Raw genomic sequence first — 72,089 nt, forward strand, 5'->3', positions numbered from 1 at the left:
AGATGTTAGTATAAGGCGGGAGCCGGCGAACCTGGCGCCTCGCCTCAGGAAAAGACAAACGCTCCCGGTGCTTCAGGTTAAGGACGGCCGCCTCAAGCTTGTAATGGACACAGGCACGGGAGAACGTAGGATGGGCCTCACCGCAGTTGAGGCAGCGAGCTTGGGGAGAAGTGCACTCCGACTTAGAGTGACCTTCACTCCCACACAAAGGACAGAGAGAGACAGTCCCAGAGCAGCGGAGGGCACCATACCCAAACCTCCAGCACTTATTACAAAGTCGAGAAGAAGGAATATACTCCTGGACAGAGCACCTAGCACCAGCAAGAATGACAGAGGATGGAAGGGTCCTACCATCAAAGGTGATCTTCACAACGCGAAGGGGTTGACGGCGACGACCACGAGGGGGACGAGTAAACGAGTCAACCTGGAGGACAGAATGGCCTTGGGCATCAAGGATATGCCGAATATCATCGTGGCAATCCTGCAGATTCCGAACACCGGTTGCAACATGGGGTGGGAGGAGAATAGTGCCAACACTGGAATTCATCTGAACGTTCTTGGAGACCCGAACAGGGATCTCGCCAAGGCAAGATAAGGCAGCCAAGCGGGAAGCCGCATCCTGAGAAGGAGCAGCAACGACACGTGTACCGAGACGAGTGGGGTTGAAAGTAACACACGCATCCACGGAATCTACAAGATGCCGATGGAGGGAGAAATCGTCAGGAGGCGCAGAATCAAGAGGGAGGAGATCAAAGTATTTGGCCCATGAAGCAGGACCAAACAAGGCCTGATACGCATCAGCACGGGAAGGAATCGAGCGAGTGCGGTTGGGGCGCGAACGGCGGTGAGAACCCCTAGAGAGAGAGGGGTCAAAAGGCGCAGTAGTCACAACGAAAGACTTAGCCACACCAGGGGACGAAGTGGTCACCACCGGGGGCTGGAGGCTCGACCCAACCTCAGAGGAGGGAGGGGAGCTGGGGGAAGAAGTCAGGACGGTCAAAGGAGGAGCAAGGTCGGGGCCCAACGCAGCGGGAGCTACAGAGCCTGGTCTTCCAATACAGGCCGACTCGGGGGCTTGGTCGCCCACCCCACGAGCCTGAGAGGGTACAACGGAAACATTCAACGACATAGAGACGAAAAGTGACAAATTCATCCACGAATGTGCCCCCATACCCACCATGGAGCCACAATTAGAGGCAGGACACCCAACAGGAAGCTATCGCTGATCATGCCGGGGCCCCCTAGGGGTGCGTCGTGAGTATACGCCCCACAAACGCCACCTTAAGAACCGTCAGTCCGTCGAGATCGGGTTCAGCGACGAAAGGGGGATTGACAATAAAAGGTTCCCCTCGCTCGAGACGTCGGGTACTACAGTTCTACGGGTGCAAGAGTATGCCTCCTCAAGCACCCGGGCGTCAAAATAGAAGAAGTCCAAAGAAAGAATCCAAAACAAGCAAAAGGTCGGCAGGAAACGACAAGCAGATAGGAGAAGAGGGGGGAGAAAAACGAAACATAAGGAAAAGGAAAAGCGATCCGGCACAATTGGAGAAGACAGCAGCAGGAGTGCAAGGCCAGAAAAGGACAGAGGACTGCCCAACGGAGCATCACACTCCGGCAGCCGTCCACCAAGCCCCCTCACGACGCCAACGGGCCGGAAGGGGAGGGGGAGCAGTGCTGTAAGCTCATGCTGCGTGTGTCAGGCTTGGTAGCTCACTCAATACTGAGGCCACTAACACCCAGGAATTTGGCCCATGATTTAAAAAAAAAAAGGAGTCTGTTTACAAGAGCCCTGATAAAGGTGTGGTGAAACCCGTGTATCCGCGGGGCGTTTAGATCTTGCGTAGTACTCCAAAGCATCATATAATGCGATGCGCAATTTACTGCAAGTCGGTCAGAGCATCATATGATGCGATGCGCAACTAAAGGGTTAAACAATATAGATTTTATACAAAATTTTAAAATACCCTGAGTTACTTTACAATTTATTGATATAATTTAGTTTTGTTTTATTAGTCTTATAAAACTGTAATATCAATACAGTATCCACTTGATTTAATGGCCTATATGTGGCTGTACCATGGTCGTTATTTCCGGAGCTCCGGTACTGTATTTCCGAAGTTAAGTGTCGGTAATTTTTCAAGTAACGTTTAGGTAAGATATATTTTATACAGACAGCCACTGGGTCCACCACTCTAGTGCCCTCTACCCTGTGACGTCACAGATTCACGGCACATTGTTTTGATTTGTCATGAGGCTGGAGTATTCATTCCGTGACTTTGTTGGACATATCTGCACAATCAAGGAACATCCGTGCACCATGTCGGCTCCAAATGCACTCGTTGTGTCAGTGATGGCTGACTGGTGGGTGGATGGGCAGGCAGGCAGGGATGGAGAGGCTGAAATGTAGGCAGGCAGGCAGGGAGAGGCTGGGAGGTAGGCAGGGAGGGAGAGGCAAGGAGGGAGGCAAGCAGATGCTGGGTGGTAGGCAGGGAGGAAGAGGCAAGGAGGGAGGCAGGCAGGCAGAGTTTGGGAGAGAGGCAGGCAGGCAGAGCTTGGGAGGGAGGGAGGCAGGCAGGGGCTGGGTGGTAGGCAGGGGGGGGGAGGGAGGCAGGCAGGAAGAGGCTGGGTGGTAGGCAGGGAGGGAGTGGATGGAGATGGATGGTAGGATGGAGGGATGGATTGATGGAGGGAGGGATGGAGCTATGGTTGTTGGGGTGAAGCAGAGAGAGTGTGTGTATGGGAAGTTTCGGAGGGGGGGGTGTCGGTGGTGGGGGAAGGGACTGGCTCGCAACAAGATGTTTGGATGGAAGGAAGGAGGGAGGGAAGGAAGGAGGGAGGGAGGGAAGGAAGGAGGGAGGGAGGGAAGGAGGGAGGAGGGGAGGGATGAAGGGAGGGAATGAGGGATGGAGGAGAGGGAGGGAATGAGGGATGGAGGGGAGGGAGAGATGGAAGGAAGGAGGGAGGGGATGGAAGGAGGTCGAGGAAGGGAAGGAGGGATGGAGGGGAGAGATGAAGGGAGGAATGGATGGAGGGAGGGAGAGATGGAAGGAAGGAGCGAGGGGGGAAGAAGAGAGGGAGGGAGGGATGGAGCACAATGGATGTTGAGGTGAAGCAGAGACAGCGTGTGTATGGTAAGTATGGGGGGGAGGCGGGGGGGGGGGGGGGGGGGGGGGATGTCAGTGGTGGGGAAGGGAAGAGATAAGCCTAACACTTGACCCAGTTAACCAGATGTTTGAATGGAAGGTAGGAAGAAAGGGAAGGAGGGATGGAGGTAAGGAGGGAGGGAGGGAGGTAAGGAGGGAGGGAGGGAGGGAGCTGGGAAGGAGGGAGGGAGGGAAGGAGGGAGGGATGGAAGGAAGGAGGGAGGTAGGGAAGGAAGGAGGAAGGGATGGAGGGAGGGAAGGAGGGGAGGGAGAGATGGAGGGAGGGAGGGAGGGAAGGGAGGGAAGGGAGGGAAGGGAGGGAAGGGAGGGAGGGAGGGAGGGAGGGAGGGAGGGAGGGAGGGAGGGAGGGAGGGAAGGAGGGAGGAAGGGATGGAGGGGAGGGAGGGAGGGATGGAGGGATGGAGGGAGGAAGGGAAGGAGGAAGGGATGGAGGGAGGAAGGGAAGGAAGGACAAAGTGATGGAGGGGAGGGATGGTTGGATGGAGGAAGGGAGCTGGGAAAGAGGGATGGAGGGAGGGAAGGAGGAAGGGAGGAAGGAAGGGATGATTGGATGGAGGGAGGGAACTGGGAGGGAGGGAGGGAGGGATGATTGGATGGAGGGAGGGAGGGATGGAGCACAATGGATGTTGAGGTGAAGCAGAGAGAGCGTGTGTATGGGAAGTATGGGGGGAGGCGGGGGGGTGTCGGTGGTGGGGAAGGGAAGAGATAAGCCTAACGCTTGACCCAGTTAACCAGATGTTTCTTAATTAAATTCTGGATGTACATCATATATATTTTTGCTTACAAATTTTGTTTAGTAATAATATTAGGATAATAAAAAGTTATAAAATACTTGTTTCATGAATGCTTTATTAGATGGAGATTCTCCAGGTTGTCTCTGGCTGGCTGGCAGTCTACTGAGCCATTTCCCAGAAGGGTCATTGGGGGGGGGGGGAGGCAGAAAGTGAGGGTGTGGGGGTAGAAGTTCAGTGAGGGTGAGGGAGGGAATGAAAGGGGTCGGCGGCCTGCTTGCCATGTGAAGACCCTCTGATGCCAAGACAAACCCAATACCGACCTTCGGTAATATCGACCGCCAGACCGTTATATGAGGCTCTAAATACCGGTCTCCCAAACCGGTCGTTATTACCGGAAGATCGGTATAAAAGAGGCCGTTAAATTGAGTGGATACTGTATATATATATTTTTTTTTTTTTACATGTTCAGAGAAGGGATTTTAACAATTAACAAAGACTAAATTTTTTGGGAACACTATTTTCTGCACACCACCAGAATGTCACAATAAAAGGCATGGCAGCACAAAGGTTAAGAACTAGAATTAAAACCCTTTTGTAGAGTTAAGACACTATCATTTCTCCCGCTTGTTATCTTAACCTTGTTCGGTCCCTAGGGGTGAAGTGTTTGCCCAGGTATGTTTGATTATTTAATTCGTCGGTTTTATTATAGGGCTCGTTTTATTCTCTAAGCAGTAAGGACTGGTTTTGAGTGTTTGTATTCTAGGGTAGAGCTTCAAAGCTCTTGCCCTTACAGCGAGCAAGTTAACTGTTATGTGTTCCACCCTAAGGAACGTTGACTACTGGTACCTTGATAAGCCTAAATGAACAGGCATCCTGCCCCCCAACAACAGGAATTCATGACAAGAGGACATTTGTGAGCAAAATGTTTCAGATAACCTCAACACCTTTTACAGTTAATCTCCCATATGAACTCTCATTTCTCTTGCAAGAAACTTTTATAGTTAAATTATTTCTGTCACTATTGTCACTGATCAAACTTATCTCCTATATGAACAAACTTGTACCGTTACATGTGTCTATTTTTTTTTTTCCTACAAAATGTTTAAGACTGACCACTGTTATGATTTATCTCCAGAATCAACTCCTTACAAGATGGAGATTTTCCATACAATATTTCTGACATTCATGACTAATATAACTTATTTCTAGAATAAATTTGTGTGTTTTACAAGACTGATTATATCGAATTATCCTCATGGCTCCTGCTGATTTTCTCACTAAAATATATCATATGCTCTAAACACTGATACAATATATTTCATGTATGAACTGTCACGTGTGTTAAAAGGCATTCTTTATAGGAAAAATATTTCAGGCACCGATACAGCTTATCTCATGTATGAACTTTCAAATTTGTTACAAGATGGGCTTTTCGGTTAAGATATTTTTGATGTACTTAACACTGATATGGTTGATCTCCTGTATGAACTCTCTTGTGTCTTACAAGAGTGCCTTTAGTGGCAAAATATTTCTGGCACTTTGAACATTGATACGGTTTATCTCCTGCATGAGCTCTCATGTGAACTGCAAGATAGTGCTTATAGGCAAAATATTTCAGGCACTCTAAACACTGATACAGGTTTATCTCCTGTATGAACAACCATGTGTCTCACAAGAGTGTCTTTTCGGTTAAAACATTTCAGACACTTTAAACACTGATATGGTTTATCTCCTGTATGTACTCTCATGTGTGTTACAAGATATCCTTTATAGGGAAAATATTTCAGGCATTCTAAACACTGATACGGTTTATCGCCTGTATGAACTCTCTTGTGTATTGTAAGACTGCTTTTTTGGCTAAAATATTTCAGACACTCTAAACACTGATATGATTTACCTCCTGTTTGATTTCTCTCTTGTTTGTTTAGAGTAAACTTTTTTGAAAAATCTGCAGGCCTAACCATTTTTACGAATTGTAGTGTAATTGAATATACTTAGTATGTAAAGCAGACCACAGCAACTGCAATATTATTCGCTTGATAATACCGGGTCAGTAGAAAATGTAAAGAAAATATCAGGAAATGGCCTAACAGACATATACAGATGTTTCTTGAATGACAGGAGATCACAGGTGTCCCATATAGGGTGGTAGTTTATTCCTCAGAATACCTGTGGAACATCTTGAAGTACAGGTCACAGGTGTTAGGGATGATATGGTGGCAGTGTGTTACTCAGATCACCTGTGGAATAGAGAAATGAGACAATATTGTGTACTATTCCAGGATAAACTAGACATTATCTATAAACTCTGGAGAAGATTTTTAGTGTGGTTTATCTACTGTGGCAATGTGCATAATATATTAAGCACATAATTGATGGTTGACATAATATAATGTTTCCTGTGTATATCTCCATACTGAATATGTTATCAATTATTTGCTTAACTGTTATAACTATATTACTCTAATTGTGTGTGTAAAATAGGTAGTTTATTTAAAATATTAATTATATAACAACTAAGCGATATAATAATTATATTACATGATAAATAACTAATTAATTTAGCCCTTCCACTGCACATCTCACAAAGTGATGGGTGGATAATTATGATCAGACTGTACATCCTATCAGGAGAAGTATTAGATTACATCTAATACTAATAAAAATACTAATACTAATAAACTCCTGAGGGTACACAGGGCTCAAATCAGCTTTCTCAGGTCTCCAGTAAACAGACGGTATTTAAAATAAAATAAATATCGTGGACACTGTTTCTGGGTGTGAAGGCCTCAGTACTGAGTGAGCAACCAAGGCTGGTGCAAGCAGTGTGAGCTAACAGCGATGCTGTTGAGCTTGTGTCAACAGCATTACTTAAAAATGAAACATACAAGTATACTCAACATCCTCCCTTCCATACACCTTGGGCACAATTGTGATTGGATATGTAGTCGTGTCTGGATAAGTAGTCAACCCCTCCCCCCCCCCCCCGCCCTCCCCAGGCATGAAAAAATAATACTTTTATGTCCAAGTAAGTACTTTACAATACATTATTTCCACAAGATACCTTAAACAAAATGCTACAGATGATCAAAATATATTGCTAGTAATACAGCAATAATAAATATGGGTACTCACCAAGTGTCCAAATGTTTCTCAACCTACAATAATAATTAATAATTATGATATTGGAATGATGTGTGAGTGAGTATGGTGGTGTTAACTGAGGGTTGAGGCCTAGATGTTGAGGGGAGGGGTTAGGTTTTGTTTGGTTTGGTTAGCTTTGGTTTGGTTAGCTTTGGTTTGGTTAGCTTCTGGTTTGGTTAGCTTCTGGTTTGGTTAGCTTCTGGTTTGGTTAGCTTCTGGTTTGGTTAGCTTCTGGTTTGGTTAGCTTCTGGTTTGGTTAGCTTCTGGTTTGGTTAGCTTCTGGTTTGGTTAGCGTCTGGTTTGGTTAGCTTCTGGTTTGGTTAGCTTTTGGTTTGGTTAGCTTTTGGTTTGGTTAGCTTTTGGTTTGGTTAGCTTTTGGTTTGGTTAGCTTTGGTTTGGTTAGCTTTGGTTTGGTTAGCTTTGGTTTGGTTAGCTTTGGTTTGGTTTGGTTTGGTTTAGTTAGCTTTGGTTTGGTTTGGTTTGGTTTGCTTTGGTTTGGTTTAGTTAGCTTTGGTTTGGTTAGCTATGGTTTGGTTAGCTTAGGATTGGTTTGGTTAGCTTAGGATAGGTTTGGTTAGCTTAGGTTTGGCTTGGTTAGATTTAGTTAGCTTTGGTTTGGTTAGGTTTAGTTAGCTTTGGTTTAGTTAGGTTTAGTTAGCTTTGGTTAGGTTTAGTTAGCTTTGGTTTGATTTAGTTAGCTTTGGTTTGGTTTAGTTTGGTTTGGTTAGGTTTGGTTTGGTTAGGTTTGGTTAGGTTTGGTTAGGTTTCATTAGGTTAACCATGGTTAGGTTTAGTTTGGTTTGGTTAGGTTAGTTTGGATTTGGTTAAAATTGGTAGGTTATGTTCAGTTGGGTTTAGTTAGGTTAACATACTCCAGTACAAACTAGTTTCAATGGCATTATAAATTTGTTCAGGAGAGAGAGAATCGTCCTGCACGATCTTAAATTTGGACACACATTCCTCTGCACTTCTATGCACCACAAAGGGGACATTCCAGATTCATCTTCCTTTATAAGCTGAATGCTTTGATAACAGATCATCACAACATGTTTTCCCTTGACTTCAATGCTTGTTGAAACCCTAAACAACATATTCCCTGCATTTCTTGATGCATTAGTAGTAGGATGCAAAAATATGCTCAGATATAAAACGATGAAATAGGGGAAGGGTTTTGTCCGACACAGGTAAACAAAAACAAAATAATGGTCATGCCACTGGCAACTCGGTAGCTGGCCTCGGAACTACATAGGCTTCTCCTGAGTGGGGGAGCCGCTTGGGGCCGGATCACAAATGAATAGATGGAATAAACGAATGATTGAAGTCAGATAGCAAGGTCAGGGAGTGTAATTGCTATTATTTTATGATGATAGTATCATAGAAGAACCTGACTGCAATACAGACTTTGTACAATGTTCAGATATCAATGAACACAATACTATTTATAATGTTCACAGTTGACACAGGTTAGATACTGCACTCTGCCATTGTTTTGCGCATCTACACATCATGAAACAACCTCATGCTCTTTTAAAAAATATACTTGTGCAAAAATTATTCATATTCAAGATTTAGTGAACAGTATGCTGATGATAATAGCAACATTATGCCTAGAGTTAGCAACAGGCAAGTTATATTGGAGGCATTATGTTGAGTCAGGTGGCATCGTGTCAGCTGACTAGCATGTGAACGCTATGCTGTGTGTGGGTCCCATCAGATCAGCTTAGTGGTTCTTTATGGTGCATAAATATTTAGATAGTTATATATACAAATAGTGTATATCCAGTGCAATAGCACTGCTTTCTTGCTCTAAGAATATAATAATCTTGTCACTAACATTTTACCTGAATGCACCATTTTTTTTAGTGTAGTGATGTTCACACTATTCTCCATTTAATGTTCCATTTTATTATATAAATTTATCAAATTACACATTATTGTTATCAGAATGGTGATAATAATAGCAACAGTATGCAAAGAATTAGCAATGTGAGTAGTATATAGTAACCCATTTTCCATCATCTACTGGCACAGTCTGCTGGAACAGTCTGCTGGTAGTGTGTACTCACCTAGTTGTGCTTGCGGGGATTGAGCTTCGGCTCTTTGGTCCCGCCTCTCAACTGTTAATCAATTGGTGTACAGGTTATCTTGAGGTGCTTCCAGGGCTTAGCGTCCCCGCGGCCCAGTCGTCGACCAGGCCTCCTGGTTGCCGGACTGATCAACCAGGCTGTTGGACGCGGCTGCTCGCAGCCTGACGTATGAGTCACAGCCTGGTTGATTAGGTATCCTTTGGAGGTGCTTATCCAGTTCTCTCTTGAACACTGTGAGGGGTCGGCCAGTTATGCCCCTTATGTGTAGCGGAAGCGTGTTGAACAATCTCAGGCCTCTGATGTTGATAGAGTTCTCTCTCAGAGTACCTGTTGCACCTCTGCTTTTCAACGGGGGTATTCTGCACATCCTGCCATGTCTTCTGGTCTCATGTGATGTTATTTCTGTGTGCAGGTTTGGGACCAGCCCCTCTAGTATTTTCCACGTGTAAATTATTATGTACCTCTCCCGCCTGCGCTCAAGGGAGTACAGTTTTAGGCTCTTTAGTCGGTCCCAATAGTTTAGATGTTTTACCGAGTGGATTCTAGCAGTAAAGGATCTCTGCACGCTCTCCATGTCAGCAATTTCTCCAGCTTTGAAAGAGGCTATCATTGTGCAGCAGTACTCCACTCTAGATAGCACAAGCGTTTTGAAAAGTATCATCATCGGTATAGCATCTCTAGTGTGAAAAGTTCTTGTTATCCAACCTGTCATTTTTCTTGCAGTTGTGACGGCTACTTTATTGTGTTCTTTAAAGGAAAGGTCTTCCGACATGAGTACACCCAGATCCTTTACATTGCCTTTTCGTTCTATGTTATGATTTGCCTGAGTTTTGTACGTGGTTTCCGTTTTTATATTTTCATTTTTTCCATAGAGCATGAGCTGGAACATATCTTCGTTAAACACCATATTATTTTCTGTAGCCTATAGAAAGACCTGATCTACATCTGACTGGAGGTTTGCCGTGTCCTCTATGTTGCCTACTCTCATCAAGATCCTAGTGTCATCTGCAAAGGATGATACAGTGCTATAGGTTGTGTTCTTGTCTATGTCCGATATGAGGATGAGAAAAAGTACTGGAGCAAGCACAGTACCCTGGGGGACTGAGCTCTTCACGGTTGATGGGCTGGATTTTATTTCGTTAACTATTACACATTGGGTTCTGTTGGTCAGGAAATTGTAGATCCATCTGCCTATTTTTCCGGTAATTCCTTTTGAACGCATTTTATGTGCAATAACACCATGTTTTGATAACAAAAGCAATAACAATATTGCTTATGTTATCAAAAGCGTTATTGCTTTTGATAACACATTTATCAAAAGCTTTTGCGAAATCTGTGTAAATTACATCAGCGTTTTGTTTGTCTTCCATAGCATCTAATGCCATATCATAGTGGTCCAGCAACTGCGACAGGCAAGAGCGCCCTGTTCTGAAACCATGTTGTCCGGGGTTATGGAGATGCTGTGATTCCATGTATTTTGTGATCTTACTTCTTAGCACTCTCTCAAAAATTTTTATGATGTGCGATGTTAGTGCTATCGGTCTGTAATTTTTTGCCTCTGCCTTATTTCCTCCTTTGTGAAGTGGTGCTATCTCTGCTGTTTTTAGTATATCAGGAATAACGCCAGTATCTAGGCTTTGTCTCCACAGAATGTGGAGGGCCTGTGAAAGTGGTTTTTTACAGTTCTTGATGAATATGGAGTTCCAAGAATCTGGGCCTGGTGCAGAGTGCATAGACATACTGTTTATGGCTTCTTCAAAATCCAGTGGGGATAGGGTGACGTCTGATATATGATTTGATGTTGGTATCATATCCATGAAAAATTCATTTGGATTATCAATCTTTAGTGTGTTTAATGGCTCGCTGAAAACAGAGTCGTACTGCTCTCTCAGTAGCTCGCTCATTTCTTTGTTGTCATCGGTGAAAGTTCCATCTCCCTTTCGCAGGGGCCCAATACTAGATGTGGTTTTTGATCTTGATTTTGCATAGGAGAAAAAATATTTCGGATTTCTATTTCACTGATGGCCAATAGATTCCTGAACCTATTGGGCTCTATCATATCTACACTTGAAACTGTGTATGGAATCTGCATCCACCACATCACTTTCTAATGCATTCTATTTATTAAATACTCTGACACTAAACAAATTCTTTCTTATGTCTTTATGACTCATTTGGTCACTAAATTTCCACCTGTGTCCTCCTAGTACATGTGCCCCTTGTGTTAAATAAACTGTCTTTGCCTGCCCTATCAATTCCTTTGAGAACCTTGTACAGTGGTACCTCGGAATGCGAGTGTCCCTGTATGCGAGTTTTTCGGAAGACGAGCAGGATTTACTCCAAAAATATGTCTCGGAAGGCGAGGGTTACCTCGGGACCCGAGTTTGTTGATACGTGTACAGGCCGACTGGCGCGTGGTGGCATGGCGATCGCGCCTCAGTTTACCAGTGTCTTGTGTCCAGTGACTATCCCACCTGAATTCTTCACAAGGATTTACAGTTTTTTATCGTTTTTTTGGCCATTTGAGTATAAAAGTTGTCATTATATATCTTGCCATGGGTCTCAAGAAAGCCATTAGTAAGGTTCAACCTAAGAAAATAGCTGTGAGTAGAGGCAGTAGAGGATGTCCCTTCTTGATTAAGAAAATGTGTGAAGTATGGGAAGAACTGCAAAGTTTTGTTGAAAAAACTCACCCAGATAAAGCTGTAGCAGGCCGTTGCATTGACCTTTTAAATGATAATGTGATGTCTTACTACAGACAAGTGTTAAAATGTAGGGAAAAACAAGTGTCATTAGACAAATTCTTAGTAAAACAAGCAAGTCCTAGTGGTATGCAGGCAAAATGTGCCAGAGTGTGCATACCAGTGAAGTCCTCACTGCCTGATGTGATAATGGAAGGGGACTCCCCTTCCAAACAGTAACTCCTCTCTTCCTCCCACCTCCTCACCATCTTCCATACGCCTACAGCATTCAACAGCAAGGTAAGTAATAACTTGAACATAGTTTTGTAGGTTTATTTAGATGAATTAGGTATAAAAATTTAGTTTAATGTGGGGTTTTTGGGGTAGTCAGGAACGGATTAATTCATTTCCCTTTATTTCTTATGGGGAAATTAGCTTCGGAATGCGAGTTTTCGGAATACGAGGCGTCTCCAGGAACCAATTAAACTCTTAAACTGAGGTATGCCTGTATGTGGTGATCATGTCCCCCTAACTCTCTTGTCTTTCAGCAACATGAGGTTTAATTCCCGTAGTCTCTTCTCATAGTGCATGCCCCTCAGTTCGGCCACTAGTCTGGTGGCAAACCTCTGAACCTTCTCCAATATAATTTTATGCTTGACGAGATATGGACTCCATGCTGGAGCTGCATACTCCAGGATTGGTCTGACATACATGATATATAAGGTTCTAAATGATTCCTAACACAAGTTTTTAACCCTTAAACTGCGCATGGCGTATATATATGCCCTGAGTACCATGTCCCACGGTGCGCATGGCGTATATATACGCCATAGGGTGCCAGGCCCGATTCAAATGGCCCGCGGCTACATGGGGTTCACAGTAGCTTCCTCAGGGCTCTTGTAAACAGACGCCATGTTTTAAAAAAATCGTGGGCAATATTCTTAGGTGTGAGAGGCACAGTACTGTTGGAGCAACCAAGGCTGGCGCACGCAGCATGAGCGAACAGCATTGCTGTTCAGCTTGTGACCACAGCATCGCCAAAAAATGTAAAAATAAATATATAATTGTTATTATTTAGTGATGACAATATTACAGATGACCCATGACTGTGATATAAATAACCAGGGTTGTGATAATAGCAGGATTGTTGTAATAATTAGCGCTGTGGGAGGAGTGATGCTGAGAGACGGAGGGAGGCAGCATCGTTTACCGACTGTGTGGCTACCTGTTATTGTTTACATTCACCATACCAGGTCAGTGGTTCTCTATGAACATAAATGTAGATACTTATATATAATGTGTGTATTAGTGTAATAACAACAAAAGGATTATGCTGGGAGGAGCCATATGGGTGACGGAGGTGGTCGTCGTCTGCACGATTTGTCTAGCTGTTTAGAGGGTGGCCACTATGCTCTTTGGGCGCACTACAAGCTTAGGTGTACAGTTATGGTGCATAAAACATGTAGATACTTATATATAATACAGGGGTACCTCAGTTTAAGAGTTTAATTCGTTCCTGGAGACGGCTCGTATTCCGAAAACTCGTATTCCGAAGCGAATTTCCCCATAAGAAATAATGGGAAATGAATTAATCCGTTCCTGACTACCCCAAAAACTCCACATCAAACTAAATTTTTATACCTAATTCATCTAAATAAACCTACAAAACTATGTTCAAGTTATTACTTACCCTTGCTGAGGACTGCTGTTGGTGTATGGAAGATGTGAGGAGGAGAGGTTTTACTGTTTGGAAGGGAAGTCTCCTTCCATTATAACATCAGGCAGTGAGGACTTCACTGGTATGCACACACTGGCACATTTTGCCTGCATACCACTAGGACTTGCTTGTTTTACTAAGAACCAGTCTAAAGACACTTGTTTTTCCCTACATTTTAACACTTGTTTGTAGTAAGACATCACATTGTCATTTAACACATCACCTTGTCATTCACTGTGTATCTGGTTGATACCTGGTTGATGGGGTTCTGGGAGTTGTTCTACTCCCCAAGCCCAGCCCGAGGCCAGGCTTGACTTGTGAGAGTTTGGTCCACTAGGCTGTTGCTTGGAGCGGCCCGCAGGCCGCTGCGGGCCGCTTCTCTGATTGTGCCTATGGCACCTCTGCTCTTCACTGGTTCTATTCTGCATTTTCTTCCATATCGTTCACTCCAGTACGTTGTTATTTTACTGTGTAGATTTGGTACTTGGCCTTCCAGTATCTTCCAGGTGTATATTATTTGATATCTCTCTCATCTTCTTTCTAGTGAGTACATTTGGAGGGCTTTGAGACGATCCCCTCCCCTTTTGAGACGATTCTCCCCTTTTTACAATTTCATCACTTGTTCCTTCACTGCTGTTTTCATCATGGAGATGCAGTGTCTTATGGATACTTTAACCCTTAACATGCTCGGGGTCTAATATCCTGCCATCCGCACAGGCGCATGTGATTTTGAAAAAAAAAAAAAAATTTTTTTTTTTTGCTAATCGGTTAAGTTCTGTTCACTGATCACGGGAAAAATAAAAATAAAATTCTATTGTACTTACTTTTGTTGCAATAGAGCCGAGAAGCTCTGTGATGACGTCACAATCTGCATGTTCGCTCATGCAGTACACGCCCGGGAGGTGTTGCGCGCGGTCCTCAAACAGCCAGAGTTGCCACAAATATATTTTCGCGCTATTTATTTACAATGTCTAAGCGCATTTTATCTAATTTTTTTTCACTAATTGTGTTTCAAATACTGTTTGAACATATTTTGTATCAATAATTGTTGCATATTTGAGTATACACAGGCGCACACAAATGTTTTCAATTACGGCAATATAATGTCATTACAGTCTATTATATTGTATGTTCTGCTTATATTTGTACATATTTACACACTCGCACACGCTATACACACTTTGAAGCAAACTTAGAAGATTTCTAGACTGTGGTAGTCATTGAAGCAGTCGACAGCACATAATGGGATACCACATGTTTCACACCATGTTTGCACAAGCTTCCGTTTCTTGTCTCTACGTGTCGTTGTTTTACACACCAAGCAATCACGTTGGGCTATTGCACGCTTCACACCAGGTGGCAAATACTTAAGTTTGTGTGCTAGGAAGCCTTCAGTGTGAGCGAGGCGTGGAGTACCAGCATGCTGCAACAGTGGGTTTATGATGGGCCGCTGAATACCTGGGACATCTTTTGCAAACTTTCCTAATAACTGTATTGCAGCATCAAATACAAAGTCACGGAAAGTGGGCTTACGTCCAGTTCTCACAAGGTACATGTTGAAACAGTTCAGCATGCTCATGTCCACAAGATGGAAGAACACTTTTTTCGTCCACCTACATGTCTTCCGCACACACTCTGCAGTGCCAATCATCATGTCTGATTTATCAATCAACCGCATGTTGATATTATAGTCTAAAACACAGTCTGGCTTATATAGTGGTGCGTTTGTTTTATGGCTCACTTTCCCACTGTTCACCATTGTTCCATCATGAATTGTTGTCAACAAGTTCACCTCTCTTTTGTCTTTCCACCGAACTGACAGAATGTTATCACTTTTCCTTCTCTGACACTCACTAACTGCAATGTCGTTGTCAAACACAGGCATTTCCCTTCGTTGTGGCTTTACTGTACCAACCAATCCGGTTCTATTTTCTAGCAAGAACCGAGCTAGCAAGGGACTTGTATAGTAATTATCTGTGTATAAAATGTGTCCCTTGTTCATCCACGGAGCCATGATGGTCTTCACTACACTCCCCGAGAATCCATGTTCGTCGTTACCGGGAATGTCTACATCACTAGCCGAGTACAGAATCATGTGTAACACGTATCCTGTCTCACAATCACAAAGAACAAAAAATTTCAGGCCAAATCGGTTTCGTTTTGAGGGAATGTACTGTTTGAATGGAACACGTCCCTTGAAAAGTATGAGAGATTCATCAACCACCAGCTTCTGTGCTGGTACATAAAAATCTCTGAATTTTCCAATAACATCGTTCATGTAGTGCCTCACTCGCCACAGTCTATCATCAGGTGTTCGGTCCTGAACACTTCCAAAATGTAGACACCTGAGGAGTATCTGAAACCTGTCTCGTGACATATATTTCCCGAATAAAGGTGTTGGTATTGTCTTGTCCTTGCTCCAATAGTCATTTATTGCATGTTTGTGACAGTGCTTCATCAACAAACAGAGTGCCAAAAAACACATACATTTCCGCCACTGTGGTATTTTTCCAACGCTGCAGTCGTGAAAATTCTGTGATTTCCCTCTCAATCAGGTAAGCAGCATGCAGGTTCGTTTGGTGTACAATGTATTCCATGAGTGGTTCATCATAGAATGCAGTAAAATATTCCATCTCAGCCATGTCCTCACCTTGATTAGGGAAAAGGTTTGTAATCCCTACATCTTTATCGTCAAAGTGAGGAATATTAGGAATAAAATCGTCACCATCACTCCACTCAAGTATACCAGGCGTCCTGCGAGATGCAGAGGAAAGACGGCGAGGAAGCGATGCATACCGGCGACCAGGAGCTGAATACCGTCTGCGAGAAGCACGGCGGCTACGTGCACGTGAGGTGGGTGCACGTGAGGTGGGTGCACGTGAACACGAGGGTCTTGGTCCCTCATGTGGTGCCATGCGATGGCGCTTGGCCGGGCGAGATGCTGCTGACGCGACAATTTCTCGCCCAGTTACACCACTGGTACCAGCCACAGGCTCAATAAAACTTTGATCTGAGTCACTAAACCCAGAAAAGGAGTCACCTCCCTCTGACTCGTCACCCTCAAACAGAAAATATCCACAGGAACTGTGAGGTCGTGGTAGAATTGGGGTAGAAACTGGGCGAGGAGGCATCGGTGAGCGTATAGGCCTCGCCATGGCATGGCGGTCATTCTCACTTTCACTGCTGCTGCTACTATCACCCGACAACTGTGTATAATCCTCATCGTTGTCTGAATCGTCAAACACACTTTCTTCACCTTCAGAGAATAATTCGTGGGCTATTTGCTCTGGGGTGAGGGACTGAGTGGTGCGTGCCCGTGAGGCGTTTGACCGTGCACTCGCCATGGTGACTCTCGCTAAACTGAGGCCTCCCATGCCTTCGGATCGTGAGCGGGATTTTTTTTCAAAATGGCCGCTGTTTACTAGAGCCCCTGGGCAGCGTATGGGACCCCCAGCTACACCGCGGGCCATTCAAATCGTGCGCGGTACCCATACACTTCATATGAAGTGAAGCGCAGTTGACTGGTAAAACGATTTACACTTCATATGAAGTGATGCGCACTTTAAGGGTTAAGTGGATACTAATTCAGTGATCTATTTTTTTTTATTTTAGAACAGATTGTGTGTGTGCAGATACCAGGAGGAGACCCTATACACGAGGGACCACATTCAGTAGGTAATGGACACCATCCACATGCTCTTGAAGAGGTAAGACTGAATGTGACTTAAGTTATGAACGTAGCAAGATATAATTTAAATGTTAGTGGAATATAATGGATGACGTTAAGGAGAAACTGAAAATGAAGATGAATTTTGGCGAAGAAATTTGTTTTTTGGTGCTGCTCCCACACTTATTTGAACCCTCAAATAAGGGGGGAGGAGTGTTACAGAAAGGTATCAGGACATGTTAATTCCTCGCACCAAATTAAGATTAAAAGTGTAATATAAAAAAAAGTTCAATGTATTAAACTATTGCAGGAAGAGCAAGGATAACAACCATGGGTGTTGTTTGGGAACAGCACTGCTCATCTGGTGGCGGGAATTCTGGTGGCCAATCAGAATCGCTGGACGAGGCAATGAGCACACGGAGAAAGTGGAAAGTAGGCAGTACTCCACTCTCTCCATCGACAATAACATCAATTCTAGGCAGACAGTCGATGACATAATCGGCCAAAGCAGTGCTCCACACTGTGATGCAGTGTGATGGCTCGACATACAGGGGTACCTCGGTTTAAGAGTTTAATCCATTCCTGGAGACAGCTCGTAACCCAAAAACTCCTAACATGAAGCTAATTTCCCCATAAGAAATAATGGGAAACGAATTAATCCGTTCCAGACTACCCAAAAACCTCACTTCAAACTAAATTTTATACCTAATTCATCTAAATCTACACTACAAAACTATGTTCAAGTCATTACTTACTCTTGCTGATGAATGCTGTAGGCGTATGGAAGATGGTGAGGAGGGGGAGGAGGAGAGGAGTTATTGTTTGGAAGGGGAGTCCCCTTCCATTATAACATCAGGCAGTGAGGACCTCTTAGGGATGCATTCTCTGGCACGTTTTGCCTGCATACCACTAGGTCCTGGTTGTAGCTCACTGCTCGATGTTCTCACAACATATCTGTCTATGGAGATTGTTTTTCCCTTCTTCACAAGATGTGTCTGTAGTGAGGCATCACATTGTCATTGAAAAGATTAAAAGCCTCTGCAAACCCTTTAAATTCTTCAATAAATTTCTCAGCAGCTGGTTTGTCTGAGCTGGCAGCCTCCCCATGCCTCACAACACTATGAATACCACTTCTTTTTCTAAATTTCTCAAACCATCCCCTGTTTGCCTTAAAGTCTTTCTCTGCACTAATTTCAGGGGTTTTCTTTACAAGGTCTTCGTGCAATACCCTGGCTTTCTCACAAATGATGGCCTCCAAAACACTATCGCCCGCTAACTCCTTGTTGTGTATCCAAATTACAGTGTGTCCTCACTTGAACGAACTATATGGGGTGAGGCCGATTCGTTCCATCCGTCTGGCCCCCCCAAAAAAAAAAAAAAAATTTTTAACCTTAACACTTTAAGGGGACCGCGTTGTACATTTCCGGTGGGTTTGCTTATGCGGGTTCTGCCCCCGCGTCGTAAATAGCCGGGCGATCTAAAAAAAACATAAAATCCAATTCTTATTCGATCGACTTGGGGTTTGTATGAATATGTTTGCCATTAAATTTCCGTTTTCTCTAATAGGCACATGGCCTATTTGAGAAAACGGCATTGTATTGTAACTTAGAGGAGAGACTATTGAGTTGGTGACACAACGAGGGTAATCGCCCACTTCACACACTCTTGTGTGGGCCGCAATCATGATTTTACATTTATATGCATATGTCTGTGTAGAGAATTTTATTGCGAGTTCAGTGATATAAAATTTAACGCTGTAGGACTAATGTGGAGCTGACAACAAACAAAAGAGTATGAACATTTTGTTGCTGTTTGGGCGTCACGGCGAGACGGCGAGTGATCTACGTTTTTATTTATTTCGTGGTGGAATAGCTAATGCTTTGGTTACATTTTATACACATGATCTTGTAGAGAATTTTATTGCCAACACATTGATACCAAAATGAAATACGTAGCTCGAGAATTGGTGTCAGGAGAGTGAAAAGATTGCACAATGGTGTTTACGCTCAAGAGCCCAAAACGCCGCGCGCACAATGCGCTATTTTTTTCACGGGGACCACGCGCATTAAAGTGTTAATTTATGTAATCTTTCTAAATCTAAAATCTAGTCTCTAAATCTAGCAATATATTGTTACAGTGTTTTACTGTACTTACCTTAACAGTTGAGTTGTGTAGTGCAGACTTTTAGCCTCAATACCCTGAGCGTGCCAAATATGATATGAATATAAATTCATTAAGGAACAGTAACTTTTCTAACAAATGTACATTATACACTACAGTCTGTACATAAAGTACAGACCACTAGAATCACACTACAGTACTGAAGTAAACGTATACTGTACTGTATCACTTAAACTACACTTTTTACACTTTGTACATTTATGTCATTAGAACTGTGTTATACAGCTCAATTGGTACTCCCAGGTAAGTTATGGCTAGTGGTGGGTGCTGGTCCAGTTGCCTGGGCATCGCTGGTACAGTATCCTGGGCATCCTCAGGTGAGTCCATGCTAGTGCTAGGTGCTGGTCCAGTTGCCTGGGCATCCTCAGGCGAGTCCTTGCTAGTGCTAGGTGCTGGTTCTGTAGGCCTACTGTTAAGCTGTACCAAAAACTTTTGAATCTTAGTTTGTTTCTTTATTATGATCTTCTTCATTATAATATCTTTCAATCCCCTTAGGTGTAGATAATAATCTGCCACATCTTCATCATCAGTTACAGCAACCATATCAAGCAGCTGATTAAGGTTTTGTAATGATGCAGCACATGGAATAGGTAACATGCTACAGGTATCTTCCTTCTCTTCCGCATCCTCATCAGCATTACCAGTAACATTCTGGATAATCTCATCATCAGTTAATTCACCATAACCTGGATCATCAGCATCATTATCTAACCACTCAGTCACATCAGAAAGTTGCAAATCTTCCTCGCCAGCATCTCTTAATGTCTCAAAAATCGCATTATCAAAGCCCTCAAAATCATAGTCATCTTCGTCTTCATTCTTACCAGGTACCGGACTCAGAATTTTATTCCATGCGATCTTTAATGTGGTGACCTTCAACTCGTTCCATTGTTTGGCCCAGTTGTAAATAGCGTCTTTAATTGAATATTTCTTAAGTTTTCTAGTGTTCTACTAGCTCTTGTATCCTTATTAAGCCTCTCGTCTCCCTCAGAGAGCACAACTTCCATTATGTCTACATTCATAGCTCTCTTATAAAGCCATTTGAGAGCATAGATAACCCCCTGATCCATGGGCTGTATTAAAAATGTAGTATTTGGTGGTAAAGCCATACATGTTATTTTACCATCAGGCAATGTTAATTTAGCAATGGGGAGAGCTGGGGCATTATCAACCAACAGCATTGCCATTACATCAGCAGGACGAATGCCACGCTCATTGATCTGATGCTTTCTTACTGCTTTACAAAAGTGATTCTGGAACCAGTCTTCAAAAATAATCTGTGTGAACCAGGCATTTTTGGTGTTATAGTAAACAACAGGTAATCTGTTCATGCAGTTTTTCAATGCTCTGGGGTTGGCAGATTTCCCAACAATTGCACACTTTGTTCGGTGACTGCCATCTGCATTACCGTACAATAATGTTGAAATTCTTTCCTTGCTTACCTTGCGACCAGGCATACTCTCCTCAAGCCTAGAGGCCAAAGTGTTTCTTTGAAGGCATTTCCAGTTAAAGCCTGTTTCATCTGCATTGTACACTTGAAACCAGCATAGATTATTAGATACCATGTGCTGAGAAAGTTTATATTTAAATGTATTAACACTTCCTACATCTGCACTTAAGGCTTCGCCACAAATTTTCTTGTTAATGATGCCATGCCTCTCTTTAAGTCGACATACCCATCCAGTGCTAGCCTTGAAATTGTCAATGCTTAACTTTTCAGCAAGTCTTTCAGCTGCATTTCTAATAGAATCAACTGAAACAGTAATTCCTTTCGCACGATGCTGTGTAAACCATTTGAATACAGCCGAGTCCAAATCCGTATACTGTACTTAGCAGGCTTCAATGTTTTCCTGTTGCCTATTGCATGACTTTGACTCTGAGCAACGAATTTCCTAATATTATCCTTCTGCTTTTTTATATCACAAACTGTAGCTTTACCGATGTTGAATTCTTGGGCGAGACGGGTGACAGAGTATCCACGCTCTGCTTTCTCTATTAAATCAATTTTCTGATCAATTGACAAATATTTTCTCTTTCATTTTAAATCTTGATCATCGCGAATGCTGCTCTGAGACATCTTGACAGAGTATAAGAGTTCAAACGATAAAAATTGTTCAAAATTATCCTTTGCGCGCAAGCAACACATTTTCACACTAGGAGGAGGAGGGGAGACAAATGATGCCAGCCACCTCACCATGGCCTAACGTTCACACGACCTGTGCTTGTTTTATTGGCCTACTCAAAATTTAATCTAAATAGGCTTACAAATTGTTTTCAAATAATATTGTTTGTTGTTATAATTAATAAAATATTGTCTGTTTTGAAGATTTATTCATTTTATACAGTACAGTACTGTATTACATAATACCTAGTATATTACAGTACAGTACGTAGGCTGCTAGAGGGAGGGAGGGAGGGAGAGATCCAGGAAACAAACCCCCCTCCCACCCACTCCCCCAATGGCTCAAGAAGCGACCTGCCGGCCACACAATGCCAACTGTTATCTACACCCCAATTGTATTAAAAATTCTGTGAAAAGGAAATGTGTTCAAACTGTTTAAAATATGTACTGTATATATCACAATTTTCACCATTATTATTGCTCCAATATGACATTTTTCTAATAAAAAGGCTATTTTCAGTGTAGATAATGCGATAATTATTATTAAATTGACTCTTGGCATCTGACGACGAGAGGAGAGGAAAGTTAGTGGTTGGTCTCTGGTAGTCAGGTGCAGGAAGGAGGGTGGGGGGGGGGGGGGCTGGAGAGGGAGCATGGAGCCGCCAGTCACATGTTGCCTCTACAGCCTTTACTGACACCACTACCTGTACAGTATTACTCCAGCTTCCCTTGACAACTTCTACCACTGACAACCAGCCTCTACTGACACCACTTGCCTCCTGACAACAACTCTCTCACCAATGCCCCCCTGACACCATTTTATCACCATTTCTCCCTAGAAACAATGGGTAAGGATAATAAAACACTATACATGTATAACTGTTTACACTCTGGCGAATCATAGTTGATGACAGCCAGCTCCGACGCTTGGCCTCGGTGAGTGCTTGGATGAACATTCCTCACTTAATCGAATATTTGTATGTTCCACTGAACATTTGGTACCGAATTCAATTTGTACGGCTCTTCCAGGAATTCGATACAGCGGGGTTCATTAGACTGAGGAAGCACTGTAATAACAACTTTTCCACTTCCTCAAGTATTTATGGTCTTTGTTTTGTGATTGTTGATATTCCTTTTGCCACTTTGGCACTCATAATGTCCTTTTTCTTGGCAAGTATAGTGCATATCGTTTACGTGGATTTGTTGTACTGCCTACAAAGTTCAACAACACGTTCACCATTTTCATGCTTCCGAATGATCTCTTGCTTTTCCTCTATTGTCATCATCACATGTGATTTCTTGCCTTGAACCTTACCACTGGCTTTCTTGGGACCCATTGCGATGTATATTATAACAAATTTTATGCTCAAATTCACTCCGAAAATAAACGGTAAATCCTTGTGAAGAATTTAGGCGGGATAGTCACTGGGCGCAAGGCACTGGCAAACTGAGTGGCGATCGCCGTGCCACCACGCGCTAGGTCGGCCCATACGTGTATCAACAAACTCATATTCTGAGGCAACCCTCGTAACCTGATAAAAAAAATTTTGAGCAAATCCTGCTCGTAACCCGAAAAACTCGTAATCCGAGGTACCACTGTACAGTATTAGGTGTTTACAAGTGTCTACTGCAGAAGATGTGTACCAAGCATTGGAACGGCATTGAGGGAGACGCCTGAGGGTGTTGAGTAAATTAGTAGACTGTGAAAATAGTCTGAAAATTAAAGGAAATTATGTACTGTAAATTAACTTGTATAAAATTGAACATACAGTTGTAATAAGTGTCTTTGGATAACAAAAATGATAGTCACATTGGTTCATTTCTTCTGATGATTTGAGATCATGGTCAAACTCAAGGCCCAGCCTTATAAAGTGTCGCACCTGATGATGGGCCAGGCTGGGGAGGATGACACCTAACAAAGTCATATGAAATGAGACCACGTTGGAAATAATTGGAATTAATACTGGTTTAACTACTGGTTTAAATGTGTTGGGTCTGCTCCACAGCAGGGAGTTAGATCCCAACACCACCGTGAGATGTTTGCTCAATGAGCGCACAAAAATTGGGATATCATTGTGAAACTTTCCAACTTCACCACGGACCAAGTAAGGCACATAACAATTTTTCATTTCCCAGCGATCAGGAAATGCATTTTAACAATGTTAGAAGGGAAAATATATATTTTTTAATTTTTTAATTTTATGTACACCTGAGTGTAGCATAGTACAAACAGTGGACCAGCCGTGGGGTTAAATAATAATGAGATAAATTATTACGAACAAACTAACATTAAACATCGAAAAGACTTACTACATCTTATTTGGAAGCAAATCATCAAATGCAATTCAGCTACAGATAGACAACATTAACATCAGTAATAAAAATGATGGCAAGTTTCTTGGCCTATTCCTAGACAAGAGACTCAACTTCAGCACCCACATTCAACACATAACTAAGAAAGTCTCTAAGACAGTTGGTATACTCTCCAAAATCAGATATTATGTTCCTAACTCTGCTCTCCTCTCACTATATTATGCACTAATCTACCCCTATCTTAATTATGGTATCTGTGCATGGGGGTCTACCACTGCAAACCACCTTAAGCCCATCATCACACAGCAAAAATCTGCTATCAGAATAATAACTAACTCTGCTTTCAGACAACACTCAGCTCCCTTGTTTAAATCTCTAAACTTGCTAAATATTAACTCCCTCCACACATTCTCTTGTGTCAACTACATTTACAAAACCCTGTTCTTAAATGCAAACCATGCTCTGAAACTCTCCCTGGACAGATGTAATAGGACCCATTATCACCACACCAGAAATAAATATCTCTTTGATATCCCCAGGGTCAAACTTAATCTGTGTTAACACTCTATGCAAATTAAGGGACCTAGTCTATGGAACTCACTCCCTAGTGAATTGAAAAACTGTAAAACTCTTGCCTTATTTAAAAGCAAAACCAAAAAGTACCTAACTTCATCTATTTAGTTTCCTACACTGAGCTTTAAATTTGCTCTGTACCTAGTGGTACCCAATCTCCTATTTTTTATGTAATATCAAACAACCTTATCATTGTGTTCATTGCTGTCTTCTTTTATGTGCAAGCCATATGCTGTATTGTGACTACCAATTTTTGTCAACTACCATTCAAGCTGTCATTGCAATCAATCTTATATTGTTTCTGCTGTATTGTGCCTACCAATTTGTTGTCAACTACCATTTTAAGCTGTCATTGCAATCAATCATAGCTACCTATGTGCTTTAATATACTGTACCTATAATTTTCTCTCATCTTTTTTTTTTTTTCATTCCATGTAATCTGTTATCATTTTTTTGTCTATAAATTTTGCAAGTATTTACCTCCTTAAAATTTTCTTAGATTAAGGACCTGCCCGAAACGCTGCGCGTGCAAGTGGCTTTACAAGACTGTAATTACCATATTTGTATCCTCACATTCCTTATGTACATTCTTGTATATGCATAAATAAATAAATAAATAAATAAATATTAATATGCTTAACCCTTAAATGGTGCATAGCTATATACCATTTGACACCCACAGGCGCATACAAAAAAAAAAAAAATTATTTTTTCTTCCTAACCTGTTAATTTGTGTTCACTGATCACGGGAAAAATAATACAAAAAATCGTAAGTGGCATATATTGCCCGCTATAGGGCGGGGAATTCTGGCAAAAAACAGGCGCTGACTTAGCGTGCGTCCCAGGCGGTCTGTTGATAGCCAGATGTCAGGCCGGAGTTACCACAAAGAGATAATTACCTAATTATTTCAATGTCTCCGATTGATTTTTTGTAGTTTTTTGCTGTAATATTATTCAATAGTGTGTAGTGTGATATATTTATATAATAAAATGAGTGAATCATCGCTGTACTCAAAAATATGGTGTGCATATTGTTGATTCAATTATGTTCATCAAACAGTGAACAAATACTTTGTCGGTTATTACACTATATACACAGGTTATACATAAGTATCTGCATGTTTTGTTCACCATAACGAACCACTAAGTTGGTATTATGAGTCAAAAAGTAACGAGGAGTGACCGCCGTGTACCAGCCAGCCACTCACGCCCTCCCTCAACACCTCACTCGCCCACATTCTCCTCCCACCATACTGTTTTTGCTTTTATTCACTATATACAGACACTATATATAAGTATCTACATTTGTGTTCACCATAACGAACCACTAAGTTGGTATGCTGAGTGGCAGTGGCAGTGGCAGGCAGTGACTGGCTGCCACTGGCTGCCACTCCCTCCCTCTCTCACCTCACTTGACTTGACTTGCCACCATTCTCCACCCACCATACTGTTTTTGCTTTTATATACAGACGTTATATATAAGTATTTACATGTTTTGTTCACCATAACTGTACATCTAAGCTTGGATGGTGAGTAAAGGCACAAAGACGTAGGACCTCACACAGTCAGCTGATGGCTGCCGCCCTCAAGGCCAAACACACTAATATTTCTCCTACAACAATACTGTTTGTGGTGTTATTACGCTATATACACACATTATATATAAATATCTACCTGTTTTATTCACCATACTTGTACAAATAAACTGGTATGGTGCCCAAAGACCATCGTGGTCATCAATAAACAACATGGTAAGGCCTGCAGACGACGCTCCTCCCTCACCAAAATGGCGGCTCCCAACCTACTCCTCTTGCTGTTTATACCCTCTATACACACGTTATATATATAAGTATCTACATTTGTGTTCACCATAGCGAACCACTAAGATGGTATGGTGAGTGCAGTCAATAAAAGGTGGCCACACACACACTCAGAAGACAACGCCACCACCCTCCCTCCCACAGTGGTGGGAGGGAGGGTGATATGATAGAGCCCAGTAGGCTCAGGAATCTGTACACCAGTTGATTGACAGTTGAGAGGCGGGACCAAAGAGCCAAAGCTCAACCCCCGCAAGCACAATTAGGTGAGTACAATTAGGTGAGTACAGCATTACTCCTCCCTCCATGGTGCACAGCGCCAAATATCACCACAATCCTGCTATTATCAGAACCCTGGTCAGTTTTATCAGTCAGGGGTCTTCTGTAATAATATCATTGCTACATAATAGCATGAACAAGTATATTATGACTTTTTAGGCGATGCTGTGGTCACAAGCTGAACAGCAATGCTGTGAGTTCATGCTGAGTGCATCAGGCTTGGTAGCTGACTCAATACTAAGGCCCCTAACACCCGGGAGTTTGGCCCACGATTTTTTTTTTAAATGGCGTCTGTTTAGAAGAGCCCTGATGAAGGTGTGGTGAACCCTGTGTATTCGTGGGCCGTTTAAATCTTGCGTAGTACTCCAAAGCATCACATGATGCGATGCGCAATTTACTGGAAGTCGGTCAAAGCATCATATGATGTGATGCGCAATTGAAGGGTTAAGGGTCCCAATCCTGGGTGGGAAAGAAATGGTTGGGCACATTTCCTTTCACCTAATGCCTCTGTTCACCTAGCAGTAAGTAGGTACCTAGGAGTTAGTCAACTTGTTGTGGGGTTGTATCCTGGGTGGGGTCAGTAAGTCGACCTTGAGGGAGGGATATAAGCCTAATGTGTATGAATGCATTCAGGCTTCCTGTCTTTCGACACAATGAAGTATGAATTATATATTAAAATTAGTGGGATCCCCACTTGTTACATTCTTCCAGCTTGAAAACCTCTTCTCTAATTGTGACTTTTTGTTTTTCTTCATATATAGTGGTACCTTCGTTTACAAATTTAATCCGTTCTCAGAGACCGGTTGTAAACCGAAAATTCGCAAACCAATACAAATTTTCCAATAAGAAATGATGTAAATTGAATTAATCCGTTTCACACTCCCAAAAAACCAGCGTTGACTGTAATGAAACGCCATTTTCTGGGCGAATCTCGGAGGCTTCCCGGAGCTATCCAGGCTGAATGGATATGTATAACTTTCTGGTATCAGTCAAGGTGCATGGAGTTTTTGCCTACCGAGGACTACGAACCAGAACATGGCCCTCTCAGAGAGGCATGAGGAGCAATGGCCTATAGAAACCCCCTATGGTTGAGAGCATTCTATGTCTGCCATCGACCAGGACAGGCACCCATAGAGGTAGGTGCCCCAAAACAAACCCCAATTCTGGTGAAAAGATTGCTAACGAAAGCCGAACAAGTGGACAGAACACCCCAAACAAAAACAGCAAACTAGAATGACGTCACCGCGCAGCCATCTGCGCAACCCCCCCACACTCCTCGGGAGGGGGAAGGGGAAGCCCCAGACCCTCTGCACCGGCTATCCAACTGGCAGTTCTTAGCCCTTAAACTGTGCATGGTGTATATATACGCCACGAGTAACATGTCCCACCGTGCGCATGGCGTATATATACGCCAAAGGGTGCCAGGCACAATTCAAATGTCCCGCGGTGTAAAGGGGTCACCCGTACCGTCGCCAGGGGCGATTGTAAACAGACGCCATCTAGAAAAAAATCTAGAGCAGGCCTCCTTTGTTTCCCAGGCCTTAGTTAGTGGCCAGACACCATGGCGAGCGCATCACGACCCGCGTCCGACCTCGCTCAGCGCACCGCGCCATTTTTGACTGAAGATGAAATAGCCAATGAATTGTTCAAGGATGTTGACGAATCTGATATAGAGGAGGATTATACACAGCCTGAAGAAATAGAAACCACGGATAGTGAGGGTGAACATGTTGGTGCCATGAGGGTGAGGATGCCATGAGAGTTACCCGCTACTACTCAACACCACTTCGTGCCCAAGCACATAGTTCATGTGTTCCATTGCAAGTTTATGATATGCTCGACGAGTCTGAAACAGGTGAATCATTCTCAGGTTTTAGTGATCTAGAATCAGAGAATAGTTTTGCCCTGACTGCTAGTGCCAGTACAAGTTTCGCCGCATCAGCTGCCTGCCCAGCTAAGCGCCGCCGCATGGAACAATATAGCGACAATGAGGAACAAATCCCCTCATGTTCCAATACTTTTCCCTCATCGACCCTTCCTGCCCCTACTGTTGCTAGACCTGTTTCAGCTCCTGGTCCCCGGATTCCTCGCTGTGGTGCAGCTAATGGCTCTTGGAAGACAGCAGGTTTATTTGTGTGGAGTGATGGGGAAGATTTTGTTCCACAAATTCCCGAATTTGACAATAGAGATGTGGGAATTACAGATCTTTTCCCTGATACTGGTGACGAAATGAGTGAAATGGACTTCTTTATTGCATATTTCGATGAGCCGCTCATGGAACACATTGTTCACGAAACGAACAGACTTGCAACTGATCTCATTGAAGGTGAGAAACTATCAGAATTTTCACGACTACAGCGTTGGAAAGAGACAACTGTAGGTGAACTGTATGTGTTTTTCACAATTTGTATGCTGATGAAACATTGTGTGAAATATGTAATATCAGATTATTGGAGCAAAGACAACGCTGTTCCAACACCATTGTTTGGTAAATATATGACAGACAGATTTCTGTTGATCCTACGGTGCCTTCATTTTGCAAATAATGCAGAAGAGAAACAGGATGATAGGCTTTGGAGGGTGAGGCACGTGATAAATGACCTGATTGGAAAGTTCCAAGATTACTACGTACCAGCTCAGAAGCTGGTTATTGATGAATCCCTTGTGCTTTTCAAAGGACGTGCTGCCTTCAAGCAGTATATTCCCTCAAAATGCCACCGATTTGGATTGAATTTCTTTGTGCTCTGTGACTGTGAATCAGGAATGGTGTTACACATGATACTGTATTCCACTACAAATGTAGACATTTCTGCTAATGACCAACATGGCTTCTCAGGTACTGTAGTGAAGGCACTTTTAGCACCATATCTGAACAAGAGCCACATATTGTACACAGATAACTATTATACCATTCCCTTACTAACCAAATTCTTGCTTGATAATAAAACTGGAGTGTGTGGCACAGTAAGGCCAAAACGAAGGAAAATGCCTGTGTTTGACACTGCTATGCAAGTAGGCGATTGCGAGGGAAGAAAATGTGGTGCAATACTTTCAGTGTAGTGGAAAGACAAACGTGAACATGCTGACCACCATTCACCCTGGTTTAATGGTGGACAGTGGCAAGGTGCAGGATGAGGATATGAAGGTAGCAGGATGGGGGATAGAGGTAGCGGAATGGGGGGATGGAGGTAGCGGGATAGGGGTATGAAGGTGGCGGGATGGAGGTAGCAGGATGGGGGGACGGAGGTAGCAGGATGGGGCATGGAGGTAGCGGGATAGGGGTATGAAGGTGGCGGGATGGGGGGATGGAGGTAGCGGGATAGGGGTATGAAGGTGGCGGGATGGGGGGATGGAGGTAGCGGGATAGGGGTATGAAGGTGGCTGGATGGGGGGACGGAGGTAGCAGGATGGGGGGACGGAGGTAGCAGGATGGGGGGACGGAGGTAGCAGGATGGGGGGACGGAGGTAGCAGGATGGGGGGACGGAGGTAGCAGGATGGGGGGACGGAGGTAGCAGGATAGGGGGACGGAGGTAGCAGGATGGGGGGACGGAGGTAGCAGGATGGGGGGACAGAGGTAGCAGGATGGGGGGACGGAGGTAGCAGGATGGGGGGACGGAGGTAGCAGGATAGGGGGACGGAGGTAGCAGGATGGGGGGACGGAGGTAGCAGGATGGGGGGACGGAGGTAGCAGGATGGGGGGACGGAGGTAGCAGGATGGGGGGACAGAGGTAGCAGGATGGGGGGACGGAGGTAGCAGGATGGGGGGACAGAGGTAGCAGGATGGGGGGACGGAGGTAGCAAGATGGGGGGACGGAGGCAGCAAGATGGGGGGACGGAGGTAGCAGGATGGGGGGATGAAGGTAGCAGGATGGGGGGACAGAGGTAGCAGGATGGGGGGACGGAGGTAGCAGGATGGGGGATGAAGGTAGCAGGATGGGGGGACAGAGGTAGCAGGATGGGGGGACGGAGGTAGCAGGATGGGGGGACGGAGGTAGCAGGATGGGGGGACGGAGGTAGCAGGATGGGGGATGGAGGTAGCAGGATGAGGGGATGGAGGTGGCAGGTTGGGAGGATGAAGGTGGGAGGATGGAGGTGGCAGGATGGGAGGATGGAGGTAGCGGGATGGGAGGATGGAGGTAGCGGGATGGGGAGATGGAGGTAGCAGGATGGGGGGATGGAGGTAGCAAGATGGGGGGATAGAGGTAGCAGGAAGGGTGCGGGATGGGAAGGAAGGAGGTAGCGGGGAGGGTGTGGGATGGGGGAGATGGAGGTAGTGGAGAGGGTGCAGGATGGGGGATGGAGGTAGTGGAGAGGGTGCAGGATGGGGGGATGGAGGTAGCGGAGAGGGTGCGGGATGGGGGGATGGAGGTAGCGGAGAGGGTGCAGGATGGAGGGATGGAGGTAGTGGAGAGGGTGCAGGATGGAGGGATGGAGGTAGTGAGGAGGGTGACCAGCTCTGCCAACCTTCTCACTATTGCCCGCCTGCACACACTGACTCCTGCCTGACCACTGCTGCATGCCTATCCACCCACTTTGCCACCCGCCTCTCCACCATCCATCCATCCAGTCCCCCTCCACCATCCATCCATCCAGTCCCGCTCCACCATCCATCCATCCAGTCCCCCTCCACCATCCATCCATCCAGCCCCGCTCCACCATCCATCCATCCAGTCCCCCTCCACCATCCATCCATCCAGTCCCGCTCCACCATCCATTCATCCAGTCCCCCTCCACCATCCATTCATCCAGTCCCCCTCCACCATCCATTCATCCAGTCCCCCTCCACCATCCATCCATCCATCCATCCATCCATGCAGTCCCCCTTCCACCATCCATCCATCCAGTCCCCCTCCACCATCCATCCATCCAGTCCCGCTCCACCATCCATTCATCCAGTCCCCCTCCACCATCCATCCATCCAGTCCCCCTCCACCATCCATCCATCCAGTCCCGCTCCACCATCCATTCATCCAGTCCCCCTCCACCATCCATTCATCCAGTCCCCCTCCACCATCCATCCATCCATGCAGTCCCCCTTCCACCATCCATCCATCCAGTCCCCCTCCACCATCCAACCATCCATTCATCCGTCCAGTCTGGCAATTACAATGCCACATTGTCTAATGGATGCTCATGTTATCCGTACATATAATTCTCATTTCTAAATATACCATAACTTTGAAAGTCTGCTTTCTGGCCATGGAGTGTCAGCGACTGCTCTTCTGCCATATATAATTTCCTAATATACCATGGTTTTTTCAATCTCTGTTTGCCTAGATCTAACTAAATTTCAAGCTTACCACACATAGTTTTAGCTGCCTAGTCCATGTTGTCATGCTGGACAACACCTCCATTAGACAGTATCCATACAAATGAGACTCAAACTGTTGCTCTGTGTAAGTTGTAAAGTTATAATGGATATTACAAAATTTTTAGTACATACCTGCTTTGCATGTTGGATTTTGAAGTGCTTGAAGAGTTGACTTTGAATCACAGAAAGTTACTCCTCCACTGTTTTTCAGTGCTTTAGTGGAAAGTTGCAATGATGTTAATTCTTTGTGTGAAGCCAATCCAGTTATTCAGTATCACACTAGTGGTCTGTGTACATCTGTTGTCTTTGTATATTCTGCAGGCTGCAGCAGTGTGACCTGTTGACATTTGAACAAATCCATCAGTGTAAACATAGTGCTCGTGAGGCTGTAAGTTATTTATAAAGGAATCAATACTCTCTAGGCTCACTGATCCATACCTGATCCTCCCTGCCTGTCAGACCTCAATCATTTGTTTATTTCATCTATTTGTTCCCAACCACTTGGGCTGGACAGTAAAGCAACGGTCTCACTTCATGCAGGTTGGCGTTCAATCCCCGACTGTCCAAGTGGTTGGGCACCATTCCTTCCTCCCTGTCCCATCCCAAATCCTTATCTGACCCCTTCTAGGTGCTATATAGTTATAATGGCTTGGCTCTTTCTCTTCATAAATCTCTCCCTCCATTGATTTGCATGGGAGTCTGACCCCAGACACCTTCACCCATGTAGTAGACACCCACCCAGCCTATGTAGTTTGGTGGCCAGCTACCAAGCTACAAAACCCTTCCCCTTTCATCATTTTATATCTTTTCATATTTTTTGCATCCTGCTACTAGTGAGTCAGGAAATGTTGGAAATATGTTGTTTAGAGGTTCAATAAAAAGTGAAGTCAAGAGAAAATGTTGTGATGAGCTTTTATCAAAACATTCAACTTACAAAGGAAGATGAATCTGGAATGTCTCCTGTGTGGTCCATAGAATTACTCAAAGCCACCCAATGTTACCCAAAGCCTCATAGCATTATGTAAATAATGAAGAAATGTGGTAAATTTACCCACTATTATGTTGGTGCTGAATGAAGAACATGAAAAAACCAGCGTTGAATGTAATGAAACGCCATTTTCTGGGTGAGACCCGGAGGCTCCCCGGAGCTTTACTGGCTGATTTGCTAATGTCAGACTTTGGCATCAGTCATGTGTATGGAGTTCTAGGGCCTACCGGAGACCACGGCCAGAACCTGGCCCCCTCAGAGAGGCAAGGGGAGCAATGGCCTATAGAAACCCCCGTGTGGTAGGAAGCATTCTATGTCTGCCATCGACCGGGTCAAGCATCCAGAAAGGCAAGCATTCCAAAACAAACCCCTATTCTGGTGAAAATTGCTACCTAAAGCCAAACTAGTGATTAGAACTCTTCAACAGAAAACAAGTAAACTAGTATAACGTCATACGTCACCGCGCCGCTGTCTGCGCAGCTCCCCCCTCCCCGGGAGGGGGAAGGGGGGAGGGGGAAGGGGGAGCCCCAGACCTCCCACGCCGGCTATCCACCCATCAGTTCTGAGGCTGGATGTCAAAACACACGAAAAACCGCCGACCGGAGGGAGGGAGGGAGGGTTGCCGGGGAGCCTCCGGGTCTCACCCAGAAAATGGCGTTTCATTACATTCAACGCTGGTTTTCTGGGGGGAGCCCCGTCAGCTCCCCGGAGCTAATTACCCACAGAGGAAGGTTAAAGGGACAGAACCGGGAGGCGAACACCACGCACCCCCCATGGAAGCGAGACAACCGGCAGCAAATTCCAACCCAAGGCGCCACAGCCCCGAAAAGTCACGGGAACAACACGAGAACAACGAGCAGCAAGGCCCCCGCACGAACACCAAAAATCCATGCCCGAAAGACCACAAGGCCACGTCGCCCAGACGGCAGCGAGAGCAGTGAAGCTACGAACGCCACAGGCATGAGGGAAGAACACAGGCAGCTTAGCCGCAAGAACACGGCTGACCACCCGGGACACCATCACCCGCGAACCGGGAAGAACAGAACCGGATCAACGCAAAACGCGCTCCGGACCCAAACGCCGTGGCACGCAAACAACAGCGGAGGGCCGCCACTGAACACAAAACACGACACCCCCCCGGCCCGACCAACAAAGCACCAACAAACCCTGGACCCCTCCAGAATGCAACAGCCCCACCCCGTGCCAGAAAAGATGGAGACTGCTGCCACCGAACAACCAAAACGCTAAATCTGAAGGAGCAAGAAAACTCAACGACTCGACCCCCAGAGGTAAAGGCCAAAAGGAAAGAGCCGACGAAAAAAAAAAAAAAAACACCGGAACCGAAGGGGCACTACCAACCGGGGAGAAGACAGAGCACGCTGACCAGAGACCAGGATGGTGCAAGCGACGCACGAACAGGCCAGAGGTGAAACAACGCACAAGACAGCCTACTAACGGTGCAGAAGCAACACCAAGACCGAAAGCAAGCTGAAGCGGCTCCGCAAGCGCCACACGAAAAGAGGCGACAGTATGTGGCAAGACGACGGCCCCCAACCCCCACCAGAAAACCATGCTGAGAGTAAACCAAGCTAACAAGAGTAACCACCTAAGAAGGGACAGGAAAAGGAAGGACCGCCAAAATACCCCATACTGCCGCCAAGAGAAGCACGCAGGTGGGACACCTACCACGAAGCCACCCGACCACCAACCGGAGGCGAGACCGTGAAGCAGAACATAAGCAGCCCCGACAAGGCCCCTCCGAGCCCAGGAAAAGGTGGAGCCGCGGGAAGATCTCGGGCGCGACCACCGAAACCCAGGCGGCACAAGGAGATCGAACGTCTGCCCAACAGAAAAACTCCCCAAAGCATGCAAGCCCGCCAGGAGTTCAGAAACGACGGGTCTGACGCAAGACATCGCAAGACCAAAAAAAAAAAAAAAAACGGCAGGGCAAGCTAGGAAACCAAAGAAGGCGGAAGGGTCGCCGCCAGAACAGTACCCAAACCAAGGGGTACGAACAAATGCAATAGACCGAGACAAAGAAGCACATCACAGGACACAGGCTGAAAAACACCCAAGAACACATGCAAAACACCCCAGCTGCAGAGGAGGCAGGAAGAAAGAGCAGAAGCACAAAAAAAAAAGGAAAACAACCAAGGGTAGACAATCAGGCAGGGACAGAAAACCCCCACTCAATCCCCAGGCACAAAACAGCAGCAAAGTGCCACACCACAACCGGACACAGGAACAAGGACACGCCACCGTGAAACACGGTACCAATGCACACGTGCAGCAGCAGCAACAGGCACCACCACAACATGCAACATGTAAATAGCAACTCCCTTCTGCAAAGGCAGAGAAACAGAGCAGGCAGACCCCAGACAGGGCCAACGGAGACACGACAAAACCCAGCAGGCCCAGAAACCTGCACCAGGCGACCGACGGCGGAGAAAACCCCGCTCGATACCTGCTGGATGGGGTACTGGGAGCTCTTTTACACCTCTAGCCCGACCCAAGGCCAGGCTAGACCGGCCAGAGGGTGGCCCACCAGGCAGCTGCTAGGAGCGGCCCGCCGGCCCACATACCCCCACAACCAGGATGGGCCGGAACTGCTATACGAAAACAGGCTAGTGTGCCCTGGAAGTCCACGGACGAACAAGCAAGAAGGCTTATGCTCGCAAGTAGGTCGTGTAACAAGCACAGACCACTGATGGTAATACAGTGTTCCCCAATTGTGCCAATAGCACCACTGCACTCCACTGGTACTATCCCACAAGTTCTATCAAATAGGCGGGACCCAAGAGCCAGAGCTCAACCCTGCAAGCACAGCCAGGAGCCTTACCAGGTGAGTACAGAACCAACCCTACAACCCCCACACCTCACAACATGAAAAAAGGTGGGTCCCCTGAATGACTACAGCATGGGTTGGACATGCACATGAGGGGGACAGGAAGGGTTGAAAAAGGGACAGTCACTGGTGTGCGAACGGTCTCAGTCGCACAAAAATATACCTAAATAAAGACAGGTATATAAACACCGCATCCAGCGCACGGCCAAAAGACGCCAAACCGCAGAAACTCACCAACTTGACATGACTCAACCGTGCCCAGAAGAACCTGGGAGCACCGCCAGGTGAAGACGCCAGAGCCGGACCCTGCCGGACCCGCAGGAGAGCAGGGAGAGGCGAAGGAGGCGGCCCACACCCATGACACAGGGAAAACCGCGGCGTCCTCCCCACAACTGGGAACCAGGACACCCCCGGAGCGAAGGGGCACATACCGCAGCCAGGGAGAAGAACGAGAGGCGAAGCACCGTAGCAAAAAGGGCGCAAAACACCAGCACTGAAACACCGCCCAGACCAAAACAAACTCCACAGCGCATGCACATGACACGCTGGCCGAACCGCACAACCCTCTGTGGGAAGGCGCCAACCAGGACTACTGCACTAGAAAAGTAGCCAAAAGAGGAAGCAGGAACAATAAAACCGGCCAAAGAAACAAAGAGCCCAAAAAGGAACCCAACCGGGCGACAAGGAGCCCAACAGGGCGACAAGTAGCCCAACAGGGCGACAAGTAGCCCAACAGGGCGACAAGTAGCCCAACAGAGCGACAAGTAGCCCAACCGGCTCACAAGTAGCCCAACCGGGCCACAAGTAGCCCAAAACGGCGACAAGGATGAGGAGCCAACAGACGTTCCAATAATGCGGGAAGTAGCGAAAAACCTTCCCGAACCCTCGAGAACACAGAAGCCAACACTAGTCCCGAAGGCACACAAAGGCGCAGGCGCACCCGAGATCATAAGTCACGTAGAACCCCATCGAACGGGGAAACATGACGAAAACACCGTCCCAAAAAAGGGTGGGAGAAAACATCCACCCACAGGACGGAACCAACCGACTCAAAGGCCAAGGAACCGAGCCCGGGGAGGGGCCGACGCCCAACAGCACGTACGGCGAGTGGGGAGGAAAGACCCCACTCCGCATAACCACAAGCCCCGCCAAGAGGGGGATAAAAACCCCCACGGGGTCCAACGGGGCCAAGGCCCCCCAAGTCAGCCCCTCCCCAGCCCCGGGAACCTACACGACAGGCCCCGGGGCCGAGCCGTTCCCCCAAAGCCCCGGCCGTACCAGAAAACCGGGGCAGCCGTGAAAACACTAAGGAAGGGAGCCCACTGGCAGACTCATACAACACGGCTGGAGGAACAGGCTCAAATGCCCCTATCACTACCCCGGAAGGGGAATTCCCCGAGACTGCCCGAGTCTCAACACCATCAAAACCCCGCCCCGAACCTACAGACGGTAAGGAACCGGATGCAGGCAGGAAGGGTGATCCAGGGGAAAGACAAGGTGGCGTGGATGGAACCGAAGCAACCAACACCCCCAAGTCCCAAAACGAACTACTACGGGGCAGCCCCGGGGCTCCCGGGGAGGAAACCACGAGAACGTTGCCACCACCAAGGCTCAAGTGCAACGCCCCTGCCGCCCGCACCCGCTTTGTCAGCACAACTGGGTAACCGAGCCACAACGAGCAACCAAACTCGCAGGACTCCGGGTCGAAGGTGTCACCGACCCCACAGGCAGCAGACGGAGGCAAAACAGTCACCCAGAGACAAAGGGTGAGAGCAACCCTCAAACTCGCTGGAAGCGAGGGGGGGACTCTGGGGTCACATCCATCGGACCTGCGCGCCCCCAGGGGTTTCCCAGGGTCCTGAGCGTTTACTATAAGAGGACTCGCGCTCAGGTAATCCCAGGCAGGGTACTGCTAACCGGAACCCAAAGCTACCAAACAACTTTCTAAGAGCTGAACCCCCGGGACATGTACACTCACGGGGACCAAGCAGGGGTACCACCAGAAAATACTCAAAACACAAGGGACACAAGGGGCAAGAACGAAGGCAGACTAGTGAATGTACATTCACTCGTACATACTAGTACATTCACTAGTACATACTAGTGAATGCTATCACTAGTATGTACATACAGTGGTACCTCAGCTTACGAATTTAATCCGTTCCCAAAGATGGTTCGTAAGCCGAAAATTCGTAAACTGAAGCAAATTTTCGGATAAGATATAATGTAAATTGAATTAATCTGTTCCACACTCCCCAAAAAATTACCTTCAAGGTAAATTTTATACCTAATTCACCCAAATCTTTAGTACTAAAGTATGTACAAGTTATTGCTTACCCTTATTGATGACTCTTGTTGGCGTACGGAAGACAGTGAGGAGGGGGGGAGGAGGAAAGGTGTTTGGAAGGGGAGTCCCCTTCTATTATAACATCCGGCAGTGATGACTTCTCTGGGGGGGTATACTCTGACACATTTTGCCTACATACCACTAGGACCTGCTTGTGGCTCACTGCTTGTTTTTCTCACTAAAAACTTGTCTAGTGACACTTGTTTTTCCCTACGTTGTAACACTTATCTGAAGCGAGACATCACATTGTCATTAAAAAGGTTAACACAACAAGCTGCTACAACTTGCTCTGGGTGAATTAATAACTTTTCAACCTCCTCAAGTGTTGTGTTCTTTGTTTCGTGATTGAAGATATGCCTTTTGCCATTTTAGCACTCATAATGTCCTTTTTCTTAGCAATTACAGTACATTTGGATTTGATGTCCAAAGGGTTTGGAAAGGATGGGGGAGGTAGAGGGATGGGGAGGTGAAATTCTGGAAGAGGATGTGGGTATGAAGAGAGATTACAGTACATATCATTGACAGATTTGTTGCACTGCCTAGCTAGTTCAACAACCCAGCAGTTATCAACCTTATCAGTTATCAAGCAGTTATCAACCGTAGCAGCCATCAACCCATGTACAGTGGAACCTCGATTAACGAGCGGCTCTATTAACGAGTTTTTCCAGTAATGAGCAAGCCACTCGCAGCAAATTTGCCTCTAGTGACGAGCTCGCCTCTATTAACGAGCAAAACCACATGGTGCTTCCTAGCATTTCGCGGGTTCTCGCAAATTCTCGGACGCCTCCGACGCCAGTGTTGTTGTTGTATCGCACACGACAAGCATCCCTCTGGATTTATTTGCGCTTTCCTTTGGGTTTTTAGTGGTTTTGCGACTACAATTTGTAACACACGATGTCTCCAAAGAAGCTGCTTGCTAAAGATAGTGTTGTCAAGAGGAAGATACAATTACTGTGGATTTGAAGAAGGAAATTATAGCAAAGCATGAGTGTGGTGTCTGTGTGATTGATCTCACAAGGGAGTATGGCAGGTCCTCATCAACAATTTACACCATTAGTAAGGGAATGAGGAGGTAAGGGAGGATGCTGCCTCTTCCACTGAGATCAGGGAAGTGTTGGGAATGTTTGAAAAGGTGAACGCATTCTTGGAAAAGCTGCTCTGATAAAGTAGTGACAACCCGGTGTGTGAAAATGTTTAATTAATTTATCACTTTGTGATAACACTTTGTGAAAGTGTTATCACTTTCGCAGGTATATGTCGCTTGAACGTGACACACTTTTTTCTCTTGAATGCACCCAAACACCGCACTCAAGCGTCATTTGAGCAAATATTTCTATAAAATCCAATTCTTATCCGATCAACTTGGGGATTGTATACAGGTTTGCCATGAAATTTCCGTTTTGTCTAATAGCCACCTAGCCTATTTGGGAGAACGGCATTGTATTGTATCTTCGTGGTAAGACCATTATATTGTTGACACGACGAGTTTAATCGACGTAGTTTTTTATTTGGTGCTGGTCTAACGCAGCCTTGTGTGACATTTGAAATGAAATTTGGGTGAAATTCCCAAGAAGAGAGAGTCCACCTGACTCAGAGGTGGATTCTCCTTCCACACCATAACCCCTCTCCTCCTTTCCACCTCTCCATCGTCTCCCTCAAGCCAGCAACTACTCTTCATAAGGTAAAGTAAACATTAAAACACTACAACAATACATTTATAATTACATGTGCAGTATTATATTTACATTAAAATATACCATACAAGTATGGATGTTTTTGGGAGTGGAATGGATTAAATTTATTTCCTTTATTTTAAATGGGGAAATTTGTTTCTTAAGACGAGTTTTCCAGGTAATGAGCTCGGTGCCAGAACGGATTAAACTCGTTAATAGAGGTTCCACTGTACCATTTTCATGTTTACGAATGATTTCTTGTTTTTCCTCTATGGTTGTTCTCACATGTGTTTTCTTGACTTGAACTTACCACTGGCTTTCTTGGGACCCATGGCGAGATATATAATAACAATTTTAATGTTCAAATAGCCAAAAATCCCAAAAAATTAAATTCATTATAAAGAATTCAGGTGCGATAGTCACTAGGTGGGAGGCACTGGTAAACTGAGGCGCGATCGCTGTGCCACCACGTGCTAGATCAGCCATACGAGTATCAACAAACTTCGTTTCCCGAGGCAAAGTTCGTAACCCGATTAGAATTTTACAAAGAAATTGGGCTCATAACCCAAAAAGTTTGTAAAGTGGGGCATTCGTAAGCTGAGGTACCACTGCACTATAGAACTAAATATTTGAATGAATTAGGTATGGTATGTCTTTTGAAGTTAATATTTTTGGGAGTGTGGAGCAGATTAATTCAATTTACATTATTTCTTATTGGAAAATTTGTTTCGGGTTACGAATTTTTAGTTTACGAACCGTCTCATTTTGGGAACGGATTAAATTCATAAACAGAAGGGCCACTGTGTATTAGCTCTTGGACCCCACCTTTCAAACCAATCTGTTTTTCCTTTTTTTTCCACTATTAACACACTCTCACATCCCCAGGAAGCAGCTCGTAGCAGCCATCTAACTACCAGGTACCTATTTACTGCCAAGTGAACTGGTGCATCAGGGCAAAGGAAACTCTGCCCATTTGTTTTTGCCTCCGCCGGGAATCGAACCCGGGTCATTGGGACTACGACCCCTCGAGCACTGTTAAGTCAACCATGAGGCCCCAAAATTACAAAGCTGTGCCTGGGTACACGTGACAGCATGAATAGCAATATGAATAACGACTTGTTGTGTTCCTTCCAGGCCATGCAGATGATGATCTAATACTAGCTCCCACCTTGGGAAAAATTAAACAGACCATTGAACTCCTCAGAAGGAAATGTATTGAGCTCGATTTCACCCTTTCCACAAACAAGACAAAAGCATACTCTCATCACAAAAGGAGAGAAAATGAAGAACTGCAAATTAATGGTGTAACACTTGAATGGGTTGACCACTATCTGTACCTTGGCGTCACTGTCAGCTCTAACAAGTGAAAGAAAGAGGCGCTCAATCAACTCATAGGAACATACAAAAGTTGACTCAGGGCACTGAAAGCTATGGCATGGAATAGATATGGAGCCTCTATTGCCGTCCTTAAAATGATGTACACAGCCTATGTGAGCTTCCTCATAGACTATGCCATGCCAGTTTTGTGCACCTACTCCCAAAGCGATATGAAAAGGCTTGAAAGCATTCAAAATGAAGCCATGACAATCATTCATGGAGTTCCAAGAACTGCCAAAACATCTAATCTATGAGAGTTGTCGTCCCTCCACAGTGTTAAAAGCAGAATTAAGGAACTGAATGCTAAGCTTGCAATTAGGATAGCCAGAGATCCCCATTACAATGATATTGCTAAGAAAAAACTGAGTTCTGTGTTACTTACAGGTGGACACAGAAGCAAAATAAGACATCACAGGTCAGTCAGCTACCTCGAAGAACTTCACCTGCTTGAACAAGCCCGTGAGCTCCTGCCTGTAGAGAAGTTACCTCCCTGGGAGGATGACTCATGCAGGATTATCATCAATGAAATGGCAACAAAATAATCCAACATGATACCACAAGAAATGAGGCACAAGTATCTTGAGGAAATTTATAAAGAAGCCGGAGATGAACTAGTTCAAATCTACACTGACAGGTCATCTAATCCTGTCAATGGCAGGGCTGGTGCAGCACTGTAATTAAGGATAATGCTTTCCAACGCAGAAATGAAGAAAAAGTGCGTATTGAGGACTATGCCTCATCAACACAAGCAGAGCTAACTGCCATTGTTATGGTATTAAGGTTCCTTAAACGAAACACTAATGGTGTAGTGATTTACACCGATTCAAAAGCAGCACTACAAAGCCGAAGTAAAAATCGGGCAGAAAATCTTGCAATAGCCACTGAAATTAAGAGAGCTATGAGAGTACTTACCTATCAGGGAAGAGTCATCAAGTTTCTGTAGATCCCCTCCCACGTTGGAATATGTGGGAATGAACGAGCAGATGTGCTGGCTGCTGAAGGAGACCATATTGAATACTTCATACCCAAGTCTTTTCTACATATTAGAGGTATCATCAGGCAACATCACCGTGACAAGGTAACTGAGGAAAGGAGGACAGAAGCAAAAACTAGTGAATCTGTACGATGGTACAATATGGTTGCAGGTGGCAATCCCAATCGTTATGGACGAAGAGGACGACACGGGAGAGAATCAGTAATAGCGAGAATCTGACTTGGATGTAAATACCCATGGAGATTCAGAACGGAAACAACAGTTGATCAGCGGAGTTGCAGAATCTGTGGTGAAAGTGATGGACACCACCTTGACCACTACCTGAGAGTGTGGATATCTAAGAGTCATTAGAAATATGTGTAGAATAATAAACTCCACATTGTTTGAGTTAGGAAAACACTATTTGTCAAATATAGATACTGTTCTTAAAAGATTCCCTTATTTTGCACCCACAAGATAATGTAAGATTTTAAGGGTTGATGAATATTAATCTTCTTGTTTGATAAGCTATTCACTTGAGATAGTTAAACAAGTCCCAGCTGTGTCTGGGTACAAGTGACAGGATGAACAACCCAACGGGTTTTCTTCCAATTAGGGAGTGTTGTACATGCTGCTATGGCGGTGTGTCTGTTCCGAACCATAATGGAAACTGACCCAACTATAGGATGGGTTAACCCAAGTATCGCGTTTTCAAAAGGGTCGCCCGTGTTGGAAAAGACGAATGCTGAAAGAATATTGTTGAAAACATCTTTATAACTGATTAAACCAAAATTATTTATTAGTCAGAAGAAAGACAGAAACGCGATCTATATGTAAAACCTCTACCAGACAAATATTTTAAGTAGAACCGAAGATATTTGTAGTTGTATAAAAGTGGCAGTTTTCATCGCTCGTCGAGCTCGAATACCGCAGCATTCATCTCAGAACCATGCCTATTTCACGCAGATTCCTTAATAAACGTAAGAGTTTTATATGTCACAAGAAAGACAGATATATAAGCTTCATTCTAAATACCTTACTATTGGCATATTTAAATTTAAAGCGAAGATACGTGTACTTTTATAATAGCCGAGCTCCAACTCCGGACAGATCGATCGACAGAGCAACTCTCTCTCAGAACAATGTTTATTTCACGTGAATTCGTTCATAAACATATATGTTTTATATGTCTCAAGAAAGGCAGACATGTAAGCTTCACTTTAAACACCTTACCATAGACATATTTAAAGTTCTAATGAAGATACATGTATTTTAAAAATTACGGAGCTCCGACCCCGTACAGACTGAACGACAGAGCAACTCTCTCTCAGATCAATGTTTATTTCACGTAAATTCGTTAATAAACACAAATGTTTTATATGTCTTAAGCAAGATAGAAATATGAGCTTCATTTTAAATCCATTACAATAGACATATTTATAGCTCAAGTGAAGATACATATGTTTTTATAGTGGCGTTCAGTAGCTTTTCGGTCATGGAGTGCAGACGCCTACGCACTTACCGATATATTGTATAATTAACAAAGATACGCTAATAAAACCTAAAATCTTATATGCCTCCAGAAAGACCCAGATATGAACATTATTATGATTGCACCAAATGAAATATATCATGTTGGAGGACAAAGATATATCAATTTTAAATTAAGTTTCAACTCCCGCCCGGGCGAGAGATGAGGCGACTCTCGCCCCATCTATTGGAGATTCTGTCCACTAAAGACCCAAAGCTACTCAAACCCTCCTAACATTATTTAAGTAATGAAGTAATATGGTATATTTACTCACTATAATGTGGGTGCTGAATGCAGAACATGAGAAAACATATATTTACTCCAAACTAATATAATTTCATTATGAAATAAGTAAATAAGTGGCATCAAAGGAAGTCGACGGTCCAAGCGTCAATGTTGTGGAGCGACTTATCCAAGATATATCGTTGTTTGGAAAGTGTTTGTTGGCATATCCAGTTGTCGCACTTCTCTGCACAAATTATCACAAATTTAAATAATAATGTTAACAAGCAGAATACATATTTTTAACACTTTATGCGGATCAAGACATTACCTGGAGTCCTGTTTGCCTAACCGCTTCCGCAATGTGGACATAAAATGATGTCCTCAAAAAAATATTTGTATAAAATTCAATTTTAATCCGATTTACTTTGGGTTTGTTTCAAACTGCGCGCCATGAGGTTCTCTTTCTCACCACTAGGCTGCATGGTACAATAAGTTCATGAAAGGTGTGAACCATTTCGATCAGATGGTATTACCATTTTACCAGGAAAACTCACAAGTGGACCAAAAAGATTACGTTTATTTCCTGCAAATGGCATTGCATAATGCCTTTGTTTTGTACAAATACAACACAACTGATCAAAAAAAGCTAACATTGCTACAGTTCCACGAGGTGGCAATTTGGGCCCTATTGCGTTGGGATCCGGAAGATTGGCCTCAAACAGCAACAGTATCTCAACACTTATGGCACGCTCCAGACATAAATGATGACACAGGTCCTGCCTATGCTGACGCCATGCAAACTCCCGGACCATCTGGTGTGAGGCAGCCTTTGTTCACTACAACACCTCAAGCTGAAGCAGCAACCGAATCAGAACCCGAGATGTCTGGCACACTGCCATCTGATGAGACGGTTTTGTCAGATGACTCTGACTCTGACTCAAATGTTGAACCTCCAGCGATTCAGTTGATTCTGAAAATCGCATGAACTACAAACTGAAACGAGTATTTTGATACCAGAATGAACACTGTATCACATAAACTGCCGTAAGTAGACTCGAACCTTCATAGATTTTTTTTTGGGTGTAGCGTGTGTCTGCATGAGTGCCCCAAACGGGTTGCAGGTGGGTGACTTTAGCCGTTTATACTAGTAATGCTTCCCCCATATCATGTATTATATGCATATGTCTGTTTAAGGAATTTTATTCCGATCAATGTACAACCAAAAATAACTGTGTGCAACAAGTATAAACTTGACAAACATAACAACAGTAAAAACATTTCGTGTGTGTTTGACGCTCACTGATATGTTCCAGCGTTGTTTTATATTTGGCGCTATTCTAACTTACGCTTTGTTGATCTTTTTTACCTACGGGCTCATAGAACATTCTATTGCGAACACATTGGCACAAAAATGAATGACGTATATAGAATAATAATGTCAGGACAGTGAAATAAGTATAAACTTTCAAAGCACCGTATCGCACATGTGTCATCGCGTCACCGATACCAAGTAACAGTTCCACCACTTCCCACACTCTTGCGAGTGGGCCGCGACCATTATTCTACGTTTATATTCTAATCACCGTGTTGGGAATTTCATTGCGAGTCCAATGATACCAAAATTAACGCTGTAGGACAAGTGTGGAGGTGATAACAATCCCAAGAGTAAAAACATTTTGTTGCTGTTGGGCGCTCATGGCGAGTCATCTACGTAGGTTTTTATTTGGTGCTGGTATCCCTATACCTTTCGTGACCTTTTTTACTTATGTTCTTCTAGAGAATTTTATTGCGAAGACGTTGGTACCAAAACGAAATACGTAGCTCGAGAACTAAGGTCAGGAGAGTAAAAAGAATATACACATTTTTGTTTTGACGCTTAAGCAACAAAAATGCCGCGCGCACATACTGCTTTTTTTTTAACCTTAGTCGGGCGGGCGAAAGTGTTAATAAAATCTAACATAACTAGCCAGAAAACATTTAACATTTATTAAAAAATATATGTTTGGAAGTTAAATCGACTTCATAGGACAATAGTTTTGTTATATATACTTGTTATTCGTTGACTTGCGTTCGCTACTTAAACTACCATGTACTATACTTATGTAAAATCTCCCATGTCTCTTCGCTCGGCTTACACTCGGTTACAAGTATCTCTGGGAATTCTCATTATCTGCTGATGTAGACCTGACCAAATGTAAACTGTGTCAACAAAATTATTTGCACACCCTCCGTCAATATGTGATGGAGTGTGAAAAGATACATTAATTTAGAGACAATTCTATAACCAATGTTCCAGCGATGTGTAAATATTTAATTCAGAATGATCTGCTACCAGAAATTTTAGCCAAATTTCCCCAGTTTGCTAACTGTAGGTAGTAACCGAGTGATTGTAACCTATCCACCGCTGCCCACTGGATGGGGGGCGGTGTGCAGGACAACATATAAATTTTGACACTAGCTCTCCACATATGTCAGTAGATTAATTTAGAACCTGTACTTGAGGTCGATCTCGAACCCATTGTTGATGTGACGACTTATATTGAATTTTGTAACTAGCTCATCAAGATTGTAACTTGTTTAGCTAAATGAATTGTGGGCTTCAGTCCCTGAGCCCATTATGTGCCTCTGTAACCCTTTCCACTACCGCCCACAAGATGGGTATGAGGTGCATAATAAATGAACTAAACTAACTCTCTTCGCTCATCTCACCGAACCCTACAGGCTCTGTGATATATTGTTTAATTAATTGAGATTCACAAATAAAGCTTATAATTGTATATGTTATAAAAAAGGCAGAGTTTAGTTTAGTTCATTTATTATGCACCCCATACCCATCCTATGGGCGATAGTGGAGTGTTACAGACATATATATATATAAATATATATATATATATATATATATATATATATATATATATATATATATATATATATATATATATATATATATATAGATATATATATATATGTCGTACCTAATAGCCAGAATGCACTTTTCAGCCTACTATGCAAGGCCCAATTTGCCTAATAAGCCAAGTTTTTCTGAATTAATATATTTTCTCTAATATTTTTCTTATGAAATGATAAAGCTACCCATTTCATTATGTATGAGGTCAATTTTGTTTTATTTGAGTTAAAATTAACGTAGATATATAACACTTCTGGGGTGTGAGTTTTCATTCGCATATAGTCCTGGGGACCATTCAGGCTTGTTCGCATCGTAGATATATAAACGAACCTAACCAACCCTACCTAACCTAACCTAACCTATCTTTATAGGTTAGGTTAGGTTAGGTAGCCGAAAAAGTTAGGTTAGGTTAGGTAGGTTAGGTAGTCGAAGAACAATTACTTCATGAAAACTTGGCTTATTAGGCAAATCGGGCCTTGCATAGTAGGCTGAGAAGTGCGTTCTGGCTACTAGGTACGACACACACACATATATATATATATATATATATATATATATATATATTATATATATATATATATATATATATATATATATATATATATATATATATAACTGAAAACTCACACCCCAAAAGTGACTCGAACCCATACTCCCAGGAGCAACGCAACTGGTATGTACAAGACGCCTTAATCCACTTGACCATCAGGACCGGACAAAATGAGGCGATAGCCGAAGCTATTTGAACCACCCCACCGCCGGCACTCGGATGGTAATCTTGGGCATAGCATTTTACCAAATCACCTCATTCTTTGGGGCACATGTGAGGAACACAAATGCGAACAAGCCTGAATGGACCCCAGGACAATATGCAACTGAAAACTCACACCCCAGAAGTGACTCGAACCCATACTCCCAGGAGCAACGCAACTGGTATGTACAAGACGCCTTAATCCACTTGACCATCACGACCGGACAAACTCACTTCTGGGGTGTGAGTTTTCAGTTGCATATTATCCTGGGGACCATTCAGGCTTGTTCGCATTTGTGTTCCTCACGTGTGCCCCAAAGAATGAGGTGATTTGGTAAAATGCTATGCCCAAGATTACCATCCGAGTGCCGGCGGTGGGGTGGTTCAAATAGGTTCGGCTATCACCTCATTTTGTCCGGTCGTGATGGTCAAGTGGATTAAGGTGTCTTGTACATACCAGTTGCGTTGCTCCTGGGAGTATGGGTTCGAGTCACTTCTGGGGTGTGAGTTTTCAGTTGCATATTGTCCTGGGGACCATTCAGGCTTGTTCGCATTTGTGTTCCTCACGTGTGCCCCAAAGAATGAGGTGATTTGGTAAAATGCTATGCCCAAGATTACCATCCGAGTGCCGGCGGTGGGGTGGTTCAAATAGCTTCGGCTATCACCTCATTTTGTCCGGTCGTGATGGTCAAGTGGATTAAGGCGTCTTGTACATACCAGTTGCGTTGCTCCTGGGAGTATGGGTTCGAGTCACTTCTGGGGTGTGAGTTTTCAGTTGCATATTGTCCTGGGGACCATTCAGGCTTGTTCGCATTTGTGTTCCTCACGTGTGCCCCAAAGAATGAGGTGATTTGGTAAAATGCTATGCCCAAGATTACCATCCGAGTGCCGGCGGTGGGGTTGTTCAAATAGCTTCGGCTATCACCTCATTTTGTCCGGTCGTGATGGTCAAGTGGATTAAAGCGTCTTGTACATACCAGTTGCGTTGCTCCTGGGAGTATGGGTTCGAGTCACTTCTGGGGTGTGAGTTTTCAGTTGCATATTGTCCTGGGGACCATTCAGGCTTGTTCGCATTTGTGTTCCTCACGTGTGCCCCAAAGAATGAGGTGATTTGGTAAAATGCTATGCCCAAGATTACCATCCGAGTGCCGGCGGTGGGGTGGTTCAAATAGCTTCGGCTATCACCTCATTTTGTCCGGTCGTGATGGTCAAGTGGATTAAGGCGTCTTGTACATACCAGTTGCGTTGCTCCTGGGAGTATGGGTTCGAGTCACTTCTGGGGTGTGAGTTTTCAGTTGCATATTGTCCTGGGGACCATTCAGGCTTGTTCGCATTTGTGTTCCTCACGTGTGCCCCAAAGAATGAGGTGATTTGGTAAAATGCTATGCCCAAGATTACCATCCGAGTGCCGGCGGTGGGGTGGTTCAAATAGCTTTGGCTATCACCTCATTTTGTCCGGTCGTGATGGTCAAGTGGATTAAGGCGTCTTGTACATACCAGTTGTGTTGCTCCTGGGAGTATGGGTTCGAGTCACTTCTGGGGTGTGAGTTTTCAGTTGCATATTGTCCTGGGGACCATTCAGGCTTGTTCGCATATATATATATATATATATATATATATATATATATATATATATATATATATATATATATATATATATATATATATATATATATCCACTGATGTCTGATTAAGTCCTTTTGGGGACCTTAATCATTAGGACGTCCAATAATGAACGCAAAGTGAGGCGTATTCAGATGGTATATTGACAACATTTAGCATATCTCATAATGACCTAGTAGTACTTGGTGCACAAATACCTTTTCCAAAGGAATCGCAAAACATAATTAAACACACCTGTACCGTACAGTGTTATATATTTATTTCAGTTTTAACACTTTTTAACATTAAAGGATACATCCTTTAATTGATTTAAATTTGTTTTAACATTCGAAATATAATTTGTTGATGTTAAATAATATAAGGTTCAAATTTATTAAGATAGTTACTTTAAAAACTATTTCTATTTGAAATTTAAATAACATAAAAAGAGTACAGAATATAACAAATACCGACTATATAAAAGACCCGACACTTGCAGCACTTAATTATGCTATTGTAACACATTGAAAGTAATAACATTATTTGATTCAGCAAAGCATTTGGTAAGGTTATAATAACAATAATAATGTATTAATTAAATATTTTAAATTATAAATAATAAATAAATAATAATAAAATAAATAAATGTTTATTTAGGTAAGGTACATACATACAAGAAATTTTTACAAAGATTGGTTGACTTATAGGTAGAGCTAGTACATACAATGCCTAAAGCCACTATTACGCAAAGCGTTTCGGGAATAATTCACAACTTGCTAGCGCACAAGAAACAAATCCACGAATCATCATTACATTCTGTAACACCTACACATGATTCATGGTGCCAAATATTGGAACAGTCACAGCATAAAATCAGCTTCAAATCATTTGGCTTTCTGCAAATGCAGTACATTTCCATCGAGCATGACCAGATGATTCGTTTTCTTCTCAGTGTCAGAGCTGCAGGGAATGAGGTGAGATACTTTCCTTTGAAGTTCTCTTGTAGATGTTGTCTCATATTCTGCACATCATATACAAGGTTCACCGGATCTTCACCATTTGCAAGTGATGCAGCAAACGCCACAGCATACGCCCCACTCATACTTGAGTCCCATCCTGGCACTTAGCAAGAGCACACAAGAAAATATCAGTAGATTTGGATGGTAATTTATGCCTGGTGTCGGATATGTTAATTTGTCCAGTTTCTCCAGTGTTGGAAACGGTGACGCAGTGACAACCATCAACTTGAATTATTTGAATAAATTCACCTAATACAGCTGGCCAGGAGAGATCCCGCTGCAACACTGGGTCATGAAGGCCTTCTACGCTTGGCATATTTTGTTTGATGAGGTCACATGCAGCCTTTATATGAAGGTCAGAGAGCTTTTCATTTATTCCAATGTTTATGATCTCGTCATCTGTTAAATAATTTAACATTGTCGAATGTGAAGCACTGCTATCAATCTCCGTATTATTGCATTGGTGTGAGTGGCAGTGATTGGTACAGTTTATTCATCACCACCTGCCTCTAGCACATCATCACCAGTGACCTCTAGCACATCATCACCAGCGACCTCTAGCACATCATCACAAGCGACCTCTAGCACATCATCACTAGCGACCTCTAGCACATCATCACTAGCGACCTCTAGCACATCATCACTAGCGACCTCTAGCACATCATCACTAGCGACCTCTAGCACATCATCACTAGCGACCTCTAGCACATCATCACTAGCGGCTTCTAGCACATCATCACCAGCTGCCTCTAGCACATCATCACCAGCTGCCTCTAGCACATCACCACCACCTGCCTCTAGCACATCACCACCACCACCTGCCTCTAGCACATCATCACCACCTGCCTCTAGCACATCATCACCAGCTGCCTCTAGCACATCATCACCAGCTGCCTCTAGCACATCATCACCACCTGCCTCTAGCACATCATCACCAGCTGCCTCTAGCACATCACCACCACCTGCCTCTAGCACATCACCACCACCTGCCTCTAGCACATCACCACCACCTGCCTCTAGCACATCACCACCACCTGCCTCTAGCACATCATCACCAGCTGCCTCTAGCACATCATCACCAGCTGCCTCTAGCACATCACCACCACCTGCCTCTAGCACATCACCACCACCTGCCTCTAGCACATCACCACCACCTGCCTCTAGCACATCACCACCACCTGCCTCTAGCACATCATCACCAGCTGCCTCTAGCACATCATCACCAGCTGCCTCTAGCACATCACCACCACCTGCCTCTAGCACATCACCACCACCTGCCTCTAGCACATCATCATCAGCTGCCTCTAGCACATCATCACCAGCTGGATTGGAAGTGACGAGGTCTTCCAGTCAAATAAAAATGTATCCCCCCCCCACTGATCAAAAAGACATTTCAGCATTAGGTTTACAAACTCTTTGCCATTGTCTGAATGGAAAATTCTCGAGTCCTAAATATGCTAAAATGCCTCCAGACTCCAATGCTTTAATGCCTCCAGCATTAAAGCAACTTCCTTGGCAGTTTTAGATTTTAAATGAAACACAATATGATATTTGCTGAAATGATCTACCACATGGCAAATATAGTTATAGACTCTGTCTGGAGAATTTCTCATGTCTATCAGCTAGGTCTACTTGTATGCGATGCATAAACTCCGTTTCGACGATCGGTTTCAGAAAAGGGGGGGGAGGCAGCATGTCTGGGGCTGTGTCTTTTCACAAGTTGGGCAAGATTTGCAAATTTCTTGCACAAATTGCCTAGGAATACCATAAAATTCCCTTTTCAAAATTGTTGCTGCCTTTTTGTAACCAGAGTGTGCAGTACCTTCTCTATAAACCCTAGCAACTGAATCATATAGCATGCTCTCTGAAAGTACATGCTTTACAGTTCCCAAGGTCCCATCAACTTCCTCCCCTGAAAAATTGAAAGCTTGACCAGGTTTAATTGGCAAACTAAAGCGCATTGGGATCATTACCATGTTTCTGAAATCATGCACATATATATTAAATAAATGATGTGAGAGATAAATATATGTGATATTACCAGAGTCAGACTAAATTTGTTTAAACACTCCATTCATATAAAAGGACCCAACATCTGCAACTCGCATCCAAATGAATACAATTAAAATGTAACCTATACTTTAATAAAAAGTAAAACATTGAAATATCTAATTTCATCTCTGTAGTATCCTGCCTTGTGCTACTAAGTCTCACAATATCTTTTACATCTAATTTCTTGCTTCTGACCAATGACATCTGACTGACATTTGTATGACATTTGTGAATTTGATAATATTTATGTCAGTCCAGGATTCTTCTCAGCTGAGGAGGTTGAGAGTATGGCAGTGTATAGTGGCCTTGATCGTCAGGCAGAGCTAGGGTGGAGGTGATTTTCCGTATCTGTATGGGTGTTTTGTCCTTACTCTGCACTCAAAATTTCACCCTTTTATTACTGTTAACGCACAAAAAAAATCACCCCCCCACCAAGAACAATATGTATTATTCCCAACAAAAATCTATTTTGAAAAAATGTTAATTAAAGATTAACACACTGGCAAAGCACACATTCAGTCCCATATCAGGAATTATCAGCCACCAATCCCTGTGGAAAGCTGATAATTGTGCCAACTTACGAGATACGCCGCGAATGATGTCTAATCACTGCCAACCTTAAATTTCCCTAACACTAAGATTGAATTAGTATATGGAAAAAAATATTTTATATAAGGTACCTAGGTCATTACTTTGCTACTCCACAACCTTCTGTTACCCCTACATATCCTTAATTCTAAATGTCTGTCTACTTCTTGATAATTATATATATATATCCACATATAATGTAATGTGTGTAAACGACAGCCGCGTCAAACAGCCTGGCAGACCAAACAACCAACCGGAGGAGGCCTGTGGTACTCGGGGGTAATTAGCTTTGGGCAATTACACGAACCCCTTGGGAGACATGATGACTAAGGGGTGTACAGTAACCTAAGCCTCAGGATGAGTATAGGGTGCACAATAAACTAAGACTCACAGTATGAGTATGAGTATGCGGTTCAAAATACACTGAGACTCACAGGATAAATATGGAGTGCAGAATAAACTACAACTCGCACGATGAGTCTGTGGTATTCATGCTCTATATTAGGTAAACTAGAATACATCTCTGTTTTCAAAATATATAATTTAATAAAACAAAATTGGAAACATATTGTATGTTTCCGAATTTATGATGGTATAGAATATATATTAAAGCTTATAATAAAGGTAAAAGTGGCTGTACTTGTGGATGACAATCCTCAGCTTGGCGCCTTCTTTTGATAATTACTTGCTTGTGGCTGACATATATAATCTGACTGTTTCAACCATAATTCAATTAGACATCGATCATGCGTCATAATTAATATACAAACAGTATATATCTTTACTTCTGTTTTGTGTATTAAGGTGACTTAAATTTTATAAGTTAAGCAGACGAGGAGTCACAATAACGTGGCTGAAATATGTTAACCAAACCACACACACTAGAAAGTGAAGGGATGACGACGTTTTGGTCCGTCCTGGACCAATCTTAAGTCGATTGTGTCGCTTAAGTTCACAATTGACTTTAGAATGGCCCAGGACGGACCGAAACGTCGTCGTCCCTTCACTTTCTAGTGTGTGGTTTGGTCAACTTTATAATTAATTTCTTTCTGTATATGACGATAGTGTGCAATTAGGGTATCATTGCAACTTTATGGGAAATCGTTAAATCATAAATATATCTTGGGGTCTTATAATTATATTGTTAAATATACAACATCTTATTATATAGTTTGTGTGTAAATCACGAAAATTAACACGTGATGAAAAATGTGACAGTGTCAGACCATGGAGGAAGAATTGAAACATGAATTTCCTTAAGTACTTTCGTATATTAATACATCTTCAGAAGGAATGGTTCGTTCTGAAGATGTATTAATATTAAGGTGACTTAATATTAAGTACTAAAGGAAATTCCTGTTTCAATTCTTCCTCCGTGGTCTGACACTGTCTTATTATATATTGTATATACTGAATTATATATACTATGCTTATATAATATACACTGAAATATTGTTACATTTAGCGTATGAAACAAAGTTTATATCTGTATTTTTAATAAAATATAAAACATTAATGTTTATCAACGTATCTCTGTGAATTACATAATTTATCAGTATTGTACAGCCTGTGATCTCCACCTGGCTGGCCACTGATACCTAAGTAGCTTTCATGTGTCCAGACACCGGCGATAGGATTGTATTATTTAACTTTAGAGAGAGAGATATTTCTTGAAATGTTGTCACATTAACGTCTACATCTTCCTTTCTTCTGACATATAGATTTTAAGGTTAATTAGCATATATGGAAATAAATTACACAATTCATAGGCTGGTGTGAAGGGCTTCACACTCTTAAAGCAAGCCATCAAGTAACTGTATAGTATCAAGTAACTATACAAATGCATATATCTTCACTTTCACTTCAGTTATATTTATGACAAGTATTTAAAGTGTAGCTTATATTTCTGCCTTTCTGCTGACATAGAAAACTTTTGTCTATTACATTATCTAGATAAAATTAGCATTGATCTTCAAAAGGTTGTAGTTGTAACATCCATTATAAACAACATTATTATTGCAAAGAGTAGGAGTTTTAAAGACTCATTTGTATGGATACCTTCTCATATAGGTGTTGTCCAGCATGATGACACAAACAAGGCAGCTAAAACTGAATGTGATAAGCCTGAAATTGAGTGGGATATGGGCATTCCAATCTCTTCTGTCAAAGCTGCAATATTTTAGGTAATTAGGGAAGACAGAAGAGCAGTCACTGACACACAAAAGCCAGAAAGCAAGAGTATAAAGAGCTATGACATGTTTATGTGCCTCTGTAACCTTTTCCACTACTGCCCACAAGATGATATGGGGTACATAATTAATGAACTAAACTAACTAAACATGTTTAGAATCGAGAATTATATGAACGGACAGCATAAAACTTCCACTAGTGTCACAATGACAGTGTGACATTGTAATTGCCAGAATTAGGCTAGGATATCGATATGTATCGCAGGTGGCTGCAGGTAATGAATAGCCCCCAATGGTGAATATTACAATTGTAAACTATGTGAACATGAGCTGGGACATACTCACCAACACTATATCTGTGATTGCCCTGTTATAAGTGACTTCAGACCAAATGGTATAAGGTACTTTGAACTCTGTAATTACTTCATACACTTAGGAATATTGGAAGATATTCTTATGCTGTACCCGGATTTTGTTAACGGAGTTTAATAGATCAGCCTTATATTTTATGTTCTCACCTAATTGTTAGTCACAGTTGATTTTTTTTTTATTGAGGCTGGTATTTTATCCCCTGATTACATGTATAACTAACCATCCTGTGAGATGGGAATATTTGATGAACTTATAGCTAGTTTTTGATATACACTGTGTAATCTTTCATATAGAATAGGGTAGCAGCACATTGCTGTGTATACCTAAGCTTGTTAATAATAACAAAAAAAAGTTAGTTTCTATCGATAGGGAGAGCGATGGTTCAAAAACCTTCTTTAAAATATGAATATCTTTCCTATCTCAAAAAGATCTAATCTCTGTGATTAAAACGCAAAAATGACTTTGTCACTGCCTTTTTGATAACGTATACAATCATAAGCTTTATTTGTGAATCTCTATTAAACAGTAAATCAGAGAGCGTGTAAGGTTCCGTGTTCCATGTGCGAAGAAACGGAGATTTTACATAAATACAGTACATGATAGTTTAAGTAGCGAACGCATACCAACAAATAACGATTAGTATCTATAACAAAAATATTGTTCTATGGAATTGATTTAACTTCCAGCCATGTATTTTTAAATAATCTTTAACGTTTTCTGGCTAGTTATGTTAGATTTGATTAAAAATACGCTTTCTACTTGTTAACATCATAAATTAAATTTGCGATAATTTGAGCAGAGAAGTTCGACAACTGGATCTCTGTGTACAGAAGGTTGATATGCCAGCAAACACTTTCCAGAGAGCAATATATCTTGGATAAGTCGCTCCATGACATTGTTGCTTGGACCATCGACTTCCTTTGATATTACATATTTACATCTTATTTTGTTATGAAATGATATTTTTTCAGAGTAAAATTATGTTTTCTCATGTTCTGCATCCAGCATCCACATTATAGTGAGTAAATATACCATATTACTTCATTGCTTACGTAATGCTAGGAGGGTTTGAGTAGCTTTGGGTCTTTAGTAGACAGAATCTCCAATAGATGGGGCGAGAGTCGCCCCATCTCTCTCGCCTGGGCGGGAGTCGAAAGATAAATTAAAATTGCTATATCATTGGTCTCCAACATGATATATTTCCTTTGGTGCACTCACAATAACAATTATAGCTCAGTCTTTCTGGAGGCATGTAATATTTTAGGCTTTATTAGCGTATCTTTGTTAATTATACAACATATTGGCAAGTGTGTAGGCGTCTGCACTCCATGACCGAAAAGCTACTGAACGAAACTATAAAAACATATATATCTTCACTGGAGCTTTAAATATGTCTAATGTAATGTATTTAAAATAAAGCTTATATTTCTATCTTTCTTAAGACATAAAACATTTGTGTTTATTAACGAATTTACGTAAAATAAACATTGTTCTGAGAGAGTTGCTCTGTCGCTCAGTCTATGCGGGGTCCCAGCTCGGCGATTATTCAAATACATGAATCTTCATTAGAACTTTAATTATGTCTATGATAAAGTGTTTAAAATGAGCCTTATATTCCTATCTTTCTTGAGGCATATACAAAATTTACAATTATTTACAAATTTACGTGAAATAAGCATTGTTCTGAGAGAGAGTTGCTCCGTCGATCGATCTGTCCGGAGTCGGAGTTCGGCTATTATAAAAGTACATGTACCTTCGCTTTAAATTTAAATATGCCCATGGTAAGGTATTTAGAACGAAGCTTATATATCTGTCTTTCTTGTGACATATAAAACTCTTACGTTTATTAAGGAATCTGCGTGAAATAGGCATGGTTCTGAGATGAATGCTGCGGTTTTCGAGCTCGACGAGCGATGAAAACTGCCACTTTTATACAACTACAAATATCTTCGGTTTTACTTAAAATATTTGTCTGGTAGAGGTGTTACATATAGATCGCGTCTCTGTCTTTCTTCTGACTAATAAATAATTTTAGTTTAATAAGTTATCAAGATGTTTTCAACAATATTCTTTCAGCGTTTGTCTTTTCCAACATGGGCGACCCTTTTGGAAGCGCGATACTTGGGTTAACCCATCCTATAGTTGGGTCTGTTTCCAACTGGGGTTCGAATATGTCCACTCACATGATGAGTGGCGCTGCCCAATAAACTCGCCCCTTGGGGCAAAATTAAAAAAAAAAAATATGAATAACCCAGTGGATTTTTTCCATATTGGGGGGGGGGTATTGTACATCCTGCTATGGCGGTGTGTTCACTCACATGATGACTGGGGCAGCCCAATAAACTCATCCTTCGAGGCAAAAAAAAAAAAAAGAGCCTGACTCATATTTTCAAGTTTCTAAAAGACAATACGCACATCTCCAACACAAACTAATCTGAGTATATTTGTGCTTACCTGGTTTTCTTTTCCATGCAGGAAAAGTGTGGTAAAGAGTGTATTTGGGGGTGAGAAGTGGAACAGGCGGTGACACTCGGCGTGAGAGACGCTGATGGCCTTTGTTGTTGTTGTGGCGGAGGACCCCTGGGGGGACTGGTCAATTCGTCTACTGCAATTTCGGATACCGGGCTAGAAACAACTTCGTTCACTGAGAAGTTTGTACATACAAACCATTCCGTTCGTATATGCGCTGGTTTGTGTTCGCTGTTGTTCTCGTCTGAATAAATACATGGCACTTGTTCATATAATTAGCGCTTCCATTATTAGAATTATTTATCCATTATTAGAATAACAAGGTGCAAACCATACCCCCTTACAGTTGAAATCTATTTAATTATATACAAGAAGGTACATTGAAATTGAAATTGAAATAAGTTTATTGAGGTAAAATACACACAAAGGGATGAGGTAACTCAAGCTATTCTCACCCCGTTCAGTACAACGTGTTAATACATACATAGACACACATCACAAACAATAAACATATTACCAAACATTCTGAGAGATAAACATATACATTTCCTCCTTCACAAGTAGTATGTTATCAGACGTACACACAAATACTTTTATGACCTAGGTATACTGTATAGACAATTTGCAAGAGACATGCAGATAATTCAACAAAATATTACAGTCTTGGTGCAAAATTCTTATATCTCTCAAGAATATCATCAACCTTTCCGTTGTGACACATCCAGGCTATTTGTTCAGGAACAGTCCTTATCTCAGTGTTTCTATATACATTAATCAACGGACAATCAAGAACATAATGGGCCAGGGTGTGAGACCTTAACATACCACATAGTTTACACCTCGTGTCATTATCATGAACACCTATCCCATATTCCCAGTAATATTTGTACCCAAGCCTGAACCGCATGTACACAGAGTCACTCCAAGCATTTCTCCTTTTACCATAAGTGAAATGGGTGTTTTGACTCACATACATGTAGTGTTGCATGGTTTGACTTCTCTCATACATTATCTCTCTCCTCTCCACTCCTGCCTGTGCCTGAATATTTCTGATTTTGCTTCTTATTTGTCTCATTGTGAATTCACATTCAATGTCTACTTGTGGTTTTGATGTGGCACGTTTGGCCAAGTCATCCGCCACCTCGTTGAGCACTATTCCAACATGAGATGGAATCCACATGAATTTCACACTATAACCTTTCAGCTGTATCTCAGTTATTCTTCTCTTACAGTCCTCAACTATAGACATGAAGACTGGGTTTCGACTGTTTAAGGACTCCAGTGCTCCTCGGCTATCGACAAATACAAAAACATTTTTGTCATCATGACGTACTTCCTCCAAACACGCCAGAATGGCCTGCAGTTCAGCTTGTGTGGATGATATATAATTACTAAACAGGAGTTCAATTATCCTGTCCACAGTCCCAAACTCCGTATATTCCCTTATTAGGACACCACACCTTGCCCTGCCATCCTCCGCCACCGACCCGTCACAATATACATGTAAACTGTTGCCTCTTGGTAACCTGGCTCCCAGCTTGATTCAGATTCAGATTCAGATGTTTATTCAGGTAAGGTATATACATACAAGTGATGTTACATTAATGGATTGATATATAGATAGAGCTAGTACATACAATGCCTAAAGCCACTATTACGCAATGCGTTTCGGGCAAGAAAAACATTAATATCTAGAACTTAATACTAATTGAGCATAAAGATTAAAAGGTGTTGAGAACAAATACAAATAAAGATAAAAAAAAGGGGGGAACATGACTGAAAAAAGCAGCACAAATACAATAGGTTGACAAACAGTGTTGATTAAAGGAGTGAGGTAGATTACAGGGAATTTATTAGGTAGTGTTTAGTTTTTATCTTAAACTGGTTGAGAGAGGTACAGTCTTTAACATGGTTGGGAAGGTCATTCCACATTCTGGGCCCCTTGATTTGCAGAGCATTTCTAGTTTGGTTAAGACGTACTCTAGGAATATCAAAGCTGTATTTATTTCTGGTGTGGTGCTCATGGGTTCTGTTACAACCTTCTATGAAGCTTTTAAGATCAGGATTGGCATTATGGTTTAGCGTTTTATATATGTATAATACACATGAGAGAATGTGCAGTGACTTAATATCTAACATATTAAGAGATTTGAGTAGGGGTACCGAGTGATGTCTGGGGCCAGAGTTGGATATTGTCCTAATAGCGGCTTTGTGTTGGGTAATTAGAGGACGTAAGTGATTTTGGGTAGTAGAACCCCAAGCACAAATACCATAGTTGAGATAAGGATAGATAAGGGAGTAATAGAGAGTCACCAGGGCAGGGCGTGGTACATAATATCTGATCTTAGAAAGAATGCCCACAGTTTTAGAGACTTTTTTTGATATATTTAGAATGTGTCCCTGGAAATTCAGCTTGTGGTCAATGAGAATGCCAAGGAATTTGCCATCTAATTTGTTACAAATTTGGGTATTGTTTATTTTGAGATTTATAAGACTAGAGGATTTATTGCCAAACAGAATATAGAAGGTTTTGTCAATGTTAAGGGTGAGTTTGTTGGCAGTTAGCCAAAGATGGACTTTATTTAGCTCAGTATTTACTGTGGCATTTAGAGCAAGAGGGTCAGGACTGGAGTAAATGAAGGTTGTGTCGTCAGCAAATAGAATTGGTTTGAGGTGTTGGGAGGCATTTGGAAGGTCATTAATGTAGATGAGAAAGAGGAGAGGGCCAAGTATGCTGCCCTGAGGAACACCAATGTTGATGGGTAGGGTGGGAGAAATTGTATTATTCACAGAAACATATTGGAGCCTGTCAGTAAGGTAGGACTCGAGGTATTGTAGGGAGTGTCCTCTGACTCCATAATGATGTAATTTAAGAAGAAGGTTATGGTGGTTGACAGTATCAAAAGCTTTACGCAGGTCCACAAATAACCCAACCGGGAACTCCTTTTTATCAAGAGCTGTATGAATCGAGTTAAGCATACTAATAAGTGCATCATTAGTGCTTTTTTAGGGTCTGAAGCCATATTGGCAAGGGCTAAGTATATTGAGTTTGGCTAGATATGAGTAAAGCTGCTTGTATATAAGTTTTTCAAAAAATTTTGACAAGTTTGGCAGGATTGATATAGGTCTGTAGTTGTTAACATCTGTGGGGTCACCACATTTGTGGACAGGCGTTACTCTCGCTTTTTTTAGAATATCGGGAAAGGTTTGGAGTTCAAGTGACTTGTTGAAGAGCAAAGCAATAGCAGGGGCTAAAGATCTGGAGGCTTTTTTGTAAATTAAAGTTGGTATCTCCTCAAGGGCACCAGACTTGGTTTTAAGGGAAAGGATTATCTCATTGACGTCAGTGGAGTTAATAGGCTTTAGGTACAGAGACTGTGGATAGTTACCTGTAAGATAGTCCTTAATGTCAGTACTGGAAGATGGAATATCATTTGCAAGGGATGAACCAATGGAAGAGAAGAACCTATTGAACTCAATAGCAGAATCAGAGGCTGAAAGCTGACCATCGTTATTAGACAGGAGAGTCGGTTTGTTATTTAAAGATTTCTTTGATCCCAATATTTGTGAAATTGTGCTCCAAGTTTGTTTAATGTTGCTCTTTATTTGAGTAAATTTATCTTCGTAGTATTTAGTTTTGGCTCGTCTAATTATCTTAGATAGCAATAATGAGTAATTCTTTGAGAATTCTTTGGAGACAATTCCTAACCTATACTTCTTCTCAAGGTCGTGTTTTTTGTTAATGGATTTCAGTATTCCCTTTGTAAGCCAAGGATTGTTAAGCCTTTTGCTTGTGACTTGTTTAGTAAGCCTAGGACAGTGGGTGTTATAAAGGCTAAGAGATGTTTGTAGAAAAGATTGCACTGCTAGGTTGATGTCCCCTATGTTACCTAACTCGGACTCCCAGTTGACATTATCAGCAGCAGTTATAAAATTGTTTATAGCAGTTTCATTGTGCAGCCTAAAGCTTAACTCCCTTGTTTCTAGAGGTGGTTTGCTAATGTTAGTTAAGAGAAATGTGGGGTAGTGGTCTGTAGTGCTATCGGTGATTATACCTGAAGTAAGCGGAGAGGTTATGTTGGTCCAGATGTGATCTAGAGTCGTGGCAGTGCTATCAGTGATTCTAGTAGGTCTAGTGATTAAGGGTATGAGGAGGCAGGAATTCATACAGTTGAGGAAGCTAACAGCAGTAGGGTGTTCTGGCTCGCAGAGGTCAATATTAAAGTCCCCTGCGATAATTAGGTGGTTTTTGTTCAGTCTGTTATCAAGTATTAGATTTCTAAGGTTTGAGTTGAATGCAGACACATCAGTGTTGGGAATTCTATAGACTGCACCCACAGACAGGACAGACTCGGCACCCTTGACTCTGAAGCTGGCGAAGATATACTCCCCATTGACTATGTAAACAGATTCAAATACCTTGGCCTTGAGGTGCCACTGTATGGTCCTGTTGTATTCAGACTCTGTCGTCAGTTTAAAGAGAGGCTCCGAGCTCTCAAGGCTGTTGCAGGTTATCACTCAGGCTATGGTGCCAATGTCAGAATTGTCAAAATGATGTACTTTGCATACATCAGATCTATAGTGGATTATGCTGCACCTCTGCTTGTCTTGATGCCTGAAAGAAAGCTTGGAGGGCTTGAAAAATTGCAGAACGAAGCCTTGAGGATAATCCTTGGGTGCCCTCGTACCACAAAGATACTTAATATGAGAAATGAACTTAACATTCTGAGCGTTGTTGATCGTGTTACTGAAATTAACTGTCAAATTGGTATAAAAATGCTTAGGCTAACTCATCCTAATCCTTGCACAGAAGCCCTCCAGAATTTCTTTATTGAAGATCAGCATTGTCCCAAATGGATAACAAAAACTGGAACTCAACTCAGAATGTATGGGGTTCATGATTTGTACCAAGAGAAACAACAACGGCACTTTCCTGCACCGTGGGAGGTTACACCCTTTCCAGTTTTAATCCCTCCCTTTCCACCCAAGAAGCAAATTAGAGATCAGCCCAAGCTTCGTCTTGAGACAAAGCTCAACGCCTTAAGCCATATTGATGCTCTGTCCACAGAGCATTCTCTCTCTCAAATTATATTATATTGCAAATTGTTACTTACAGTGTACCTGAGAGTACTCGTAAGCAATCTACCTCATTTTTTTTTTTTCATTTTTGCTCAATTTGTTTTTTGTATTGCTTAGTCTTGCTTATATTTTTTTGTTTTGTATTTCTATATCTTGTGTTTTGTATAGTCCATGTTTATATGTTTTTTCTTTAATCTCATTTATTACCTAGGTTGCCTAGCCTAGCCATACTCCCTTACTCCATTGTACCCCTGTAAGCCCCTTTTGTGTTTGTTTTGTACAGTATTGTGTATATATTTTTCCCTATTTTATAGCTTATTTCTACCTTGTAATTTGCCTTTCTTTCCTTGTTTTTCCTGCAATCAGCTTTTTTTATGCAGACAAGTATAGACCCAGAACTTAACCTCTTATCCACTATCTATGACAATAATCACTTTAATGATCTAAATTGCAGATATTTTGCAGCACATGATGTAAACAATGTATTAACTCATAATCACAATATCTCTGTAATCAATTTGAACGTTAGATCCCTAGGTAAACACTTCGATGATGTTAGTGCCTTGATTGAAACTATTGGCAACAAATTCTCTTTTATTATACTTACTGAAACATGGTTGAAAGAGGATACTACTCAACTCTTTAACATGCCTAACTACTCAGCAATTCACAACTGTCGTCAACTTCAGAGAGGTGGTGGCACTGCTCTTTACTACCACCAAGAACTAACATGCTTAAAAGAAATTAGAACTAGAGACTGCTATGGGGAGTATATCTTCGCCAGCTTCAGAGTCAAGGGTGCCGAGTCTGTCCTGTCTGTGGGTGCAGTCTATAGAATTCCCAACACTGATGTGTCTGAATTCAACTCAAACCTTAGAAATCTAATACTTGATAACAGACTGAACAAAAACCACCTAATTATCGCAGGGGACTTTAATATTGACCTCTGCGAGCCAGAACACCCTACTGCTGTTAGCTTCCTCAACTGTATGAATTCCTGCTTCCTCATACCCTTAATCACTAGACCTACTAGAATCACTGATAGCACTGCCACGACTCTAGATCACATCTGGACCAACATAACCTCTCCGCTTACTTCAGGTATAATCACCGATAGCACTACAGACCATTACCCCACATTTCTCTTAACTAACATTAGCAAACCACCTCTAGAAACAAGGGAGTTAAGCTTTAGGCTGCACAATGAAACTGCTATAAACAATTTTATAACTGCTGCTGATAATGTCAACTGGGAGTCCGAGTTAGGTAACATGGGGACATCAACCTAGCAGTGCAATCTTTTCTACAAACAACTCTTAGCCTTTATAACACCCACTGTCCTAGGCTTACAAAACAAGTCACAAGCAAAAGGCTTAACAATCCTTGGCTTACAAAGGGAATATTTAAATCCATTAACAAAAAACACGACCTTGAGAAGAAGTATAGGTTAGGAATTGTCTCCAAAGAATTCTCAAAGAATTACTCATTATTGCTATCTAAGATAATTAGACGAGTCAAAACTAAATACTACGAAGATAAATTTACCCAAATAAAGAGCAACATTAAACAAACTTGGAGCACAATTTCACAAATATTGGGATCAAAGAAATCTTTAAATAACAAACCGACTCTCCTGTCTAATAACGATGGTCAGCTTTCAGCCTCTGATTCTGCTATTGAGTTCAATAGGTTCTTCTCTTCCATTGGTTCATCCCTTGCAAATGATATTCCATCTTCCAGTACTGACATTAAGGACTATCTTACAGGTAACTATCCACAGTCTCTGTACCTAAAGCCTATTAACTCCACTGACGTCAATGAGATAATCCTTTCCCTTAAAACCAAGTCTGGTGCCCTTGAGGAGATACCAACTTTAATTTACAAAAAAGCCTCCAGATCTTTAGCCCCTGCTATTGCTTTGCTCTTCAACAAGTCACTTGAACTCCAAACCTTTCCAGATATTCTAAAAAAAGCGAGAGTAACGCCTGTCCACAAATGTGGTGATCCCACAGATGTTAACAACTACAGACCTATATCAATCCTGCCAAACTTGTCAAAAATTTTTGAAAAACTAATCTATAAGCAGCTTTACTCATATCTAGCCAAACTCAATATACTTAGCCCTTGCCAATATGGCTTCAGACCCAAAAAAAGCACTAACGGTGCACTTATTAGTATGCTTAACTCGATTCATACAGCTCTTGATAAAAATGAGTTCCCTGTTGGGTTATTTGTGGACCTGCGTAAAGCTTTTGATACTGTCAACCACCATAACCTTCTTCTTAAATTACATCGTTATGGAGTCAGAGGACACTCCCTACAATACCTCGAGTCCTACCTTACTGACAGGCTCCAATATGTTTCTGTGAATAATACAATTTCTCCCACCCTACCCATCAACATTGGTGTTCCTCAGGGCAGCATACTTGGCCCTCTCCTCTTTCTCATCTACATTAATGACCTTCCAAATGCCTCCCAACACCTCAAACCAATTCTATTTGCTGACGACACAACCTTTATTTACTCCAGTCCTGACCCTCTTGCTCTAAATGCCACAGTAAATACTGAGCTAAATAAAGTCCATCTTTGGCTAACAGCCAACAAACTCACCCTTAACATTGACAAAACTTTCTATATTCTGTTTGGCAATAAATCCTCTAGTCAAATAAATCTCAAAATAAACAATACCCAAATTTGTAACAAATTAGATGGCAAATTCCTTGGCATTCTCATTGACCACAAGCTGAATTTCCAGGGACACATTCTAAATATATCAAAAAAAGTTTCAAAAACTGTGGGCATTCTTTCTAAGATCAGATATTATGTACCACGCCCTGCCCTGGTGACTCTCTATTACTCCCTTATCTATCCATATCTCAACTATGGTATTTGTGCTTGGGGTTCTACTACCCAAAATCACTTACGTCCTCTAATTACCCAACACAAAGCTGCTATTAGAACAATATCCAACTCTGGCCCCAGACATCACTCGGTACCCCTACTCAAATCTCTGAATATGTTAGATATTAAGTCACTGCACATTCTCTCATGTGTATTATACATATATAAAACGCTAAACTATAATGCTAATCCTGATCTCAAAAGCTTCATAGAAGGTTGTAACAGAACCCATGAGCACCACACCAGAAATAAATACAGTTTTGATATTCCTAGAGTACGACTTAATCAAACTAGAAATGCTCTGCAAATCAAGGGGCCCAGAATGTGGAATGACCTTCCCAACCATATTAAAGACTGTACCTCTCTCAACCAGTTTAAGATAAAAACTAAACACTACCTAATAAATTCCCTGTAACCTACCTCACTCCTCTATTGTCAACCCATGTCTGTTATTTTCTTTTTTTTAATCAACACTGTCAACCTATTGTATTTGTGCTGCTTTTTCAGTCATGTTCCCCCTATTTTTTTTTATCTTTATTTGTATTTGTTCTCAACACTTTTTATTCTTTATGCTCAATTAGTATTAAGTTCTAGATATTAATGTTTTTCTTGCCCGAAACGCATTGCGTAATAGTGGCTTTAGGCATTGTATGTACTAGCTCTATCTGTATATCAATCCATTAATGTAACATCACTTGTATGTATATACCTTACCTGAATAAACATCTGAATCTGAATCTGAATCTGAATATACACTGATGGTTCCCTACACCGCACCACGGGTGCAGCTGGAAGTGCAGTTGTCCTGACAATGGGCGATGGCCTATACTTTCAGTGGGGAGTCCGTATAAACAACTGGGCCTCTATCCTTCAGACTGAACTATTTGCCTTGATCCTTGCACTGAAATGTGTACAAGTCTCAAAACTTGATACATTAATTGTAAGTGACTCCTTATCATCCTTAAATGCTCTCAACTCTTTAAGACATAACTGTAACATGCTCGTGTCCGAAGCTAGACACAAATACAACAAAATTATTAAGGATGGTAACAGAGTCCATTTCATGTGGTCTCCATCTCATGTTGGCCTCCGAATGCATGATAGAGCGGATAAGTTAGCCAAAGAATCTGCCTTTAAAGGAGCCGTTGAGTGTAACCTTGGATTGTCAATGAGCAATCTGAGAGCAGCAGTATACCGAGAACTTCAACAAGATCTTGTAGATCTGAGGCAAAGTAAAATTGACACCAGTAATTCCATCTATCATCATACTATCATGCAAGAGGAGCCACACATCTATGGATCATCCAATAAAATCAGCAGACTTCTAGATGTTACTACTGCTCGGCTTAGACTCGGTTACAAGTTTATTATTTATTTATTTATTTATTTATTTATTTATGCATATACAAGAATGTACATAAGGAATGTGAGGATACAAATATGGTAATTAGTCTTGTAAAGCCACTAGCACGCGCAGCGTTTCGGGCAGGTCCTTAATCTAAGAAAATTTTAAGGAGGTAAATACTTGCAAAAATTATAGACAAAAAAATGATAACAGATTACATGAAATGAAAAAAAAAGATGAGAGAAAATTGTAGGTACAGTATATTAAAGCACATAGGTAGCTAAGATTGATTGCAATGACAGCTTGAATGGTAGTTGACAAAAAAATTGGTAGGCACAATACAGCAGAAACAATATAAGATTGATTGCAATGACAGCTTGAATGGTAGTTGACAAAAATTGGTAGTCACAATACAACATATGGCTAGCACATAAAAGAAGACAGCAATGAACACAATGATAAGGTTGTTTGATATTACATAAAAATTAGGAGATTGGGTAACACTAGGTACAGAGCAAATTTAAAGCTCAGTGTAGGAAACTAAGAAGATGAAGTTAGGTACATTTTGGTTTTGCTTTTAAATAAGGCAAAAGTTTTACAGTTTTTCAATTCACTAGGGAGTGAGTTCCATAGACTAGGTCCCTTAATTTGCATAGAGTGTTTACACAGATTAAGTTTGACCCTGGGGATATCAAAGAGACATTTATTTCTGGTGTGGTGATAATGGGTCCTATTACATCTGTCCAGGGAGAGTTTCAGAGCATGGTTTGCATTTAAGAACAGGGTTTTGTAAATGTAGTTGACACAAGAGAATGTGTGGAGGGAGTTAATATTTAGCAAGTTTAGGGATTTAAACAAGGGAGCTGAGTGTTGTCTGAAAGCAGAGTTGGTTATTCTGATAGCAGATTTTTGCTGTGTGATGATGGGCTTAAGGTGGTTTGCAGTGGTAGACCCCCATGCACAGATACCATAATTAAGATAGGGGTAGATTAGTGCATAATATAGTGAGAGGAGAGCAGAGTTAGGAACATAATATCTGATTTTGGAGAGTATACCAACTGTCTTAGAGACTTTCTTAGTTATGTGTTGAATGTGGGTGCTGAAGTTGAGTCTCTTGTCTAGGAATAGGCCAAGAAACTTGCCATCATTTTTATTACTGATGTTAATGTTGTCTATCTGTAGCTGAATTGCATTTGATGATTTGCTTCCAAATAAGATGTAGTAAGTCTTTTCGATGTTTAATGTTAGTTTGTTCGTTGACATCCATAAGTGGACTTTTTTTAATTCATTATTCACAACATTATTTAGTGTATGTGGGTTGAGGTTTGAATAGATAAGGGTAGTATCGTCAGCAAACAATATAGGTTTGAGAATATTAGAGACATTAGGCAGATCGTTTATATATATAAGAAATAGAAGAGGTCCTAAGATGCTGTCCTGTGGCACTCCAACGGTAATTGGTAGAGTGGAAGAAGTTGTATCATTGATGGTTACATATTGGTGTCTGTCACTAAGATAGGATCGGATGTAGTCAAAGGCAAGGCCTCGGATTCCATAATGCTGGAGTTTAAGTAAGAGGTACTTGTGATTAACAGTATCAAAGGCTTTTCTTAGGTCAATGAAGAGCCCAATCGGAAACTCATTTTTGTCAAGGGCTGAGTAGATAACGTCAAGGAGACTAATGATTGCATCGTTGGTGCTCTTTTGGGACCGGAAGCCAAACCGGCAGGGGCTGAGTATGTCGAATTTTACGAGGTAGGAATAGAGCTGTTTGTAAATAATTTTTTCAAATATTTTTGATAGAATGGGTAGATTTGATATTGGTCTATAATTGTTTATGTCCGCCGGATTGCCTCCTTTATGGACTGGCGTTACTCTTGCTTTTTTGAGGATATCAGGGAAGGTGTGACACTAAATATATTTAACAAAACTCTTTCCCCCATTTTACAAAAGCAGGATATTAAGGAGACAGGTCTGTAGCCTCCGTTTGACTTAGGGATAGGAATGATGACAGCCTCTTTTCTTGGTAACTTTCCCTCTCTATAAGTCACAAGTAAGGGTTTCAAACCCTATAGGGTTTCATACCGGCTAAATAATTAAGAATGTCATACGTTACTCCATCTTTTCCCGGACCAGTAGAGCTGCCACTTTTTATAGCATCCAGTAGCTCATCGTGAGTTATCTCAGTGCATGTATAGATCTTGTATTTAAGGCACATAAAGTTACTCCATTTCTAATATTTTCCCATGACTCAATGGTGACTCTCGTGTCTGCAGGTAAGGACTCCATACCAGCAGCACTTGCCCATTTATCTACTAACTCATTAGCAACTTTCCCTGGATCTGAGTGAGCAATGAATTTGGTCTTACAACCCCTGATTTTGTTTACTGCTCTCCATAAGTCTTTATGGTTCTTAGTATTACCAATGGACTGAGCAAATTCTTGCCAGTATCTGTCCCGCGCCTCCTTCCTCACCTGACTGCATTCCCTAGCTACTTCCAACATTGTATTTTTTTCTTCATCCCTCATTCCATTTTTTAACCATTCTTTATGTGCACTCCGTAGCATTCTCTCCCACCCCTTGACTTGCTGATCATTGGAATATTTAAATTTCTTAGGTCCATGCGTCTTGCTTCCCCTGCCCCCGTTATTTTCCCTCTGTACTAATTTCTCTATGTTCTCGACCATGTCCTCGTAAAAACTATCAACGCAGAGCGGCGTGTATTGTTGATACCAATCTCCCATATTTTGAATAAAATAATTTTTCATATCTTTATTAATATTTAGCCTTTTCCTTTGAAAGTGGACTTGTTTTTTCCCCAGTGGTAATTCAACGTTCAAGGCAAAGTGGTCACTAAATAGTTCCCGAACAACCCGAGCCTCCCCCATAATCCCCTGAGCGTTTAAAATGCAGGCATAGTCAAGCCGTCCTCCCCTGATGTGAGTTGGTTCATTGTTTCCCAAGAGACAGGTATCTGGATGATCTTGTAGAAACTGTAACCACTTGACCCCATTAGCATTAACTACCCACTGTCCCAAGGCTTGTGTGCCGAGCATTAAGGTCCCCAATGACCACTGAAGGATTAGTATAAATGCAGTCAGGTAAATAGTTAGCGTCGAAGCAGTTCCTGGATACATACAAATTAACTACAATAAATTCCCCTTCCCTTAATGATAATTTAACACAGACACTCTCTATACCTTGCGTTTTTGATGGCGGTTCTACTAACTCTGCTGGTATGGAGTTCTTAACATAAATCGACGTGCCTCTGATGTTATTTGCGGCGAAGAGGTTAAACCCTTTATAACCATTTAATTTCAATAATCCTTCATTCCTGTCCCCTGTCTCTTGGAGAGCTACAACATCAATATCATTTCCCATCACATAACAATGAACATCTGTAACCCTGTTTCTTAAACCATTAACATTCCATGACAACACTTTCAGTCTAGGGTGATCCATTATTAATCAATTCACTGTCTAAGTCATCCCCAATAAGTTCACTAAATGATAGTCATACCTTGTATAACATCTCCCACCTCCTCCCAAGTTCACCAGTAAAAGCGACATTGCGATTCTCAAGAGATTTTTTCAGCTCTGACGTCCATTATTGGCCCAAATGATTCCTTCATTTTATGTGTAATTATAGGGTTCTTCCTTTCACTACGACTAACATATCCTTCACACACACTTCACTTTCCTTCATTTCATCACTCAATATTTCATTATTGTCCTCAACCACTATATCCTGATTATCCTTCACCGTTTTGTGACTTTCCTTGACCTCCTGAACGTTTAATTTCGCCTCGATGGACTCATTCTCTGCCCAAGATTTCGGAGGAACTCACCAACTTTTCTAAGTTCAGCCCACACCTTGACCATATCATTATGGCCCTCTTTCTGAGCCACAGTAGCCACTTCACTCACCGTTACACTGTCACTGCCGGAGTCCTGAGTGGTGGCGTCGCTGCTTGTTACTTGAGCCTGCCTAAGTAAAGGTGACTCCTTTACCTACGCATTCGTCCGGTTCACTGGCACTGTTTGGGGCAGACTGTTTTGCTGTGCTCCCGGTGTCTGGGTAAGAGCTCTTGCTTGCTCTGTAACATTCACCGGCCGGGGAACATCCATACTCGGCCTCTTGCTACACACAGCCGAGCTGGCATTGTGAACACCTCCACAGTTGCAGCATCTGGGAACTATTTTCTCACCCAGATTAAGTCTGTTTCTACACACATTAGAGAGGTGAGACTTTCCGCAGAAACGACATCGTGGATCATGTTGACAGCTCCAGGATTTATGTCTCCATCTGCAGCATTTCAGGCATATTATGGGCTCTTCCACATACTTTGCTACATGCCTGTAGCCAGCCCCTGTGATGAACACTTTCTCTGGAACTTCACCTCTCACTAGAGCCACCACCTGATTCCTAGCTTCACCTTTAATAGGTGACGCTTGGCCCACACAAATCGTTGGTCGTCGAGGATGTACTCGGGGTCTAGAATCTGAGGGTATTTGTAGATAATTACCTTCGTCAGCTTCTCGTTCCCCTCCGGTATTTCCATAACAATTCCATCATATCCTTGCTGGGTAAGATACTCCACTGCCTCCATAGAACCTACCGTTAAGTAAGGTCTGTTTACACCTTCCTTCAGCAGGGGCTCGAACTTGCAGTGTTCTCTTCCAAGTGTGACTGTCCACAGCAGCTTCTGATGATAGGCCAGCGTGCATGAGGCAGGGAAGAGAAGCCTCCATCTCCGCTGACCCTCACCTTCCTGACATCGTTCCGTCCGTTCGTCGGTATCAGTCTCGGCATCGTTCTTCATTCTCTTGTCGTTTCCGTTAAGTGTACCATTACTGTCAACACTACGCCTTGCCTCCTTGTTACGGCCCTCTCGGGTCGCAACTGGGTTCGTACTCTGATGTTATTAGAGGAAGATGTATCCGGCCCCAAGCCAGTAGTGGCTTTCAAGGGATGAGATCCGTGACGCAAGTAAAATAAAAGGGGAAGGGAAAAAAAGGCAAAAACTTAAGATTATAATTACCTTCACCAATAAGTAATATAT

The 72,089-nt window shown here is 42.5% G+C and overlaps 1 long non-coding RNA gene across 1 annotated transcript; it reads right to left on the reverse strand.

Annotated features, from left to right (window-relative positions):
- Positions 1–4,315: 4,315 nt before the first annotated feature.
- LOC123763807 (uncharacterized) lies at positions 4,316–57,823 on the reverse strand. The gene is made up of 3 exons (XR_011222275.1): positions 57,686–57,823; positions 31,924–32,128; positions 4,316–6,138 (listed from the first exon to the last, which is right to left on the reverse strand). It is a non-coding gene; the product is annotated as an uncharacterized lncRNA (long non-coding RNA).
- Between the last annotated feature and the right edge of the window lie 14,266 nt (positions 57,824–72,089).

This window comes from Procambarus clarkii, chromosome 5, assembly GCF_040958095.1.
Source record: "Procambarus clarkii isolate CNS0578487 chromosome 5, FALCON_Pclarkii_2.0, whole genome shotgun sequence".
Classification (NCBI taxonomy): domain Eukaryota; kingdom Metazoa; phylum Arthropoda; class Malacostraca; order Decapoda; family Cambaridae; genus Procambarus; species Procambarus clarkii.